General features: G+C 45.2%; 4 protein-coding genes across 11 annotated transcripts; 1 reads left to right on the top strand and 3 right to left on the bottom strand.

Moving 5' to 3' along the window:
* Positions 1 to 21,893: 21,893 nt before the first annotated feature.
* On the top strand, positions 21,894 to 32,026 carry LOC125545327 (RNA polymerase II C-terminal domain phosphatase-like 2). 5 transcript variants are annotated; one of them, XR_007299999.1, is made up of 17 exons: positions 21,894 to 22,406; positions 22,658 to 23,128; positions 24,349 to 24,559; positions 25,094 to 25,251; positions 25,335 to 25,405; positions 25,496 to 25,601; positions 25,687 to 25,776; positions 26,105 to 26,153; positions 26,871 to 27,001; positions 27,088 to 27,141; positions 27,773 to 27,869; positions 29,742 to 29,950; positions 30,065 to 30,145; positions 30,258 to 30,412; positions 30,658 to 30,723; positions 31,354 to 31,427; positions 31,617 to 32,026. XR_007299999.1 is itself a non-coding variant. In XM_048709236.1 (16 exons), the coding sequence occupies exons 1-16, from the start codon at positions 22,068 to 22,070 to the stop codon at positions 31,627 to 31,629; spliced, it is 2,220 nt and encodes a 739-aa protein (XP_048565193.1). In that variant the 5' UTR covers positions 21,896 to 22,067; the 3' UTR covers positions 31,630 to 32,026. The 5 variants fall into 5 exon arrangements, 2 of the variants coding, with proteins under 2 accessions (XP_048565195.1, XP_048565193.1); XR_007300001.1 differs by having other exon boundaries at positions 21,895 to 22,406; positions 30,248 to 30,412; XR_007300000.1 differs by lacking the exon at positions 31,617 to 32,026 and having other exon boundaries at positions 30,258 to 30,324.
* Positions 32,027 to 32,917: 891 nt separating this feature from the next.
* LOC125545328 lies at positions 32,918 to 34,678 on the bottom strand. 2 transcript variants are annotated; one of them, XM_048709239.1, is made up of 5 exons: positions 34,346 to 34,678; positions 34,139 to 34,235; positions 33,895 to 34,055; positions 33,465 to 33,818; positions 32,918 to 33,395 (listed from the first exon to the last, which is right to left on the bottom strand). In XM_048709239.1, the coding sequence occupies exons 1-5, from the start codon at positions 34,532 to 34,534 to the stop codon at positions 33,159 to 33,161; spliced, it is 1,038 nt and encodes a 345-aa protein (XP_048565196.1). In that variant the 5' UTR covers positions 34,535 to 34,678; the 3' UTR covers positions 32,918 to 33,158. The 2 variants fall into 2 exon arrangements, with proteins under 2 accessions (XP_048565196.1, XP_048565197.1); XM_048709240.1 differs by having other exon boundaries at positions 32,918 to 33,383.
* A 251-nt stretch (positions 34,679 to 34,929) lies between these two features.
* LOC125545329 lies at positions 34,930 to 36,204 on the bottom strand. Its single transcript, XM_048709241.1, has 2 exons — positions 35,651 to 36,204; positions 34,930 to 35,288 (listed from the first exon to the last, which is right to left on the bottom strand). Exons 1-2 carry the CDS (start codon positions 35,907 to 35,909, stop codon positions 35,212 to 35,214), a joined length of 336 nt encoding a protein of 111 aa, XP_048565198.1. The 5' UTR covers positions 35,910 to 36,204; the 3' UTR covers positions 34,930 to 35,211.
* Positions 36,205 to 43,101: 6,897 nt separating this feature from the next.
* On the bottom strand, positions 43,102 to 46,750 carry LOC125545326 (F-box protein At5g03100-like). 3 transcript variants are annotated; one of them, XM_048709233.1, is made up of 5 exons: positions 46,629 to 46,750; positions 45,964 to 46,099; positions 44,910 to 45,773; positions 44,636 to 44,791; positions 43,102 to 43,462 (listed from the first exon to the last, which is right to left on the bottom strand). In XM_048709233.1, exons 2-5 carry the CDS (start codon positions 46,075 to 46,077, stop codon positions 43,154 to 43,156), a joined length of 1,443 nt encoding a protein of 480 aa, XP_048565190.1. In that variant the 5' UTR covers positions 46,078 to 46,099; positions 46,629 to 46,750; the 3' UTR covers positions 43,102 to 43,153. The 3 variants fall into 3 exon arrangements, with proteins under 3 accessions (XP_048565190.1, XP_048565192.1, XP_048565191.1); XM_048709235.1 differs by having other exon boundaries at positions 45,964 to 46,066; positions 46,629 to 46,731; XM_048709234.1 differs by having other exon boundaries at positions 45,964 to 46,524; positions 46,629 to 46,729.
* Between the last annotated feature and the right edge of the window lie 24,226 nt (positions 46,751 to 70,976).

Raw genomic sequence — 70,976 nt, 5'->3', positions numbered from 1 at the left:
TTTTGTTCGGCTATTTATCAAATATGAGAGATGGCTAGTCGTCGGCTTCTGCCCCCACACCACGAGTGCTGGGGTGTTCGGGATAAACCTGAGCACTCTTGTTCCCATTTTTGGGTCCTTCGAGGGAGGTGCTCAGCGCAACGAACAAGGCAATCGGACTATAATGCGTTATCACTCTCACTTAGCCATAGAATTCTATAATTTTAAATTTCGGTGAAGCCCCTAGTATTCGTAAGGCCGAATTCGGGGCGCAATACACGCCTTAAGCCGGACAGGGCCGACTCCTCGCTCTAAGCGGCATAAGTCTTTAGGGACTCGAAACCTCTCGAACAGCGACCAGTCTCTCGCCTTATCATGACAGTCAGTTTTAGCTTTCTCTACTAAGGTGCTTAGCCCAGCAGAACCAGGGCACAATCGCAGTAGTTCTCCCAGTGCTACCTTAACCAATATAGCGGAACGTAAGGCACCAAAACATGGGAGCCGGACAAACCCAACTATTGACCCAAGACATGATCCGGAGCTGATGCATATAATGCTATAAGTTCAGGGTGTCGCACTGTCGAAAGTGTTCAGACTTCTCACGCCGCATTATGGGGTATGCTTAAGCCCCTAGCGTATTAGCCGTACCAGAGTGTACGGATGCTAGATGTCGTGAATGAACATATATATATATATATATAAAGGAAGAATGCAATAATAGTCTTAATGCTATGCATTGTTTATTCAAAAAGGTGCGTTAAAGCAGAATGATACAAGTAGTGCGATAAGCAAAAAGTAGGACTGTTTGACATGTCCCTTCCAAGGGCAAGCTGAGGAATAGTATTAAAGCAAATATTTCACTCGTTATCGTAATCCACTTGGGAGTTTCGTGGTGTGACGTAGTTTTCTGCCTCCTTGGTTGTTGCATCATGTGTTCGGCAATCATGCTGCCGGACAGGGTTTCCAGAGATTAAAGTCCTGAAAGAGAAAAATAACAAAGCGGGAAGCCCCTAGTGCGGTTTAAGCCGCGACTTGGAGCGTGCCGCAGTCGTGCCCCCCTCCCCGCCTGTGCCCATGGTATTTTTAATGCGTAATTATGTACGCGTGGCACGGATTTCGCCGTTTGGCTGGGACCGGGGTGGGGGCCGCATTGCTATGCGAGCTCGGAACGTGCCAGGCGGTCCTGTTGCCGATTACTCCGGGCGTGCTTGCAGGTGTCCGGGTCCTTAATCGTCGAACTAGTGGATTGCCTTAAGAGGCTGCTTTGCGCTTCTGCTGCGAGGGCCCTAGTGTGCTCCCCCATTCGGAGAGAGCGCTCTGTGTTTCCATTGACTGTGATGACCGCCCGAGGTCCTGGCATCTTGAGCTTGAGATATGCGTAATGCGGTACCGCATTGAATCTCGCAAATGCGGTTCACCCGAGCAGTGCATGGTAGCCACTGCGGAACGGGACTATGTCGAAGATTAACTCTTCGCTTCGGAAGTTATCCGGGGATCCGAAGACCACTTCCAGTGTGACTGAGCCTGTGCAATGGGCCTCTACACCTGGTATGACGCCTTTAAAGGTCGTTTTAGTGGGTTTTATCCTTGAGGGGTCATACCCATTTTGCGCACTGTGTCTTGATAAAGCAGGTTCAGGCTGCTGTCGCCATCCATAAGGACTCTAGTGAGGTGAAATCCGTCAATGATTGGGTCTAAGACCAATGCGGCGAATCCGCCATGACGGATACTAACGGGGTGGTCCCTGCGGTCGAAGGTGATCGGGCAGGAAGACCATGGGTTGAACTTTGGGGCGACTGGCTCCAGCGCATATACGTCCCTGAGCGCACACTTCCGCTCCCTCTTGGGTATGTGGGTTGCGTATATCATGTTCACCGTCTGTACTTGTGGGGGGAACCTCTTCTGTCCTCCGGTGTTCGGCTGTCGGGGCTCCTCCTCGTCATTGCTATGTGACCCCTTATCTTTGTGTTCGGCATTTATCTTGCCGGCCTGCTTGAACACCCAACAATCCCTGTTGGTGTGGTTGGCTGGCTTGTCGGGGGTGCCGTGTATTTGGCATGAGCGATCGAGTATACGGTCCAAACTGGACGGGCACGAAGTGCTTCTTTTGAATGGCTTTTTCTGCTGATCGGGTTTAGAGCCTTTGAATCCGGCATTGACTGTCGTATCCTCGGTATTGTCGCTGTTAATGCGGCGCTTATGTTTCTTGCGACGTGACCTGCCATTGCCATCCTTGGTATCCAAAGTACCATGGTTCTTTGATATGTTATTGCTGCGAGCCAGCCACCTGTCTTCTCCCACACAAAAGCGGGTCATGAGTGTCGTGAGGGCTGCCATAGATTTTGGCTTTTCCTGACCAAGGTGTCGGGCGAGCCACTCGTCGCGGATGTTGTGCTTAAAAGCTGCTAGGGCCTCTGCATATGGACAGTCGACGATTTGATTTTTCTTTGTTAGGAACCGTGTCCAGAATTGCCTGGCCGATTCCTCTAGCTGTTGAATTATGTGGCTCAAGTCATCAGCATCTGGTGGTCGCACGTAAGTGCCCTGGAAGTTGTCAAGGAATGCGGCTTCCAGATCCTCCCAACAGCCAATGGACTCTGCTGGCAAGCTATTGAGCCAATGCTGAGCTGGTCCTTTGAGCTTGAGTGGGAGGTATTTAATGGCGTGTAGATCATCACTGCGGGCCATGTGGATATGCAGGAGGAAATCCTCTATCCATACCGCAGGATCTGTTGTGCCGTCGTATGATTCTATATTTACGGGTTTGAAACCCTCTGGGATTTGATGATCCATTACTTTGTCTGTGAAGCATAGGGGGTGTGCGGCGCCTTTGTACTGGGCTATGTCGCAACACAGCTCGAATGAGTCTTGCCCGCTGTGTTCCGCCCGGCCGGACTTAATTTTACTGTATCCGGCGTGACGATTATCGTCTCGCATAGTGGCGCGCCCTCGTGATCCGTAGATCGATCTTGCATGTTTTGCTTTGTCCTCCAATGAATCTCGCAGGTCTGGCGTATTTCCCCATGCCTTTTTATTTGAATGGCATCGGGGTGCAGGCTGAGCTTTTGGCTGGAATGTCTCTCTGCTGCAGCCACGAGGTGGCCGATCAACCGTGTCATACGCCGGGGATGTAGGTTTCGGTGCTTCCTCCTCCAGTTGGGGTAGCAACCTGCACTTTGGGTAACTCTTGGAGGGGCGTTTGAGTTTATATTCCTCGACCGCCAGGACTTCAGTCCATCTGTCAGCTAGCAAATCTTGATCAGCTTGAAGCTGCTGCTGCTTTTTCTTAAGGCTATTTGCCGTGGCTATAAGCCGGCGCTTGAAGCGCTCTTGTTCGACGGGATCCTCTGGCACGATGAATTCGTCATCGTCGAGGCTTGCCTCGTCTTTGGAGGGAGGCATGTAATTATCATCCTCTGCCTCTCCATCTGCCGCTCTCTCAGGAGGGCTGGCTCCTCCATCCTCCTGCTCTAAATCTTGCTGGAGGGGATTGTTGTTGTCTTCGGCACTGTCCGGAGTGCTATTATCTCCGGTGCCGGTATCACCACTTTTGCCTTGGCGGGACTTAGAGCGGCGCCGCTGACACCGGTGCTTGGGTTGCTTCTTGGAGGGGTCATCCTCTGTTGTCTCGTCGCCATTGCCTTCTTTGGGTGTGTCCACCATGTATATATCGTATGATGAGGTGGCTGTCCAGTGCCCTGTGGGCAGTGGTTCTTCTTCGTCTCCCGCATCGTCGTCCATACCGTCAATGTCTTCGGAGTCGAAGTCGAGCATGTCGGTTAAGTCGTCGACAATGGCTATTAAGTGGGTGGTGGGTGGGCGGCGAATTTCTTCGTCATCCGCATCCCAATCCTGCCAGACGTAGTTCGTCCAGGACTCTCCTGACAAGGAGAGAGACCTTAATGAGTTCAGTATGTCGCCAACGGGCGAGTGCTAAAAAATATCTGCGGAGGTAAACTCCATGATCGGCGCCCAATAGGATTCGACAGGAACGGGCGCAGGCGGTTCGAAATCCGTGGCCGGAGAAGGATCCGACAGTTTGGCAATACGGCTCTCGTGAAGGGTAAGGTCGATATTCGGCTCGATCGCCGCTGAGGATACGACCTCTGTGACAGGGTCTATCCACCCGTCCATGGATGGCGCAACTGGCTCCGAATTGAGGCTCGGAGCGGCTGCCGGCACGATCTCCTGAATACGGTCCGATGGTAGAGCTAAATCGTACTCATTGTGACCGCGTGGCGCACAAGGCAGGGGCTCGAATCCGTCGAAGATCAAGTCTCCGCGGATATCGGCCATGTAGTTTAAGCTTCCAAACCTGACCTGGTGGCCAGGGACGTAACTTTTGATCTGCTCCAGATGGCCAAGCGAGTTGGCCCGCAGTGCGAAGCCGCCGAACACAAAGATCTGTCCGGGGAGAAAAGTCTCACCCTGGTCTGCATCGCTATCGATGATCGTAGGAGCCATCAAGCCTAACGGCGATGACATAGAGGAACTCTCAATGAAAGCACCAATGTCGGTGTCAAAACCGGCGGATCTCGGGTAGGGGGTCCCGAACTATGCGTCTGAGGCGGATGGTAACAGGAAGCAGGGGACACGATGTTTTACCCAGGTTCGGGCCCTCTTGATGGAGGTAAAACCCTACGTCCTGCTTGATTTATTCTTGATGATATGAGTATTACAAGAGTTGATCCACCACGAGATCGGAGAGGCTAAACCCTAAAAGCTAGCCTATGGTATGATTGTTTGTTGTCCTTCGGACTAAAACCCTCCGGTTTATATAGACACGTGGAGGGGCTAGGGTTACACAAGGTCTGTTACAAAGGAGGAGATATACATATCCGTATTGCCTAGCTTGCCTTCCACGCCAAGTAGAGTCCTATCCGAACACAGGACGAAGTATTCAATCTTGTATCTTCATAGTCCAACAGTCCGGCCAAAGGATATAATTCGGCTGTCCGGATACCCCCTAATCCAGGACTCCCTCAGGGTTTTCTTCTTTTATTTTGGTTCTGTAGTCGGACCTTGATTGTTTTCTGGATGATGTATGATCTATTTATGTATTGTGTGAAGTGGCGATTGTAAGCCAACTCTTTATCCCTTTCTTATTCAGTACATGGGATGTGTGAAGATTACCCCTCTTGCGACAAGCTTACCATGCGGCTATGCCTCTAAGTCGTGCCCCGACACGTGGGAGATATAGCCGCATTATGGGTGTTACAAGTTGGTAATCAGAGTCATCCCCGACTTAGGAGCCCCCTGCTTGATCGAATCGCTGACGTTGTTGAGTCTAGAACAAAATGTTTTGAGTCTTAGGATTATATATATCGGAGAGTAGGATTCTTTTTACTCCTCAGTCCCTACGTCGCTCTGGTGAGGCCTCCTGACGTAGAAGTTTTGACTTCCCTCTCCTCAAATTTCACGATTTTTTTTAAGATCACGCGGGTATTTTGGAATCGTTTTGATAGTCTTGTGGCGAGAACATTGTTCTTGGTGCCTCCTGACATTTAGGGGTTGTGGAAGTGTCCCGGGGAGTTGAGCTCCGAGGTGTTGTCGTCACAATTTTATCGTTGCAGTTCTAGAATACCTGAGTTCGCCGACATCGAAAATCTCTTTTATGTGGTTGTTGGTGAGATAACCTCGACGCCACCCAGTACTGGGGTGGGAGTTCGGGAGTATTTCCATAACTCGTATAACGGATGCTTTTTCGAAGGTTGAGGTAAATGATTTCCGAAGGTTTCTTGGTTATGTGTTGAAGGATGGATACAGCTGGATGTAGGATTTGTTAGTTTGGGTGAGATATTATGCTTCCCCTGTATCCCCAACACCTGATTGCATAACCAAAAAGTTTCAGGAGTTTATAAGTGGGAATTCTAGTAGCTCCTAGAATATCTTTCCAACAGATGCATGATACGATATGGGATCTATCATATGTTTGTTTCCGGCTTATTCTGCAAGCCAAATCCTTTGTTTTGTTTTGGTTTGTGGTATTCGAGTTGCTTCAATGTCAAGTGTTGAATCCATACCTTTTCCTAAATGGTGTTCTCATATTTCTACGGGAATATTAATCCTTCTTGATCATCAAGTTTGTCATCTCAATTTCTTCTCAACCGGTGTGCTCCTCTTCAAGTGGATCTGATCATTTTCAACATCTGCAAGATCAACTCAAAGTCTGCTCAACGTTATTAGTTTCATCCGTCCCAAGTTGCCTTTGTTTTCCCGCCCTTCCACCCTTTTCCTCCAAGGACTGGGATTTCTAAATCAAGTATCCATCTTATGGATGTGAAGTTTCTTCATTCTTTCCTCAATGTTCTTATCTGGTGATTCTCATGAAGATACTAAGGAAGCCTCAAGTTCGTCACTCTTCACTCGTTTTCTTCTCCGGTGGATTTAATTCAAGCTTTGCCGATCATATCCTTTTCTCGGTTCTAATGCTTTCTCATGTCGGTGCACCTCTTAATCATCCACTTCTCGCTATTCAATTGTTCCGGAGTGCTCAAGATATCTCAAAGATTCGTGTTTCCACTCTGCCTTTGTTCAAGCTCTTTCAAGGATGTTATCTCATACAAGCTACTTAACTCAACCGGTGCAATCTCCTTTTCAAGTAATCATTCAACGGCGTTTCTTTTGAGTGGGCCCTAATCCACAGGTCTTTTCCCAGGATCTTACCTGACTCTTCTAATTTTCCGAAGTTATTTTTGAATTCCTTTCAAAGTATGACGTAAGTATGAACTGTCATCAGTCAAATGTTTTTCTCCAAGATCTGTCAAATCCTTTTCATCGTTGACACAACCTTTCTATTCTTCATTCCGGAGTGTCTCAAAAATTCATGGTGGTGTTTCTTATCGTCATTCTCGATAGTTGAAGACCGAAGAAGAGTTTTTCCTCCAAATCTTATCCGTTCTCTCAAAGACTCGTGATTCTAGCTTGTTGCCATCCTCTCATAGTTGTTTTCGATTGTGAGAATTCTTTTCACCCATCCAGAGCATTTCATGAGTTGTTTCCATTTCTTTCCTCCGAAGGCCATATTTTCAAATATTATTCATTCCAGCTTTCAACTCTCGTTCTCCAAATCTTACCGGTGCATCGTTCAAATATCCTCTAATCAGTTCTTGATCCCTTCGTTCTCTTGTATCTAAATTCTCTCATGTATCTTCTTTCATTTTCAATTCTTATGGTGGTTCGTTCAAGAGTTCTCTTCCTTCGTTATCATATCAATTCATTCGTTCTTTCCTGGAGTTCAAAGATCTCTCAATTATATCATCACGAAGCTCCATCTAATCATTGCAAGGCTTAAATCTTATTCTTTTCATCCTTTACTTCTTTTTGATCATTCTTTTATTACCGAAGTTCTTCATGGAGCCTCTACATGGTGGTTCGTCAAGGATTCTTTTAATTCTTCAATTGTTCTTCAAGATTCCTCTCGGAGTTAAGATCCGTCAAGCTTTACTCTAAAATAAACGTGGTGTTCAACACATGTCTTGTTTTGAGGAGTTCAAGCATTCTTCATCTCGCATTCCGAGGTGCAATTCTTTCATATCTCATCTTTTGAGGTGGTGTTATATCACTTTTGATAATTTCCTTCATGTTTCATGATTCACAAGTTGTCTGGAATGACATATTTTAAACCCATCATTTTCTATTCGTTCATGAGAGCCTTTGCAACCCATCAATCTCTTCATTGGAGTTATCTTGGGTTATATTTCACCTAAAGCCTTCCCCAAGGATTGTTGCTATTTATGGTGCTTATAAATGACCCAAGTTCTTCACTTATCCTTCCGGCGAAATAAGCTTCTCGTCTCCTTGTTGATATCAATCCAATCTATTGTTTCCATTAGTGGCAGAATTTCACCTCATAATTTCAAGATGTTTTCCATAAGCCCACAACAAGCTTACTCTTTTCGTTGTTGGTTTTCCAACAACTCCGTTCGACCCTTCTCCTAAGGATGCCTTCAAATTCAATTGTGGTAGATGATATCATTTTCTTCTCAATTCTTTTCTTTACAACGGTCCAACTTCTATTCCTTCGTTCCGGAGGCATTGTATTGTTGCTCTCTTCATCCCATCACCTCATTTTTGCCAAGATCGTATGATTTTCTAACTTAGCCATTCAACCGGAGTGTCGTGTCCTCTTTTCAAGTATCCTCTCATCTTATCAAGTTCATGTTCAATTCTTTCCATTTACAGTTGGAGTGCTATCCAAATTATATCATTCTTATTCCTTCTCTATCTTGTTTTAACCGGAGTGTTGTGTCTATCATTCCTCTTCTAACCGAGTCTCATCCAAGTGCTTTTATTTTGCCAAGCTCATATTCTTCACCTTCCATTTCCAACCGGAGTGTTGTCGTAATTGATCTTTATCGTTCCTTGTACATCACGTTTGATCCGGAGTGCTTGCATGTACTTCTTGTCCATTGCAACCCTCTTCTTATGCCTTTCAACCTACAAGGTTCTAGTAATGTTCCTTGTTCCTCTTTTCTAACAGAGTGTTCTCAAATTTGTTCATCTTCGTTGCATTCTTTCTTTCAATTTGTTCAACCTCGCAAGGTTCTTTGGTTTCACTCATTTGTCAAAGAAGCAACTTAGTTTTACCTCTTCCCCTTCCTCTTTCGTTTCCCCCGATGCCATCCTAGATCTCGGGACGAGATCCTCTTGTAGTGGTGGAGTGTTGTAATGCCCCGACGATGGTGTTCAAGGAGGAGGAGGAGGTTCGTCCGGCGCGGGGATGCCCAGATCGAGCGGGAGGAGCTCGGGAGTGGCGTACGGGCGATGGTGGTGAGATTCGGGCCTGGGCGGGCCCCGGATGAGCTTCACGGGCCATGGCGGTTGGTGGTGGAGGAGGCGCCAAGTGGCGGCGGGGGAGAGGGTGGCTGTGGAAATTGAGGAGGGGGGTAGGTGGCTGGCGGCTGAGAGTAAATCTGGGAGTGGTTTTAGAAAAACTGGTTTAAACGGTTTGGTTTTTTATTATGGGCTTGATTGGTTTAGGTTTTATTGGGCTGAAGCTTTCTTAAGTTCGGTTTGGTTTTGGTTTGGAGGGAAACCAGTTTGGGTTAGCTGGTTATGGGCTGAAACCATCTAATGTATTATGGGCTACAAACTGTGGGTACAACCCGGTTCGTTGTATTGGTTCGTTGCCTTCGACTACTCCTCAACCCAACCCATGCACTGCCCCTTGTCTTTTCCCCCGTGCCGCCGCCCGCCCGCCCCCTGTCTCTTCCCCCTCGCCGCCCCTTCCTCGCGTCGCCGCCTCGCCGTCACCCTCCGGCGCCGTCCCCTCCTCGGCACAGCATGAGCTACCCAGAGCTGGCCCGCCCATCAGTGCCGCTGCCCCTCCCCGCCCGCTAGGGTTGAGGTCGCCGGGCCGTCTCCGCCGCGCCACCTTCCCTCCACCGGCAGGTAGCTCTCTCTCTCTCTCTCTCTCTCTCTGACCGGCCTGTTTCTTCTCTTTTGACCAGGTTCTGCTCCTCCTGCGGCAAGGTCCTGGTCCTCCTCTTGCTCCTCCAAGGTGCTCCGGCGGCAAGGTGCCCGCCCCCTCCTCGTCTGCAGCAACAACAGCAGCAAACAGGTCTGCAACAACAGTTTAGGTGCCCGTCCCCTCCTCGTCTACAGCAACAACGCACGAACCACTTCAATTTGTTCTCTATACATGTTCGGTTCGGGTTCAGTTTCAGTTTGCATCTGTCCATTACAATAGTTTGCAAATTTATTTGAATGCAATTTTGATGGACACGGCAGCAAGTGTATGAGATGCAGTTTGTTCTTCCTTGTGAAGAGCTTTGATGATATAAGTAGCATTTTTAAGTTGCAGCTTAGGATTACAGGAGTTTGTATTAGCACCAAAATTCTCAGTAGGAACAAAATTGCATTCAAATACAGGGACAATAGGACCAAAATATGTGGCGCTTTAAGACATCTGCAGGGTCTCTAACGGGACAACTTCAAATATTTGACACTCGTTGCTTCCCAGATTAGATTGTACTACTCTTCTGAATCCGGCTTTCATTTGTTCAAGTATTTGGCGCTAGTTGCTTCTCAGTTTAGATCCCATATCTGTACTGAATCATCCTTCTATTTGACACTCGTTGCAATATGTAGAAGTGAGGGAATTCTCCCGCTCAGGCGAGTACAGTGTCCAATGTTTTGGTTTCCCGATATTCTTTTTGAGAAACTTTGTAGCGATATTGGTCAATCTCTAGAGCAGGAATTATGTTTTGGTTCGACTATTTCCCTTGCTCAAGTTTCTCATTGCATGGAGTGTATGTATCTGTACTAAGACTAGAACAGAGTAGCACAGAGTATTCTGTAATGGGATTTTCTCAGTAAGAAATATTAGCAAGACTGTAAGATATGCAATTTAATCATTAGATGGTAAAGCTTAGTTCACAATTACAAATTTCTTTGTTAGGAATAGTGACTTTTACTGCTACTAGTACTAGTATTAACCTGCTTGCACCTTGCATCTGCATTCACAGGCCACGCACCAAGGACAGGAAAAACACACCAACCCAGACCACTCGACCGATCGATCAGTCACTGTAGTAATTACTCACTAGTAATTTGAGGCATGTCTACATCAGAGGGTTCGGAGAGTGCTGATTCCATGGATGAGGATACGAGTCAAGTACCACATGCTAGAAGGTCCAAGGCATGGGAGCATTATGAAGCAGATCTGGTTCTCGTAGAGGGTGATCTCAAGGCTGTGTGCAAATACTGTGGAGTGCAACTTCACACCAAGTTTGGGACAAGCAGTTTGAGGACCCATATTGTAGAGGCTTGCTGATTAATTCCGGATGCTTGCAGGAAGAGGTTTTTGTTGACCATGAAAGAAAAACATCCAAAGGTCTGTTTGTGTTTGATGAAAAAGTTTGTCGTGAACTCATGGTGAAGTATTGCGTCCATGCTGAGATCCCCTTTCTTAAGTTTGAAGATCCCCACCTCCAGCCATGGATTGACTCAATGCAGCCAACGTTTCAAATCAAGGGTTGTCACACAATTCGTGATGATGCAGTGAAGATGTATAAGGGAATGAAGAAAGATATTGAAGTAGAGCTACAAAATTTGGATTCTCGCATTTGCTTAACATCTGACATGTGGACATCATCACAGGACTTGGGCTACATGTGCATCACCGCCCATTATATCAATGCAGGATTCAACTACAAGAAGAAGACCATAAGTTTCGCAGAAGTGAAGTATCCCCACACAGGCTATGCGATAGAGGAAGAAATAGTTCGTTGCTTAACAGAATGGAGCATAAGAGGCAAATTATTCACTTTGAGATAATGCCAGCAATAATACTAATGCATGTGAGGAGTTAATAAAATATCACAAACATGAGCTTCTCCTTGAAGGTCAACATTTGCATGTCAGGTGTTGTGCGCACATTCTTAATATCTTGGTTCAGGATGGAATGAAAATAATCCATGAAGCTATTGACATGATGCGTGAGCTGATGAAGTATATTGACTCTTCTCCTTCAAGACTTCAAGATTTCAATACAATTGCAAGTGGGATGGCTCTACGTGCAAAGAAAGGCATCTCTATTGATACACCAACCAGATGGAACTCAACCTGGAAAATGCTTGTAGAAGCATTGGCGTACAAATCTGTTCTCACTAGTTATGCCAACAGAAAGATGATAGATTCTCCAAGTGAGGAGGAATGGGAGAAGGCAAAAGCTATTTGTGAGTTTCTAAAAGCTTTTGAAGAGCTTACTTTGATTGTTTCAGCTCATAGGAAGCCAACTTCACATAAGTTTCTGCCAGTTGTGCTTTCTATTCGCCATGCATTGAAAGACCCGGGTTGGCAGACCTCTGATGTGTTGAAGGAATTGGCAGCAGTGATGCAAACAAAGCTTGATAAATATTGGGATCCCGAGGAGAAGGACAATGCAGATCCTAACCGTCGTAGAAAAAGCAAGGGCATTGAGTTTAACCATGCACTTGTCATTGCTACATTCCTGGATCCAAGGAGGAAAGAAGATTACTTGGATTTCTTCTATTGCAAGTTGTCTACCGACGGGGAGCAAATTACAAAACAAGTGGAGATTGCTTTAGAATGGGTGAGAAAGTATGTCAAGGAATATGAGCTACTTGCAGCGACAAGCACTGCACACTCGACACCTTCTAGTCAAGGCAATACCATTATTGGATCACCTGTTGCAGGGAAAAGGAAGTTGGAAGAAGAGTTTGCCCAGCACAAGTCTCGTCGGAGGTCACGTGTACACAAATCCGAGCTTGATGCATACTTGGAAGAAGCATCCGAGAAGGTCGGTGATGACTTTGATGTCTTGGGTTGGTGGAAGAGGCATGGCGAAAAGTTTCCTATATTGGCATCTATGGCCCGTGACTTTCTTGCAATTCCTTTGAGCACAGTGGCATCTGAATCAGCCTTCAGTTGTGGTAAGAGGATAGTCGGCGACAAGAGAAGCTCTTTGAACCCTGATATGCTAGAAGTGCTTGTTTGTGCTAAAGATTGGTTGTTCAAACCAAAGGAGGGTGAGTTAACCGCTTACATTTTGGTTCTACTACTTGTGTAGAATGGGATATATAAAACCTACAGTATAGAAGTAGTATAGAAGTGTTGATATGCCTTTAAATTAATATTTTGTTTCATTTGCAGGAGATGGACAGTAAGGACACAGCTAAAAGTTTTGAACCAATGAAAGGTAAAAATATAATCCTGATCATCCATATATATATATATATATATATATATGCAATGGCTAGTGAAGTTTCGAAGTTGGTGGCCAAGTTGGCTCTTTAGAAAATCCTGATCATCGATAAAATGCTAGACACAAGTTGACATTTTGTAATGGGACAAGCAAATTGTTATGTTTATAAGTCTACCTTTTTGTGATGTTGCACAAGTTAGTGGCACCTCTTTGGTATCCTTTCTTTATTTTACTAGAAAAGGCTAAAGAATCACATCCATGCTTGAGATGTTCTCAAACCTGGGAGAAGCTGGAGCATGGCATGAGCAACTAGTGATCCAGACTCATAGTTCTAAAAATTGTGTCTTTTCAGATCAAGGTACAAGCTGACTACTACCTCTTTGAGAACTTAGTGACATCCATCTTTGGCAGATGGCGTAACGCAATCCCGGCTTGGAATCCATTATCAGCCTTAATTCAGCTCCGTTTGTTATTAGCTATGTACTTCAAGTGCTGGTAGTGCAGAATGTGTAAGCTATCAAGTGTAACATTTGTGATCTGTGTTTTGTACATGTTATGAAGCTGTCAAGTGTTCATGTTATGAAGCTGTCAATTGTTCATCAATTTAAGTGTTGGTAGTGCAGAATATGTAAGCTGTCAAGTGCAATGTCTGTATATGTTATTAAGCTGGTGCTATGTTTTAGCAGTGAAGTGCAGGATCGTACATATATTGAGTTGTACATGTATGGGTGGGGAACTGATATAGAACCATAGGCTAAAACCATAGTTTCTAGAATGGGTTAGTTTGGTTTTGGGGAATTTGTCATGTGGTTTAGTTTGGGCTGGGTGCCAATGCCAATTACGTGGGGTTAGTTTGGTTCAGTTTCCAAAACATCATCACGTGGGTTCAGTTCAGGTTTGGTTTGGTTACCCACCCATTCTCAGATTTAGCTGAGAGGTTAGGGGAGGGTCTAGGGGTAGGTTTAGACTAGGGTTTTGACGGAAATGCGAGGATGGGCATCTATTTATAGATAGGGGTCTAGGAGAGGGGTTTTTACTGTTTTCGGACCGTTCGATCAACATCGGATGGTTCCGGATAGAGGGGGAACTAGGTGGGCTGTGTAGGAGGGAAGAGAGGGCAGCCCGGCAACAGTTTTCGGAGACCGAAAACGTCCGAGGATTTGACCGACTATATTGTCGCTATAGTTATCGGTTGGGGCGTCAAACAGACTCCGAATGCGATGAAACTTGGCAGGCGAATAACTGGAAGACACCTGGCGCATCGGTCTCGGGGCGTTACAGACTCCTCAAGAGCCAAACGATGACCACGCTCTTCCTCAAGAGCACTAGAGAGATCCGATATCTCACCGGCATAGTCACGACTATGTCCCTCCATCTTAGAGATGTTGTCTTCGTGAGCCTCGATCATGTCATTGGTTTCACCAAGTTGTTCCAAGAGAGCAACAAAGTGCTTCTTGGATTTACCTTTAAGCTTACTCATAAAAGACTCAAATTCATTTTCTTCCTCATTGTACCCCTCACTTTCATCAATGCAATCCGTCAAAGAGGGATTAGTAATGATGGTAGTTTTTATGTTGGAGTTTACCTTGTTGGTGGCTTTAGCCATGAGGCACTTGGCGGTGATGTTCTCATTGGGTGAGTCGAAGAGGGACACCCGTGGAGTTGTCGCAATGGCAACGGAGGCCATGGCAACCGACTCACCATGTTCATCATCATCATCATCATCATCATCCTCATTGTACTCTTCTGGTGCCACCAACCCCTTGGGAGGAGTCTTCTTGGTGAAGTTGTTCTTGTTGGGGAAGGACTTGGCCTTGTCTTTTCGGATGAGCTTGCCACCATTGTCTTCCCTCTTCTCATATGGACACTCCGCAACAAAGTGGCTCACATTGCCACAATTATAGCATGTACGCACACGTTGCTTGCCCCTGGAGCCACTTGAGTTGTTCTTGTTGAAGTTGGGCCTTGAGTTCTTCTTGCTCCAAAATTGCCTTAAAGCGAGAGCCATGTGCTCATGATAAACATATTTTGTATCTTCGGGCTTACTCTCCCCTTCTTCCTCTTCATCCTCTTTTTCCACACTAGCCTTGGCCTTAAAGGCAAGGTTGGGCTTCTTTGCGCGTTGAGAACGCAACACCGCATTGTCGGTGGTCTTGTCCAAGATTCTCATTGCCACAAACTCATCCAACACTTCACTTGAGGACAAGGTGTGGAAGTCCGGCCTTTGACGGATGACAGAGGACATGGCCTTGTGGTAGGGCATCATGGTCTTGAGAAATTTGCGCTTGATCCAATTGTCATCCGTATCCTTGCTCCCATGATCTCGGAGTGAGACCGCAAGAGTGGTTAATCTCCGGTAAAGCTCACGAGGTTCTTCATCTTCATTCATTGCAAACTCATCGGCTTGATCTTGAACCACTTCATAGTTGGAGTGTTGAATGCTTGCGCTTCCCTTGTAAATGGAAACAACATGTTGCCATGCTTCCTTGGCCACGATGAAAGGTCGGAGATGCGCAATATCTTCGGGAGGGATGGCCTCTTGGAGAATGCAAAGAGCGAACTCGTTGAATTGATGATTCGCGGCTTCTCTAGGAGTGAAGTTGCTTGGGTCATGAGGATAGAAACCTTGCTCAATAATTCTCCAAAGGTTAGTAGAACTATGATTTAAATGATGTTTAAAGCGATAGACCCAAGAGGCAAAACCTTCATTTTTCACAAACTTGGGAGGAGGACCAACATGATTCAAATGAGTGGAGGGAACCGGTCCTCCATAAGTAAGTGGAGGTTCAACATGGGCAAAGATGCCATTTCCACTTCTACCACTAGATAAAGGAACTTTGTCACTCGTAGCTTCCCCCTTGTCGGAGTTAGCATCCGTCACCTTGTTAGCGGGATCTCCCACTTTCATTGATGCGGTGGATAATTTAAGTCCTTCTAAAAACTTGTTGAATATGCTTTCAACCTCGGTCGTCATGGAGGTTTTCAATGTGTCCAAAGCCGCATTGAACTCCTCACGAGAGACCGAGGAACCCCCATCGGCCGTAGACGAGTACGGAATCACACCGGGGTGCTCCTCCCCACCGTCTATGGTGTCAACCATACTCTTCGGACGGCAAAGTCCTTAATAAAGAGACGAGGCTCTGATACCAATTGAAAGGATCAATATAGTTGACTAGAGGGGGAGTGTGAACAGGCAACTAAGAATTTTTAGCTTTTCTTTACCAATTTAAACTTTGCATCAAAGTAGGTTGTCTAGATATGCAACTAGGTGGGCAACCTATATGATGCAACAACAACAAGCACACAAGCAAGCAAGGGATGCAACACAATATAAGTTTGCACAAGTAAAGGTACGAGATAACCAAGAGTGGAGCCGGTGGAGACGAGGATGTGTTACCGAAGTTCCTTCCCTTTGAAAGAAAGTGCGTCTCCGTTGGAGCGGTGTGGAGGCACAATGCTCCCCAAGAAGCCACTAGGGCCACCGTATTCTCCTCACGCCCTCACACAATGCGAGATGTCGTGATTCCGCTATTGGTGCCCTTGGAGGCGGCGACCGAACCTTTACAAATAAGGTTGGGGCAATCTCCACAACTTAATTGGAGGCTTCCAACGACACCACGAAGCTTCACCACAATGGACTATGGCTCCACGGTGACCTCAACCGTCTAGGGTGCTCAAACACCCAAGAGTAACAAGATCCGCAAGAGATTAGTGGGGGGGATCAAATTTCTCTTGGTGGAAGTGTAGATCGAGGCCTTCTCAACCAATTCCTATAGAATCAACAAATTTGATTGGCCAGGGAGAGAGATCGGGCGAAAATGGAGCTTAGAACAACAATGGAGCTTGCAGATGGAAGAGGTAGACTACTCGGAGAAAAAGACTCTCCTTATGTAGCGATAGGAAAAATCCAACCGCCACCCATTTACTCGGCCAGCGACATGCGGTACTACCGCACCAGACATGCGGCACTACCGCAAGGGCCCGCGGTACTACCGTGGGGCACAACGGTACTACCGCTTGCACGACAGGAGCTAGACCAACCCTGTTGCGTTGAAGCAAAGAGCGGTAGAAACGCCGGAGTGGTACTACCGCTCGCCCTTGCGGTACCACCACAAGGCAGGGTTTGTCTGGGCCGGGAAGGCACGGACGAATAAAAATACATTTGTGGCTACTTCCGCTGAGTATCAGTCTGTGCAAAACTCCGATACGGCACCGCATACAGGGAGCGGTACTATCACGTAGGGCGCGAATGTAAAAAATTACATCCTCCCCTACTTCCGCTCGTGCTACTGTGCTCGGCCCGAGGCCACGGTACTACCGCGCACGGGGAGCGGTACTACCGCAAGGGCCTGCGGTACTACCGCGACCCCGACCGGTACTACCGTGGGCCTCTACGGTACTACAGCTCCCATGAGCAGTACTACCGCATGCCACAACACAACAATCACTAGGAGTCCTTCATTTTGCAGAGACACGGATAAACAGTAGTTGCTCCAAAGATGCAAAGGAAAGGTGGTGCAAAAGGAACATACATGTACGTGATGATTTCACCCAAACCTTTCCAAATCGGACCCCCTCGTAATAGTACGACTTTCCTACGACTCAAATCCACCGAAAGAAAACGTAGGGAAAACTCCGTCTTCACTAGACTCCGGGGGGTAACGAATCGTCTTGTGCCTAAACATGAGATATCTGAAATGCTCAATGCACACGATTAGTCCGCAAATGCATTGTCATCAATCACCAAAAACCATTCAGGGGTAAATATGCCCTTACATCAGTTCTAGTGAGTTGGTATCAAGGTGTCTAGAAACTGAACTAACGAGTAGCGGGTTGTAACAATGGTGGCCCCGAGGTGGTTGTGTGTGCGTGGGTGGGGGAGGGGCTGACATCGGCATAGCCTTGCAACGTCACCTATTTACTTCGATATCACATTTAACATGGATGCAAGAAGAGAGGTGAGTGAGAAGAAGAAGAGTTGAGGAAGAAGCACACAAGGGTCTGAGGGGGAAGAAGACCAGATTCTTTCGAAGAGAATAAGGAAAGACTAGGTGCAGGGCCTATGAAGGCACATGGCGCGCAAGAGCGGTGGCCACCGAAAATGCGCCATGCCGCTATCACACCCTTGGGCAATTGTAAGTAGTATCATTCTAAATTAGGTTAGATGTTTTTTTGTATAGAGAATTTACGACATGTTTATGGGCAATCTCAAAGTGCAACAGTCATGCACGCACTTTACGTTGTCGTGACACGAAGTCCAAAATCATGTTATTATTTATAAACATTTGGAAATATGGTTAGACATCGAAAATCCATCTCTACGCCCGAGCTCATCTACACCCGCACTGACAAAAAAATCAAAACAAATACTACAAAAATTCTTGTGTGGTAGAAAATTTGATGCGTGATGTCCGCTCCGATTTTCAAATCATTTGGACATCTCAGAAGATCTCAACAAAAAACACAAATTGGGGGTCTGTAAAAATGTTTACTGTTTTATGTATTGTTTTGGTCCGATTTGTCTTTTTTGCAGAGAGCTGCTCAGATATCCAAATGACTCGACATTTGGAGCAGGTCCCACGCATCAAATTGTCTACCGCATAATTTTTTTTGAATTTTTTTGAATTTATTTTGAATTTTTTACAAATTTTTTTCTAACCGGATGCAGATAAGCCTAGGCACCGAAACGCCCAACTCGTTAGACATACTAGTTTGCAGCAAAACAAAAACAGCTCAATACGGTTGCACCAAAACAAAAACAGGTCAATACACCCAAGAATAACATGACTAGAAAAATGAAACGGTTGATCATGTTATTATTTTCGGGTGTAGAATTTGTACTTTTCTAGCCAGTCTCACTAATGTATTATTTTTCTGACACTCGGAATTTCACCTCTCCTCATAACTTGTAACCCCAGCCTCGGTTTTTGTGCTCATATTCCCCCTCTTGCTCTGTTTTCTTTGCAGTTCATCTACTCTATTTACCCTCAGTTGATCAGTTCTGACGAGTTCGTACCGTGTAGCACCAAGGCGTGTAGAAACTAGAAACTGAACTGAATTCGCGTGCGTCCTTGGCATTCGATGCCTGCTACCTTGTGAGCTCCGCGCACATCTCCATGACGAGCCTGCGTGGCTGTATCACTGGCACGGTGGGCCCGAGCATTCAACGACATGCCGCATGATGGTGCCATTCCGAACTGCACGGCTGCTATTCATAAAACTTGGTAGTATTGCCAATCACTGGCCACTCACCGGGTCCAGTCACGAGTCACACGCAGAAAAATGAAACAACTGATTGTTTGGCTCCAAAGAATTTCGTCACTGATCAGACCAGCTAAGCGATCCAGCCTGGAGTAGAGCCCCATGGCTCTTTCCGTGCAGTATCGCCCTCGACTCGCGGTACGAGCAGTCACACCAATATTGGACTGCCACCGTATTTTGCTTTTTTGGGGATTGGCAGTGTATTGGACTGTAGCGAAGATCAACAGCGCAGCACTGTAAGTCTACGGCCAACTCCACTGTGCGACCCTATCCTGTCCGCCCCCGTCCGTTTGGAGTAAAATGGACGAATAGCACAGCCCAGCGCACGGCCTCAAACGGACAAATGTCCGGATTCCATCCGTTTTCGATCCATCCCCAGCCCAAACTTGCGCTCGGTTTGGGGTGAAACGGACGCGCGCGGACGGCTTGGACGCACGCCCTTGTCCCCCCTGGCCCACCTGTCGAGGACACTAGCAGTCCCTCCGTTCCCAAACGCTTTCACCCTCTCTCTCTCGCCCCGCCCCGCCGCCGGCGCCGCCGCTATTCTCCGGCCGCCTCCTCACCACGCAGCCTCCGGCCGTCCCTACCAAACCACTTCTCGACATGGCCGCCACCACGCCCGTGCTGTGGCCGTAGTTTTGGCCGTCGATCGGAGGTTTGGCCGTCGACGTATTTGCCGGCCGCAGAGGGGACATGACCGCCGGCGACGTAGCACGGCGTCCTCGGCAGCTTCCGACGAGAGCTCCACAGCGGCCAGTAGCCGGCTGGCAACCACCCCTGCTGCGTTGAGGTGATCTTCGCCACCACGCCTGCAAGGTGTTCGGCATTTTGCCCACAAAGGTATGGACAGTGGAGACGAGTTTTTCTTCCATCACTTTCTTTGTTCATCGGACGATTCGTCGTCGGATGATGAAGATATTGTGGTGGCTGCACTGGTCGTTCACGACCACATTCAACGGCAGCTTCCTCGGTACAGGGGGTCACTCCCTGGCCGTGCTCCCAACCTGAACCGCAACAGGGAGAGAGGGCACGCCCTGCTCTATGCCGATTACTTTGTCAACACCCCGCTCTTCAAGCCGGATAAATTCCGTCGCCGTTTTCGAATGGCAAGACATGTGTTCAATCGTATCCGAGAGGGAGTGGTTGCTCATGACCCATACTTCGAGTGCAAGACGGATACCCTTGGCAAGTTTGGATTCTCCTCTTATCAGAAATGCACCGCGGCCATCCGCATGCTTGCATATGGAATTCCAGGCAATCTGGTGGATGAGTATGTGCGTATGAGTGAGACAACATGTCTGATGTCAATGTACAAGTTTTGCTAGGCTGTGATCGAGGTGTTTGGCCCAGAGTACTTGAGGCAGCCAACTGCCGCTGATACAGAGAGATTGTTGGCGACCAACGCAGCTAGAGGCTTTCCAGGCATGCTTGGCAGCATAGATTGTATGCACTGGGAGTGGAAGAACTGTCCATTTGCTTGGCAGGGCCAGTACAAAGGGCATGTCAAGGCGTGCACTGTCATATTAGAAGCGGTGGCATCACAGGATCTTTGGATATGACATTCTTTCTTCGACATGACAGGTTCTCACAATGATATTAACGTGCTGCAGCGTTCTCCAGTCTTCGCGAGGCTTGCAGAAGGCCACTCCCCACCTGTCAACTTTGAGATCAACGGCCACCATTACAACAAGGGATACTATCTAGCAGATGGTATATATCCTCAGTGGTCAACTTTTGTGAAGATAATCTCGAAACCCCAAGGTGAGAAGAGAAAGAGATTTGCTCAAATGCAAGAGAGTGTTAGAAAGGATGTGGAACGTGCTTTTGGTGTGCTTCAACCCCGGTGGGGTATCGTTCGAAACCCTGCACTGTCATGGGATGAAAGGAAGCTTTGGGAGGTGATGACTCCTTGTGTGATCATGCACAACATGATCTTCGAGGACGAGCGTGATGAGAGTATCTTCGACCAAGGATTTGACTATCAAGGTGAAAATATTGAGCCCCTGCACCAAGACCCGACCACATTTGAACAGTTTGCTCAATTCCATCGTGAGATGCGTGATTGGCACTCTCATTTGAATCTTCAAAATGACTTGGTTGAGCACGTGTGGGATCACATTGGCAACCAATAGATGTATTGGTCCATTTTATGTTTAGTCAAGACAATTTCGATTTGGTTGTAAAAATATTTTATTAAAGACAATTTTAATTGGGTTGTAAAACTATTTTAATTTTCAGACAAATATTTGGGCTGTAAACTAGTTTTAATGAAAATTTGGGCATTTTGGGCCCCGACGGACAGGATAGGGCAAAAGGATGCGTTCGCGCGGTGGACGCACGGCCACCGCATCCCAGAACACGCCCGGACACGACTCCAAATCGCTACCCAAATGGACAGAATCCGGACAAAATGGACGTCCGTTTGGGATCGCGTGATGGAGTTGGCCTAACTCCACACCAACAGCAACAGTGCCTGGACAACTCTAGCAGGATGTTCACGAGACAAGACGTGGCGACAACTCGTGGAGGGTTTCATCATCTTATGTCAACTGGCTATCATCCGCCCAATTTCCGGCCGGCCCAAAAGGCCCGGCCTCGTTATCCACCGCCGCATGATTCCTCTGTCCGCTACGAAACAGACGGATAAAAAGTAACGAGAAAAAGAAACAGAGAGGATAAAAAGGAAGAAAAAACATTCGAGAAAAAAGGACACATGCTAGATAAGAGTCCCGTTAGGCAGGGGCATGGCCCGCGTGCATCAAGTCAGAAAAAAGCGAGGCAGTCCCAGTGGCTCCCACGCGGCACCGCAAAGCCCACACAGTGACGTCCCTCCCCCGCCCAGGCTCGGCGCGCGACGCGACCCGACCCGGTCCGAGCGACCGGAGCCAGACCCAGACCCGGCGGCCGGACCGAGCGGGCGGAACCCTCCTCCTTCCCCCCGGCCCCCGAAACTTCTATATAAGCGCACCCAGAGACACCCCTCGCCCAGTTCCCCTCCGCCCCCTCCCCCCAAACGCCAAAACCCGCGGCTCAGCGTCCGCCGAGGCGAAGCGGGGGCGCGCACACGCCGGGCGTGGGCTTCTCACACTCTCCATTCCCCCTGCCCCCACCCGCTCCCCGGCCCCTCCGATTCCCCGCCCCGCGCGCCGCGACGGCGATGCTCCGCCCCTCCCCGCTGCTGCCCGTGCCCGGCGCCTCCGCCTCCGCGACGGCGGCCCCGCCCGGCAGGGCCGCCAGCATGCGGATGTTCCACGGCGACGTGTTCCTCGGCGAGGCGGACGTCTTCCCGATCAAGCCCGGGCCCGAGGGCGCCCTGCCCTTCCCCAGCAACGAGATCCGCATCAGCCACCTCTCGCCGGCCAGCGAGCGCTGCCCGCCCCTCGCCATCCTGCAGACCATCGCGCCCTTCTCCGTGCGCTGCAAGCTCCAGGCCAGGCCGCTCCCTCCCCACCCCAGCCTCCACCGCCTCTACCTCACCTGCTTCAACGAGTACAAGGTTTGCCTCGCCTCGCCTCGCCCCCCACGGTTTCGTTTCGTACAAACAACGAGTATGCCTGCCCTTCACGCCCATTTCAAATCGAAGCGAAATCAGCGACCAACCGCTGAATGTTATTTACTCCATTATTACTGAATCGCGGGTCGTTTACTAGGGATTGAAGCATTTTCCACATTATTTAGGGTGTACAATTTCGTTAGGTAGATTTGGGAGAGGGTTTGTAAAATCCTGTCCTCCTTTTGGTTGTGTAGAGCGCGGTGGTGGTGGTCGGAGACGAGGAGCTGCACCTGGTGGCAATGCCGAGCAAGGTGGAGAAGGTGCCGTGCTTCTGGTGCTGCTCTGTGCGGGCTGGGCTCTATGCAGCGTCCGTGGGGATGCTCAACCTCCGCTGCCTTGCTATTGTGTTTGATCTTGATGAGACCCTCATCGTTGCTAACACGATGAGGTCCTTTGAGAGCCGGATCGAGATGCTTTCCCGTAGGATGGACATTGAGGATGACCCTGTCAGGGTAGCGGGGATGTCTGCAGAAATCAAGCGGTATATTGAGGACAGGGAGCTTCTCAAGGAGTTCATTGACACAGACACTGTTACAGACAATGGCAGAATTGTTGGCACCCAGAAGGAGGAGGTTCAGCCTATGCCTGGTGTCCAGGAGCGTCTTGTTCGGCCTGTAATCAGGTTGCCCGAGAGGAATGCTATTCTGACCCGCATCAATCCAGAGGTACGAATTAGTTAACCTTGGTAGGTAGTATCTGTTCTGCTGCTCGTATATCACTCAATTTTTGCTGCTGTTTTTTCTTCTGGGTGGGGTGGGATGGCCATTGAGGTTTACAGTTTATCCAGAAGAATATATTTACATTCTAACCTATGCCATGGTTGGAGAAAATGATACTCCCTCCGTCCCATATTAATTGACACTGAAATGGATGTATCTAGCAGTGAAATACGTATAGGTACATCCATTTCAGCGTCAATTAATATGTGAAGGAGGGAGTATATAGATGGGTTCCCATTTGTCTGGTACAACCTGACTTTTTATGTTTGATTGTGAGGCCATGGATGATTTCTAGCATTAATTTGTTTGTATATGTATTGTAAAATTGCTGCAGTATTTGATCTTCTGAGTAAAAGTGTGCATGCTCAAGTTCATTATTTACTTCCTGCATTCCAAAGTATATGACGTTTAACGTCATATATTTTGGAATGGAGGTAGTATGTGTTTAGGCATGTACGAACTGTTTGGGTGCAAAAATTGCAACACTCTTTGTATGCAGGATGTGTTGCATATTCGGTAAATATAGCAATGAGTTAACAACCTGAGGGATGGTAACAAGTATACTAAGCAGCACGAGTTTTAGGCAACCTATAATGTTAGGCCTTTGACCTAGAATCTAGATAGCAAACACATTATGCTCTTTATATATGCAGTCTTCAGCAAAAAAAAACTTTATGTTCTATTATTGAAGTTTGCATATTACTTGGCTCTCATGATATGGGCTCTTGATTAAAACAGTAAGTGCGTACGTGCAATGCACGTTCATATCTGGTAGAATATATTTTTGAGGGATGTTTGGTAGAATTTAATTGCGTGCTGATATTAGGTAAGATATTAATTATATGATAATTATGTGATTATTGCTAATATTGATATTTGGTATAATATTTGTTGCGCGCTAAATATGCTGAGCGCTCACCATTGAAGCAATCTTGGTCGTCGGATTCACATGAATTGATGGCCGAGATTAGTTGGATCTTGCCCCTTTGGGTCTGTAAATATTGATATAGATATGGGGTTGACATTAATTTCTCCACAAACTTTTATATTCTGATGCATCAGAATAAAGACATTGATTAGATTTTATTCTTTTAGTTGCCTCAGCGTTTTGCACTTTGTTTTCCTTTTACTAATCCTCATACCCATTTCAATGTTATTGCACGTAGATTCGCGATACCAGTGTTTTTGTGAAGCTAAGGCCTGCCTGGGAGGATTTGAGAAGTTACCTAACTGCCAAGGGACGCAAAAGATTTGAGGTCTATGTGTGTACAATGGCTGAAAGAGATTATGCTCTTGAGATATGGAGACTTCTTGATCCAGAAGCCAATTTGATCAGCTTGAATAATCTTTCAGATCGTGTAGTATGTGTAAAAGCAGGTGAGTTTTCAAGAGTTTGAAATTTAATTTTTCGAGCTATTGTGCAGTGCTCTACTGTCTCAGCATTGCTCGGTTCTATAAACATCATCGTTAACACAATCTAGTCATTGTAAAATGCCCAATCCGAATGTATGCCTTGTATTTTTAGAAGTACCAAGAAATTCTGCATAATGATTTCCAAAATGTTGATTGTTAGAATGATGGTGCTACTACTTGATTTGCAGAAACGCAAAGTTGTGTGTACATATAGTTGTGTTTAGTTTGCTTGCTTCAGTTGTGTGTTTAGTTTGCTTCCTTCAGTTGTATTGTATTTTATTTGTACGGTTATAAGTTATGAACTCAAATAAAGTAATCTTGAGTAGTTCCATTTGTTAGTGCTACATTGTCTGCATTCTTGTTTCCAGTGAAACTGCTAGTTTCCACCATTGTGTGGATGGAACGGTACAATCTTTACTTCCTATAGCCTCAGGTTCAGTTCTTGATCATGTTTGTTATAATTTCACCTGCTTAGCCACTTATCTTACTCATTGACAGGTTCCAAGAAGTCCCTGCAGCATGTTTTTAGAGAAGGAGGATGCCATCCAAAGATGGCCATGGTGATTGATGATAGGCTGCAAGTTTGGGATGAGAAAGATCAGCATCGAGTTCATGTCGTCCCTGCCTATGCTCCATACTATGCCCCACAAGCCGAGGTATTTCTTTTGTTGCTTACATGTTCTCTGTTGAACATTATTGCTGTGCTGGAATGATGTGTGTATTTCCTTGCATATCTTAGATGGCAAACGCTGTTCCAGTGCTCTGTGTTGCGAGAAATGTTGCTTGCAATGTTCGTGGTGGTTTCTTCAGGTTGGTATAAATCGTTATTGAGATACAATCTATGCATTCTGATGATATCATACTTACAGCTTTAATATTATCTCTGTTTTGATAAAAAAGGGAATTTGATGAAAATCTACTGAAGAAAGTATTTGAACTATTGTACGAAAATGAGTTACTGGATCTTCCCTATGCTCCAGATGTCGGTGACTACTTAGTCTCCGAGGTAATCTTCTTGATACTTTCATGTCGTATATGTATAGCATTTATGTCGTTTGAAGCTTTATGCTTGTCTGCTAATTCCTTTCCAGGACCCTAATTTTCCACCAAGCAATAAAGATCCTGCCCCTATACCTGAGGGTATGAGTGGAGCTGAAGTAGAGAAGAGATTGAATGGGCGGGTAAGCTTTGATGCGATGTTTCTGCTTTAATTGGTTTGATAGGAAACCTTTTCTTGTTCTTCTACTTACAGCAAATGGGCTAATGATGCCATATTTGCTATGGGTAAGCACTGTTCTGTGGCATCATATGATTGCTCGAATGCTGCTTGCTTAATTATCAATAAAACCTACCTTTTGTGACATTCGAAAATAAAGTAAGCCCTACTTTGGCTTGAGCTTGGACCATATTTATTTATTTAAGAACATTAGTCCAAACTGGACTAATGGCCCTTATTAAGCTCTTAATTTGGAATGAACTTTTAAGGATGAACGTGAAATGTTATTTCAGGCATATCAGGGGGACCAAAAACAGATATCGTCATCAATCCGTCCATCAGGTACTTCTAATACTGTATTTATTTTGGTCACTTGCCTTTGGACCTTTTTCTTGCTGGCCTTTCCTCGTCTTGTATTAGTCTGGTATTTTCATTTTGAGGATATACATATTTTCTTGCCAAGGGAAGACTACTGTACTGTCAAATGGTCAGTTAAATATTGTCTTATATTTATATTTACTCAAATTTAGGAGTTGTGACTTCAGTTAGTAATTTAGTTTTTAGGAACCAGGAATGGAACCCACAATAACATTTTATTAAGAATGAAAAAGAAAGGAGTGCATGTACAAGTTCAGAGCCATCTTGTTAAGCATATTAAGGAATCTGCTCATCTGTCTTTCATACCAATCATTATGCATTTCAAGTAGTTCTGTTATCACTCCATTTCAATATGTAAGGTGTATTTTGACTACCCAAATTCAAACTTTAACCACTAACTAATCCAATAATATGTGGGCTATGTTACAAGAAATTGATACTATAGGACTCATCTTCAAAGGTACTCCCTCCGTCCCAAAATAAGTGACTCAAGTTTGTACTAACTTTATACTAAACTTAGTACAAAGTTGAGTCACTTATTTTGAGACGGAGGGAGTATTTTCTAATGGTCAAAGCTCATACTTGGATAGTCAAAATACAATCTACATTCTGAAATGGAATTAGTACCTTATTTCACTGCATACATTCTGAAATGGAATCTATGCCAACCTTTTGGTGTAGATGATGCACGAGTGGCAATCCGGGGAACTCTAGGCAGTTCAAATGTGCAACCCAATGGGGGCTCAATGGCAATTGTCCCTTCTTTGTTTGTCACGGTATTGCAAGAAATTGGACGACTATGCAATTCGAAGGTTTGCTGTTTCCTTAATGTTTTGGTGTAGGTTTGGTTTTCCTGTTCTTGACTTTTGAATTAATTCCCTGCTCTTGCTTCATATAGGTGGAGTTTAGGTCTACTGTAAGCACCAGCAAAATTACACAATTTTCTGTTGAGGTTGGTGTTTCACATTTGTAACTGATTACAGTAATACCAATTTATTTTGCCAACAACCTGGTTTGAATCTGTACTCAAGAGCCCAGACAGTGACAAATATCCATTCAGAAGATAATTGGCTATATTACCTTAATACTCAAACCTTAATTTTATTGTAGTGGTTTGGTTCATGATGATCTGATGATCATCCAGATGTTCAATACTGCTCCCTCCACTCCTTTATGTAGGGCATATTAGGTTTCAGTAAGTCGAGTCTTTGACCAAGAATTACTTTGTTAATATGTGGTTTTATGACACAAAATTGGTATCATTAGATTTGTTTTCAAAAGTACTTACTGGTCATTGTGATTTTGTATAATATGAACCATGTATTGATGGAGTCTGTGAAGCCTTTTCCTAGTGGAACCTAATCTGCCCTACATACATGGAGTGAGTAGATGCTGGTGAATGAACTACTTAGACTATCTGTTCTAGATTCCACCTTATTTTAGAGCTGCTCTGAATTAGCTTTTTAATTTGACAGGAACTCAATTAGCTTTCTTTGTCCGCTTGCTGTCTTAAGACTTATATAAGCAATGTTGCCAAATTTCTGCTTAATTCTTTCACCTTCATTGTACATGCGCTTCTCCAGGTTCTATTTAGTAATGAAAAAATTGGAAATGGCATTGGAAAAACAAGAGATGAAGCTCAAGTACAAGCTGCTGAAAAAGCTCTCCAAAATTTGCAAAGTGAGTGTATATTCTTTACGTCTTGAATTATGCAAGCTTGTCAGCACAAGAATCATTTTATTTTCCCTATTGCTATCTTTGCATTCATTCAACTTCTATTGTTGGAGAGTGTACCTGAGAAAGTAAAATGACTAAAATGATGTCCTTTGCTCTACTGCTTCTATGGAAAACATCCTGTAGGGAGATCTTGACTTATTCATCATTCAGGATATCTGGTGCACATGCACATTAACCTGTCTTCCAGAGTGCAAACCAAGTGTACAAATTGCACTCCTATGCAACATAATGAAAAGCTGGTGATGAGTTTCATTGTTTGTGCTCAATACTGGTAAATGGGTGCATGTCCCTTGCATATTTCAAGATTACCAAAAATGGTACTCCCTCCGTTCCAAATTACTTGTCGCAGATATGGATGTATCTAGATGTATTTTAGTTCTAGATACATCCATTTCTGCGACGAGTAATTTGGAACGGAGGGAGTAGTTGTGGACACACACACAGCTCAGTTAATTTCCAAGCAATCCTTCACTAATAAACCAATTACCACATTTGGCTATTTCTAATGAGCCATCCACCTTGGTCTTGCTAACATGAATGCGTAGGGACATGGAAAATGAACTCTATATATCTTAATACCACCATAAGAAAATATTCCTGCATCTTAACACCACCAGCATGGGCACCAAACTAATTTTATAGTCAGTAACTGCTAGAGAGCTGCGCAAGCATCATTCATTCTTCTGGTGAATGAAGGCAGACTGGGTTATCATTCACTAGTAGCATAGACAGGTCCTAGCATGTTCACTTTTCAGCTTTGCATTACAATTCATGTATTGATTTTCCAGTAAAAACAATGACTGCTTACTTTTGAGCATTTTGCATACAAAATTTGCGAGTAAATCACGCTGGAGGTCAGCAGACCTGTCACATTGACATTGATCCAACCAGGTGACCATACTCCCGCTATGCATGTTTAGGCCACAAAAGGTGTTTAAGTGAATATTTGAAGGCCAATTAATAGCCAATCCGGTTAGGATGATGATATGACAATGCCACTGGCACACGGAGGTACTCTGATGCTTATATATTTGTCAGTGGATTATCCTAATCTCAATCCAATTTCTTCTCGAGCCCCCCTCCCCCCTATCGTTGTGCTGACTCCGCTGCATCTCCAAACCCTGTGCCCCGCACGAACTCCCCTGTCCCTTGCCTCATCATCGTGCCTACCTCCGGACACGACAAAGCCAGACACATCGCTCTCATCTCACATGTGGCGAACCTCTGGACATGACAAAGCCAGACCCATTGCTCTCACCTCACATCTGGTTGATATGGAAGGTTGGGCCTGCTTATGATGCATTAATGTTGGAGGTGGTTGCAAAACACCCAACTTGGCTGGGGGTTCCCGGATTTCCATCACCAGTTTCATATTCACCGACAGGTTCCTGCGCTTCGGGTGGGAAAAAGTTGTTGGTGTCTGTTGGTGACTTTGGGTTTACTAAGCGATACATATCTCTTAATTTAACCATGGACAGACATGTGGGGAGGGAGGTATTTGCAGCCTGACCTGTCCACTATGTGGATTATTTTAGTGTTATTTCTGTGTTGGAATGCCCTGTGTGTCTTTTGGCTTGGTTGCACTGCATTTCATTGTTATAAGCAGGCTGGCATTATTAAATGACCTTCATTGATTCATCATTCACTTGAATGTTTTTGGTGATGCAAACGAACATTTTTGTAGTTTGGCAACCTACTTGAACCAGTACGATGAGTTCAATGTTCCATAGTGCAATACACTGAATATTTCTTTGTTCTAGTTCATTGACTAGAAATTTGCTTTCTCCTAAATTCTCTGAACTGACTGACATGTAGGCAATTACTTGTCATATGTTGCTCCTATCGCTGGAGTTCTTAACAAAGACACAAGCAACTCTTCTAGGAATGGAAATGGCTTTCTGGAAGACGATCTGGATTCAGATGGTGATACTGCCATGCAAGAACCATCTGGAAGTAAATCAGAACAGAAGGATCATTCAAATGTGGATAGGTTGCCCTCTGTATTAAGTCTTATTAGAGAACTTGTAAGACATGATGCTACACCTGATATTTCAATTTCTGATGTACTGTACCTTCTAAATGTGATGTACTCTTATTCTTTGCCTCATTGAATTCTAATGTGCTTTCACTGCCTCTAGTGCTTGGAGGATCAACATGTAGTATTTCGAGATCAAGTCCGGAATCCTGGCTCAGCAACCAATGAAGAATACCATTTCCAGGTTACTAACTTTAATAGCTTAATATATTCTCGCTATTATAAAGTTCTACAAGAATAGTTGTCAGCCTTCTGGCTTATACTGCAATGTACCTGAGTGTTACAGTTGTGACCAGTTCTCATCTGTGCGGCTGTGCCCAGTACCTGTCTTTGGCTGGACGCCGGTGGGTGCTGCCAGTATTGGTAAATGATCCGCTGGGTCTGCTAAAGGGTTGCAGTATAAGCCAGAAGGCCGACGACCTTTTCACTGAAACAAACTGGTGTCTTCAAAGTTGGACCAAACCGGTTTCAGATTCCAACTTTCTTTCAACCTGGCTTATACTGCTTTTTATTTGTTGGTTCCACCTGATTGCCATGCCTTCAAACTTTAAATATTTTAATCCTTACTTGGAAATTATACTTCCCAGTGAGTCTATAGTAAACCAAATTGATTTTGATAGTCTCTAATAAGCATTTGTATGTACCTTCTGTGAGCTTGTTAATGCAGCTAACATTGCAGTTGTTAATATTTTGAAGGTTGAACTAGCGGGACAGATTCTTGGGAATGGTATTGGTGTGAACAAAGATTTCGCGAAGCTTCAGGTACCATACTTCCTAGTGGTCTGCCCTTTTTGTTCATGGCTTTTTTATGCTTTTGTGCCCTTGCCATTTTAAAGTATTTTTGCATCAGACAATGCACTGATATGGCACAATATGACATCTGCAGTATTTCAAAGATTGTGCATTGTATGCATATGTCTAGATGACATTCTGTTGTTGGACATAAAACCTGGTATAAGTTGGGAGTAGATTGAAATATTTACAACCTTCTACTCCCTACAAAGTTGAGTCATCTATTTTGGAACGGAGGGAGTATAAATCTTTGTAAAGATTTCACTATGAATCATATACGGATGTATATAGATGCATTTGAAGTGTAGATTCATTCATTTTGCTCCGTATGTAGTCCATCTAGTTGAATCTCTAAAAAGACTTATATTTAGGAACGGAGGGAGTACCTAGAATTTTAGTGTATGCACAGTTATTGGGGGCCCACTCCACAAATGGTTCAGTCACTACTCACTAGTACGTTTAGATGATGGCATATTGCACGAATGGATGGCTCATCTAGTTTATTTTCTTGTGCTCCACTATACTAGGTTAAGTGCGGTGACTTTCTCATCTTCTAACAAAAAGTTATCCCCTGTTTTTTGGGACATTATGTTGTTTCAGGCGGCAGAAGAGGCGCTGAGGTTCTTGAAAACAACCACTGACCCACAGATTAAGAAGCATTTGAGACCAATAAGGTAATTATTGTTCATAGAACAGCATGCTCTGGATACCTAGCATTTCTTTTTTTTTTAGTTAACCTAGCATTTGTTTCAGTGTGTAGTACTTAGTTTTAGTGCTAGAACCAGTTTTCCTTTCTGAGATGCTATTGTTTTCGAAATAACAGTGCCGTCTTACAAATTCTGCTGTTTCTATATTTGTTGTAGATGCAGCAGTTGATTTCTTCACCCTCTGGCCCCAACCAAATGAGTTGAAAGAAAGTGGAATGTGGAATCAATCCCTCAGCCATTAGCACACCTTTAGCCTTCGGATAGGCAACTTTTGGAAGTGGCATTACGGAGAGCGGGACGTGGTGCTCCGTCGAATCTTGTGACCACCTTCGCCGGAGAATCTTCTCGGAGACTATTTTGCCTCCGGGCAACTACAACTGCAGCCGTAGTCATCTCGGTAGGATGCTGGCGTAGTTGGCTGTAAACAGGTAGGAATGTAGGATTAGTCGTGAATAGTAACTGTTTGCCTGATGGATGCGGTTGCTTGTAAATTGTTCAGGGGCATTGAAACTGGAATGCTCGTGCTGATTTCAAAGTTTATATGTTCATAAGCGGTGGTGATGTTCTCTGTCGGTCGTGCTTGTGCTGATTTTGGATCGCACAGGAGGCAAACTTGGTCTAAGCTCCTTACAATCTAAGGCGCTTAGAAAAATAAATTGTTTTTCAAGCACTAGTGCTCATCTCTTGATTAGGCACCTGTTCTCTATAAATAAGTATCGATGCTTGAGAGAAAAATGATTTATTTCTCTAAGCACCTCTCATTAGGATAATAATATCTACACTACTATATTACGAATGTCACGTTGAGGTGAATGTCAGGTAGGATAAACACTGCGGTGAAGGATAAAAAACCTAGAAGAAAATGCTTGTTTTCTTTTAGTAGTTAAAGGACGATCTCTTAGAAACAATATTTGTCACTACATGTCCAAGTATTTTCTTTTAGAAGCACAGTACAACTGTCATATACATGCACATACACTCATCCTTATAAAAAGACACACACATTCTACCTCTATAAGTAGACGAGTCTTGAAATTGATGAAGTCACCACCATGAGATCCGAAACAATATTCCTTATTTACGAGACACACATATGATAAAGCTAAAGTTTGACTCTTGATGAGCCGGGGTACAACCACCCTCATAAGTCATAACCATCAAACCATAGGTGATTGGTCTTCATATTTAGGTATATCTAGTTACTAATGATAAGACAGAGATAATTCATTGTACAACATATTTCATTGCCATATATATTATGTGACAGACGTAGGATAATACTTACTATTTTATCAACCATTGTCCACGCCCTTACAAGGATAGACACGAGTACATGTTACTAGACCATGATTGTACGCCTACGAAATCGCCCTTGTTCTGTTTTACAATAACCATATGGGTGCCGAAATGCCGCAATTTTCTAATATTCAGTATTACTTCTAGCTATACTCATGACGGAATAGCAATCGCATCTGCTCCTTGTTTGAAATAAGTAGATAAGAAGTCGAAACCACTGATAACAATATTAACAGCTTCCATTGGAGGAGTTCCTACCGGCAACAGCGTGCAGCGACTGTTTGCGTTGCAGCTCCGGGCAATCTCATTCCTTCGGGGTTGCACGCATCGTGAAAAGGAAAAATGGTTCTCAAATACAGTAAGAAACATATATGATCTGTACCGTACACAGGATCTTATTTTTCATGTTTTTGTTGTGCCGATGTGGAAGCCAAGGTTCCGGAGCAACCCCTGGAGGGCTTTCCTGATCCAGACCATGTCGTTTTCGAACATACTGGCCGGCCTGTTCGCATCTTCCTCGTACAAGATGATGTCGTCGCCGTCTTTTCCGGCAGAAGCAAGGCCGCCGTTTTGTGCTGCCGCCATGTTTGCTCTCCTGCGAAGCACCTCTGGAATCCTCTCATCTTTCTGCAAGGTAAACTGCAGCTAGGATGAAGCAGTCTTATGATCATATATCAACGAAATGAGAGTTGGGGGAATCCATTTCACCTGTGGCCGGTTCGCTCCGTTTAGCCACATCGTGTCCGCGTGCAGAGAAGCTTCTGCAGCCGCACGTGCCTTCTCGGCATGCATGAAGCCCTCGTAGGTCGCCTGATCGTCGACATCGGTCCGGCCATCATCTGCCAGCAGCAGCGCGTCGGTCCCCTCCGCTCCGATCGGCAGGTGTAATGCCGCCTCCGACACTTCCTGGCACCCGGCGTCGTCCCAGTCTTCGTACACGACCAGTGCGCTCGAGGCCTCGGTTACCTGCAGAGCCCTGTTGCCGCCGTGCTGCCAGCGGACGTGGCCGGAGGGGTCCTGCAGCAAGAACTTGAACTCGACCAGCCTGTTCGCTGGCAGATCCTAGCCCAGACCAAAGACGGTGAGAGTGAAAGAATGTGAGTGACTGGCTGGGACTTGGGAGGGGAGGGGAGATTACCGCCCTCGCCGTCCAGACGTGGCCTTCCGACCAGTCCAGGGCCGTCGCCTTGGCCGGGTCCCAGAGGCCGAGCGCCGGGTCGTCGCCGACGACCAGGAACCGCTGCCCGAACGCGCACTTCTTCTCCAGCACGAACGTGACGCGCACCGTGCTCGCATGACCTGGCGACGGTAGGCACTAGGCAGTCAAAATGGGTCTCCTGATCGCCATAAATCACACCAGATTTGTGGCATGTGGAGCTCACCGTCGGTGGGCGGCGGGACTGCGGGCGAGGCTGGGCCGAAGGCCATCATCAGCACAACTCTGACGGAGGCGACGTCCTCGTCGCCAGCCTGCGCGATCTGCGCCGAGCCGACGGATATCGTATGTGAGAAGAGCTGGCGTGATTGCGCGGGAGCAGAGCAGAGCAGAGCCAGTGAGGCACTGGCGCAAGAATTTCGGAGCAAATTACCTCCTGCGCGATCGCCACGGCGCTGCGCGAGGGCGCGGAGGGGGTTTCTCCGGGCGACGCCACAACGAGGAACCTCCGTCGGGTGGCGGGTCCCGCGCCTACGCCGTGGCGCCGGGCCCGGTGGCCGGGACGTGCCCGCGCGAGCACCACGCCTCCTCGGCACGCCACGGCCGCCGCCGCGGCTTCCATGGCGGCGCCGGCGCCTGGCGCGTTCCTCGGGAGCAGAGTGCCTGGGCGGCAGCTGAGCAGCACAGTGGTCAGTGAACGCTGGCTGTGCTGCGGCCGTGCTTGTTTCTGGGGAGCGGCGGGCGCGGGTGCGTGTGTGGCCGTGGTGGCTGCTGCTGCCGGGTAAGCAATTAGGCCGCGGGGGCGGGGCCCTCCTGGTTTCGCGTCTGGATCCGCGCGCGCCGAGAGGCCCGGTCATCAGCTCCCGCCGTTCTTTGCGTGGCAAGCAAAGGCCGCCAAGTCGGTCCCAACCGGCAGTAGTACAAAGTGTTAGGAATTAATTAATTAGGTTAATTAACTATTAATCACTGCTATGTCGGTGCCATTTTTGGCAACTGCCTCCTTTTATAACCGCCTTGTAAACTGGGTATAAATATCCCAATCTTCAATCAATAGAATAACTGTTCATCTATTATTCTCTCTGCTCTCTCTTTTCATCTTTACACGTTATCAGCACCTTGCCCTAACAGAGCGATTAGGCCAGACCTCCTCGACGCCTCGCGCGATTCCCAGCGCTGCCGGCCTTATCTCGCGCGGCGGACTGCAGCATTGAGTCTTGGCGCGGATGGCGACATTAGTCACGGCGGCGCCAACGTCTGCCCCTGTACTCGCGATGTCGACTCCATCCAGCGCGCACGGCTTCAGCATAGGAGAATTTCAGTCGCTGCCGATTCGATCAACCACAACCCTTCCATGGCAGGAATCAATAGACATGCTTCTGCAAAAGAGGAAAACTGGATCAGGAGATTCTTCTATTTGTTTTTGTCTTCTTGCAATCAATCAAGGATCTAATAACAAGTATTGTTTTTGCAAATTGCTTCATCCGGCGTATGCTCGTGGTGAGATGGATTGATCGCTACTCAAACAGAAAGAGGAAGGAATTCTCAATCAAGAAGAAAAGAAGAATCAGAATCAAGAACAAGGCTAGAAGATGAGGAACAAACTCCAACAAACTTGTTCTTCGCATTTTTTTCTCTCTTCATCGTCCACTATGACGATCTCGTCGCCCATCGCAACTATCAACAACAAAACATCCAGAGAAAACAGAGAAAAGAAGGGAAGAAGCCCCAGCGAGCGTACCTCGACGTTTGGCGAGGACGGCGTCCTCCACCTCTCCGAAGCAGCATCCGATGCGGCGCTCCTCCCTCAGGCGGAGCACGACCACGGCGCGGCGCGCAGCCCTCCCTCGGACGCGGCTCCCAAGCCGATGGCACAGGTGGCAATCAGCCGGAGCGCGCGCTGTAGCACGGCCCACTCCCTGCAGCGCGATGGAGATGGCCCCCGGCCGGCACAGGACGGGAGCAAACGCGATGTGTCGCGGCAACGCGGCGGTGATCATCGACCGGCACGCGGCAGTGCGGTCCCCAACCCGGGCGGAGGCAGCCCACGGGGCGCAAGACGCAACCCAACCATCAGTCGGAACGCACTGCACGCGGCATCATCGGTAATCATGGCCAGAACACACGTACAGGAAGGAATCAATTGATTCCAATCCATTCCACGCAGGCACAGGAAGGAAAGAAATTGACTCCTATCCACACACGCACGGGATGTGGATTTGGGGAAACCTTATCCTCACGCAGTTTTGCGTTTCCCTCCTTTCTGTACTTATTATTAATCGAAAGGCCCTGCGCTTCTTGTTAATCCCTCAGGCTTAACATTTCTTTTTGCAGATTTCTGTCAAATGTCTGTTCAAGCATAAAAGTTTTTATGCCTGTACATAAACCTATGGTCAGGTCATTGTCAGTAGTGTAATATATACCCTCAGGTTCTTCTGCATTACATTTTGATCTTATGAATGAATATTCTAGACCTATTTTCTAGAACATTATTAGTGCAACAACTGTGTCACAAAATGTCTTGCACATCTTGACAAGAAAAGAGAAGTATCATGAAATGTCATACTCAACATGACTAGTATAAAATTTATTTGTGAATCACAAGGTATTGATGGCATCTACTGCATGGTTTGCAGATTATCCATCATTACTGTGAGGTCTACATCTTGTGATTTCATAAGATGACTACCTTCAACGTGCTCTTCGAAATATTAAATGTGACTACCCAAAAAAATTTTATTTGTGAATCACAAGGTATTGATGGCATCTACTGCAAAATTTTCTAGATTATCCATTACTACTGTGAGGTCTACATCATGTCGTGATGACATATGACTACCTTCAAAGTGATTTTCCAAAATATAGCATAACATAAGGTAATAGAGATATAAACATCTACTGACAAAAGTCGGACTATGTTTTTCTATTACTACGAGATCTACACCGCATCTGGTGATTTATCTTCAAAGTGTTATCCTATATAAATTGAGGTCTACACATATGAGTGTATAGCATCAGCTATCTAAAAGAAAATGCTCCTCTGAAGCAATTGTTGTTGTTCACTAAAATTATTTACTCCTACTCCAAGAAGTAAATTAAATAATGCGTGATCATTTCATGTAACACATGACTATTTTATTGATAGCTAAATATGCACATATGCATTTTATATGTCACCAACTTCACTTAGTTCTCAAACTAAGTATATAATGGATAAATATTTATTCAAAAACCTCAAGTCTATCGCAGCTAACAACTCTGTTACTTATTCAACTTCAAGTTGAGATCCCTTGATCAAATTTTCCCTATATACAGATTCAGCTGAAAAGCCCTTAATGCACTTTACCTCCTCTTAAGATGGTACTACCATTTTTATGATCAAGAAACATGAATTTTCTTAAAATCATCAGATTCACCCAATAGGTGATATACCATAATTTAAAATTCTTGTTAGTATCGAGAACACTATGCAAGTTAGTGGTCACAAAATCGAACCATGAGGGATTCGAAGTAAAGTGGAGGCTAATAGACAACTAAAGACAAAATTATCTCTTAATAGGAATCGGTCATTTTAAGATGATCAAAAGACAACCCTCAAGTTTGTCAAATGTGTGGTTATATAAATATTGTATCTATGATTACCAAACCCTCAAACATATGGTCAAAACACACCACAAATTTATTAAAAGGCCAATAAGTTCAATGGGATAAATTTGAAAATTTGCAAATAATAACCAAATTCTGGAAAAGGATTGTTCTCGGAATCTTCATCAGAAGGAGGACCAAAATCTAGTGCAGAAAATGGAGGATGAACTCATTTGCATTCAGTAATATCGGAGACCTCAGGTAATCTCCTAATTATCCCAACATATTATTAGCCTATACTTGTAGTACTACATGTAGTAAAATGTCCAATATCATATCCCTTGGATACAATATTCTATAAATTTGAATGTATGTTTGAATTCATACTCAATATTGCTACGTACACAATGATTTTCTAAGCATCAATAAATTAAATATTAGGCTTGATAGCCTTAGCCATCCTGGTTTGGGGATGATTAGAAAATTGTTGACAATTCGGTTGGTCACAACTTAACAAGTTGCAAAATATTTCCCATATCATCAGATTATATGTGCACCACATGTGCCATAGGGGAAATTTGTTTTAAGGAGCTCTCACCTTAAAATTCTAAATGAGCCACTTATTCTTTCTTGAACACATTCAAAAATATGTGTGGAACGTTAATCCATTATCTAGGGTGATTTAGACACTTCATGGTACTCATATACACATTCATAAAATGTTTTTAAGTGTCTCTTATCACACACAACCATGCATGATCTTACTAAATAAATTGCTCAACTTATCAAAGTAAGAGTAAATTCTCCTGAAAACAGGATCTATAAACCCATTTGAATGAACAATGTTGTTGAACGCATTCAATGAACCTTTTTTTGCATTAAGTATTTTCTGTGCATACCCAGAATGGTTTAGCTAAATTTCTTATCAAAGAGAGTTAAATGAATTACATGACCACTTTTAAAGAATTGTAAACTTACCAGCCTCTTGCTGGACACATACGACCTTACACACCGTAAGTATGATCTAAATCATACCGATTGCATGTCATACTACTTTCTCCTTGTAGTTACTACGTGGAAATCAACAAAGTATTTCCCATCTGCGATAATTCGGTTACATACCGATATCACCACTCCAGCGTACATCAATGGGCACTCACAAAAATTAGGGATCTATGTGAGGAATAACAATTTAATCGTCAATCAAAATTATTCATAGCCCGTATGCTGATTGCATCAGCAATAAGGATATTTTTCGACATTATGGGGAGATAAGTACCACAAAGAATGCCGAGAAATAAATTAGAAATGTTATTGACATTCAATCCTTATATCCACGTATTCAAAGAATCTGAACTAGAAGTTGTAGAGAATCATATATTTGCAACACATTGCAAATCTGCCACATACATTTACTGATGACAAGGTGTTACTAAATTCTATATTCCTGCAGTAAAGTGTCAGAAGAGTGAAGGTACCTGATAAATCACTCTTCTCCCCAAATGAGAGCAAGAGGGGGAGAAAATCTGACAATACGAGATATAACTTCTCATATGCTTCCGCGGAAACAGAGGAAATCACATCCTCAACTAGTAAATGTAATTCAACATCAAGTTGAAAGACACCTCACTGGATGCTCATCATCCAATGCCCGGCATAAATGTGCACAAATGTTTTGGTGCCGGGACATCGAAACACCTTGACTCCATTTGTTGTAGGAAATCACAAGGAGCTAAAAAGGAGTAAATATTTAATCCACAAACTTCAATGATTCCATCAGAATCATATAAACTAAAGACTACATTTGTCGACATATATTTCTTATCAAACTGCTAAAACCTTTTGGGCCCAGAACCAAAATCCATGGTAGAGTGCCTCTTGCACTCATATTGGTTCACATAAAAGGAAGCAAGTAATGAAGAATAGCACTCGCTCTGCAAACGAGTGGTATTTACTGCAGTAATACCTACTCCTCATAAGTATCTTCCACATGAAATACTAAAAACTTCTCATTCATAGACAAAGTCAATGAGGTGGTGAGAAAGCGAGGCTTGTAGCAAAAGGGTTCCTGCAGAGACCCGACATCGATTACGATGTAACATACCCTCTTGGTATGAGTGGAATTATGTTTCGATACTAAATATCGTTGGCAATAAAAAAAATATTACCATGCAGTTGATGGAATGAAGTGGCTACATACTCATATGAGTCGCTCATTTCGGATATCTCTATTGAAGTCCCTGAAGGGCTAAAACTTCCGAATCCAAACACAAATCGCAACAAGTTTTGTGTAAAACTCACAAGTCCACTCTATGACTTGAAATAGTTGGAAATCATATGGTACTACCGACTAAATGAGTTCTTCCTTCAAAGGATACTCAAAGAATGATGATTGCTTGTGTGTTAATAAGGGAATCCCAAAATTTGATTTCCTTATATCACTTAGTGTATATCAATGACTTCATCATCAATGTCTATTACAAGACCTAAACATACACAAAATCATCTCAAGGCGGAAAATTTGGATTAAGCCAAATTTAGCTTAAGTTTACAACTTGAGCAATCTCTCAAGAATACATATCAGTCTACATATATCCAAAAACATATATGAGAAGTTCAATGTGGATATATCACACCAACAAAACGTATATGGTCGATATGAGGAATATTGAGTTATATCCCAAGTTCACAATAAATCTTGGACAATTCCATCAGGAAAACCAAGATTGGACCATGATATGATATATGATATTGGCTCTTTACTTGATCCCAACAAAGCCATATCAATGACTGAATTTGATGGAATAGCCTTCTTATGGAAGTCATATAAATAGAATTTAATGGCTACTTCCATTTACCATTCTAACATAATTACTTTATCTAAAGGCATTGCAAATATGGTTGGCTTAGCAGAATGATTAACCACACGCAAAACCATGTGGTTGAGATTCATCAGAGTAACATAACTTGATTTATCAAGATGCTACCACTTGTATTACTCAATACATACATGTTATATGAAGAGCAATATCACAAAACACATTGCTCGAGATCACTTATCCTCATAAATTATAGAAAAGTGATGAAACCGTTTGCAAACAAAATATTGGAAAAACCGACATACTATTCATAATGTCATGATCATGTCAATGTAATTGATATGAGACATCCTCCAGATTTGCAAAGTTCAAGGGCAGTAATCTCCTAAAGTATAACCTCTTAACAAACATCAAACATCAGATTACATATATTGTACTCTTTTTCCCTTCATGAGTTTTTCCTAATGATTTCTCATAAAAGGTTTTTAATGAGACAATATAGATACAAGTGTTCATATATGTCATATCATTTTCTCCTTATATTTTTCCCATTGGGTTTTAAAGGAGTTTTCGATGGCATATATAATCGCACTCTTTTCCCTTATGAGTTTTCTCTCAAAGTTTCTCATAACAGTTTCTAATGAGGCATGTCATACTTTCTATTTTCCCTATCGGGGTTTTTAAAGAAAGTACTCAAGACATATTAATTGTTCTCTAAGCTCATCGATGATTTTTCTCCTTCTTCAAGGGTTTTTCTCATATGAGTTATCAAGAGACAATAATCATTATATGTTGCATCATTTTCTCCTTATTATTTTTTCCACCGGGTTTAAAGGAGTTTTAGCAACATATTTGCACTATTCTCCTCATATTTTTCCCACAGGGTTTTTGGAGGAGACTTCCAAGATGAAGATAATGAACGTTCAAGGCAAATACATACTAGGAGGAGTCTACCAAGATGATGTATATTCACAAAGACAAGCATTGATTAGGGGAAGTGTTAGGAATTAATTAATTAGGTTAATTAACTATTAATCACTGCTATGTCGATGCCACTTTTGGCAACTGCCTCCTTTTGTAACCGCCTTGTAAACTGGGTATAAATACTCCAATCTTCAATCAATAGAATAACTGTTCATCTATTATTCTCTCTGCTCTCTCTTTTCATCTTTACACAAAGTTCACTCAAACGGAGTTTCAGAACATGGGGCAACGGAGCATTTTATTTTGAATCTTTTTACATGAATACGCATGCATGTGGTCTACATATGTGTGGAATTTCGTTCGGAAAAAACGTTGTATTGTACGCTGCACGAAAGAGACAAAATTTCAGTCCAAAAGCGAAAAAAAAACTGGCCTCAAATTTGCATGTATTTTGTCGTTTTTGTATCTCTCACATGCAAGCACGTATATTAGTGAAATTTTGGCACGTTATATTGCACTGCTGCACGTGCATGCACACAAAATTTTGGAATTTTTCAAGCCATACAAATTTGTTTTTTTTAACTTCAAATTAACAGTCAGAAAGTGCCCGTGCTCAGATGTCAATTTTCAAAAGTTCACCTGCCTTTTCAGATGTAAACTCAAAGAAAATTTGGGAGATCTTTGATCGGCCTGGAGGACATTATTAATAGTTCATTTCATGCCGGCCAGCTTGCTCGAGCTCTCCGACGACGAGAACGACCCCACGATGGAGACGGGGTCCGATGGCACCGCACCGGAGCCCGCGTCTGTGCATGCCGGCTTCACCATGGAGCAGGTGCAGACACACTTCAATGCCGTCATGGTGGAGGAGCAGGCTGCGCTGGCGCCTATGTCGGCGTTCCAGAAGACGCAGGAGAAACAACGACACAACATATTCTTCCTAGAGCAGCACCGAATGGCAGAGGGCCAAATAGACGGTGAGCGCACGAGCGAGGAGGTCGTGGCGGGCGAACCCTAACTTTGTTGCAGAGCAGCGTGCTACGAGGCCGCCCGCGCTCAAGCAGCCGCTCGCCAGGAAGCGGCCGCCGCGGAGGCACAACTACAGGCGATTGCTGACGAGAACAACGCTCCTACGCGCCGCCGACAAACTTTCGGGTGGCCCGATGGGACGACGAGAGCACTGGCGCCACCATTTTCATCGTGGACCTCACGTCCACTGGCGACGAACAAGGCGCGGACTGCTCTGATGGTGAGTATGGCATGGGAGGCGACATGTCCTTATGTCCCATGTGGGCAGGTCCATCTCCCATGTTCTACTCCTCGCCGGAGACTGCAGCTTCATTTCACCAGTCTTATCGCCGGTGCTCATGGAGACGACGGATGAAGGAGGCAGTCCAAGGAAGGGAATAACAAGGGCTTGGACGCCGGCGACCGTCGTAGGATAGGTTTAGGGTTGAAACGATTTTTTGTATGTTCTAAATACAATGAAAATCCGTTGTGTCTGCATGAATGTCGTCTGATTTATACGAAATCCGTATTGTTTGCACGAATTTCATTAAAAAATTGCTGAAATGTATACGGTCAATATTGGATGGAGGCCTCCGGCACCGGTGTCCACGGACCAACGTTGGAGATGCCCTTATTACTTATATGATGATGACATCATGCAGACTTTGTCCATGGCTTAGCATTAGCAAGTATCCCTCCTACCATCTAGTCTAATAAACACAAGATAGACAGCTGTGATTCAGTTTCCTATTTCTCTGACAGATGGTAAGGACGGCATTTCCTGAGCTCCTTCCTTCAAACAAACATCTATTGGCATCTCCTTTCAAAAAAAAAAAACATCTATTGGCATCTCTCCTTCCTTAAAACAAATAATTTAAAATACACCTGCAACATAGTTTCATATCCCCTTAATACAGAATGTCAAGGACCTTTCTGAACTCTTGCCTCGAAAGTTTATTGAGGGCAATCGACGTGCCCCGGTCTATATCTTGCTTTGCTCCACCCATGGGTGGAATAGGCCAATTATTCCTCACCACCGGATCTATGATCATACGCTCGAGAGAAGTCGCATTCCGAAGAAGGTAGAGTTCTAGCTCAACCTGACCAAGTAATCCATAGAACCCCGTCATTTTGATAGTCTTGAGATGACGGTGAGGATGTGGCTGGTAGGCATCTTCTCTTGGTTCACCATAGATTGCCGAGTCAAAACAATGCATCTGCATGATTGGTATTGGTGTGTTAAGACATACTTAACCAGAAAAGTATTCTATTTAGAGCCAACAAAACTGATTAAGTGTTTGGCATCCCATATGTGGTTCATGAAAAACGCAAAGAAGAAAATGGCAAAAGGGCGACAAGTTTGAGAAATTTATATAGCGGAAGGTGGATGACGGAAAAACAAAATCTATTCCATGCACCCAAGAGTCCTAGACAATTCAATACTAGCACATTTAGGGTGTAGAAAATTTCAGGAAAAATTCATAGATGTATAGTTCCTTTTTTGTATGTCGTTTTAGACAAATAAACAGTCTCCAATATGCAACCTAGAGCATAGTAATGGATATATTTTTGAGAAATCTGACGGTGAATCTAGGTTCATCTAGACAAAAGAATCTCACAATATGATACCTTGTTGAGATTCGAGCATGGAAATAATATAATATACTAACCAGAGAAGCAGCGTTTTGGCTCCCCGGCTTAGATGCCCAGGAGTGAACATGAAATTCATTAGAAATATATAAAAAATATATAAATTTCTTTTTTTTTGTGGTGAAACATGCTTGAGTGCGTGATGTCTGTGCCAAATTTGATATGGTTTCGAGATTTGAAGAGCTCTCAGGAAAAAAAAATCAGGCCTCTGACAAAGTTTGAATTCTACATTGTTCGGAGGTCATTTTGTCTTTTTTGCCACGGGCTCTTCAAATGTCCGAACTTCACAAAATTTGGCACGGGTATCACGCACTCAATCATCTTGCACCACAAAAAAAATCAGGATTTTTTTGGCCATTTCTAATGATTTTACTGTTCACAGGGAGTAGATGAACCCAGCCTCAGAGAATTATCGACTAACCATCCACTTCTATCTATTACTAAGAAAATATGAATACCATGCATTTCCAATGTGAAAAACTCATCAAGTTGCAGCACATTGGCGTGCAACACAAATATGTATATAAAGTAATTCGCCGATGCAGGTAGTAAATCTAGGACCGAAATTGCCCCCTGCCAATATTTGCACAAAACATTGCACATGCACCGACAGTTCCTCAATACTATACATCTAGCATTATCTATTCCACACACAAAAATATCCAAACTTCCATTTGTTTTCTGACCAAATGCACCCAAGATCATTTTAGAATTTTCCATGGTAATGTGAGATCACTTACATGGAGTACTAACTCTTCCAAAGCAGGGGCTAACTCCAACAGATAGGCCAAACGAAGAATCCCACCAGTGACTTCCGGCGACCCAACAATATCGATTTTCAGGACCAGACGTCTCAGATTTGTGAGCATGGTCCGATTTTTCACAAAATTTATCACCTGTAAGACAAGCATGGCAGCAGTGAAACAAGAATGAGCCAATGGCTTGCTCATAAAGCACAAAGAAATGGAAGCTGGATCACGAAGGCAGGCACCTTCCAGTATTTAACGAACAAACCTTGGTTTCAATTCGGAAGCCTATGGAGAGGGACGGAACATGCGAAAGAGCATCGACAAGATCAGTGAAGACGTAATTGAAGCAGTCCGAGGATGTGACCAAGTCGACCGTCGCCTCTGAAATCTTCACAGATTCACCAAGCAATATAGGTATCACACGACCAGCGAACACAAACATGGCGAGGTTTGGAGCTCGGACATGCAGCTTCTGCAGCATACAGTACTTGACCTGCAAACAACGGAGCCTGCTCAGTTCCTCACCTATGCTTAGCTCGTCCAGTCTACACCTGGTGAGGCTTAGCCACTCAAGAACAGCGCATTTTGGGAGCAGGCGCCCGAGATCCCCTGTGACATGAACTATTTCCAGAGAGAGCTTCTTAAGGTTTGCAAATCCACGGTGATCAGGAGGCAGTGCTAAATAGACGAACCCCAGACTAAGAGACTTCACGCAAGAACCACCCGAGGCGCCGAGAAGATGCAGCGGGAAACTGTACTTGTCATCTGTGTCGGTACTGCCTTTCGGCCCTGGACATAAATCGAGAACAACATGCTTCGCCATCGACGAGGCACAGAAATTGACCCATCTATCAATGTGAGGTGTGTGCCTTTTGCGAAGCGCAAACTTGACCACAAACTTATTCAGGTTGGATGACTTGAGCTGTCGCTGGATGCTGTTGACCCCCCTGATAAACCTTGTCCGCCAGGGTTTTGCAGGGCCTGTCGTGGCGTTACTGCGACACATCGTGGCTCTGGTGAATACTAACTTTGGGTAGCATTTCCAAAACCTTCTCCACTTCTTAGATAGTATGCTCATTCGCATAGCTTCTTTCATTGTCAATTGTGATAGTATACGACGCAGTACATCCTGCGGAAGGAATTGGAAAACAAATCAGTGGCTCTCATCAATGTGGTTAAGCCACCAAAAAAATACCATGTAATGCACCCATGTTCAAGTCTCAGTTCTTTCTACCTTAATTAATGTGTGAGGAACAAGTATTATTACCCTTGCCTGAAAAAAGAAGGCCCATTAACAAAGATGCAAGAAATTAACTTACTGTAGGTAGATGGTGAAGCTGAATATCCTTGGATCTTGTCATCTTAAAAGGTTTTATGGAACGACGATCAATCCTTGGTCCCTGCCCACAAACCACGGGGGCACTTGTTTTCATCACCGGAGTAAAATTGCTAGATCTACAATAATCATGTTATCATGAAAAGCCCAGCAAAAAAGGAGGCTTGCCTTAGCACGGAGTATTATTCTAAATAATCAACTTTTTGCATAACTAATTGGTTCATCTGAACATTTGTTGCCGGTAGTTTGATTAACATCCAATCCAATCCAATCCATTAGGATGAACTTTTCTTTGAGCAGGGTCAAATGCCCGTAGTGCATCAGAGCATGCTAGCAGGAGAGTGCACATTAATAACACTAGTAGTTTTTCTTTACTGACCCTGAAGAATACAGTACAATGGTAATTGCTAGGAGAAGCCCATCTCAAACAACTACTCCAGTACTCAACGTTGGGTGCAAAACCTAATCTGAGGGCCGCCGCTCCCAAAATACCAGTCGATCTGAGTACACTATCTGACAATACGATTTTGGAACAATCGATTTACTGCAAAAATTTCGGACCCATCGGTATTCAGATGCGAGCCGTGTAAGACGCGACGAAAACGAATCCAGGGCCAGAAAGAAAGAGGGGAGGGAGGGAGGGGAAACCTGGACACTCCTCAAGTCGCCGAGGAAGGGAGGAAAACCTGCGCGCAAGTCGCCGGCTAAGGAAGACGATGGAAAGACCAAAAGAGTAACTGGAATTTGGGTGTTGCTCGCTCGCTTCGGCCCGGCCGGTACTTTTATATTTCTTTAGAGACGGAGTACTTGTTAATGGGCCTTCGACTCAATAACCATTGCAATGTGAGACAAAAATTTCGCACGCCTTTCAACCCAATAACCTGAGAGCAGCTAACTTACAAAAACCTAATTTTTTTTTTGAATTGTTTAGATTGCTTACCATATGTGTCAAAAAAAGGAGTATTCCTTCAGAAGACCTCCCCTCAAAAAAAGGGGGCACTGGGGGCGGGCTGGGAGCGCGCCACTTTGACGCGCTCTGGTCGCTCCTTTGGATTTTATTTTTTATTTTTTACGTGTTTTTTTGGCTTTTAGATAATTGTTTTCTGTTTCTTTTGACTTCTCGGTTTTTCCATGGTTTTTCTTAGCTTTTAGAACCAAAAAAATAAAAAAAAATTGTGTGAAAAAATGCATTTTTTCTTCCGCGGGAGGCACATATTTACTTCTTGTGACAGATTTGCTTCCACGAGAGGCACAGTCGTGTCTTTTGAAAAGTGAAAAAATATGTTTTCTTTTTCTTTTCCTTTCACGAGAGGCATGGATTTACTTCTTGTGAAGGCACAGATTTGCTTCCGTAAAAATGATTTTTTTTTCTTTTTTTCCTTCCGTGAGAGGTATAGATTTACTTCTAGTGGAGGCACTTCCGCGAGATGCACGACCGTGCCTCTCGGAAAAGGAAAAACACGTGTTTTTCTTCTTTAGCGAGAGGCACGAATTTACTTTTCGTGGTGGCGCGGATTTGCTTTCGCTTCTCGTGGAGGCACAGATTTGCTTCCGCGAGAGGCATGGTCGTGTCTCTCGGAAAGGAAAAAAGAAAACATGTTATTTTCCTTCCGCGAGAGGCACGGATTTACTTCTCGTAGAGGCACAAATTTGCTTCCGCGAGAGACACGATCGTGCCTCTTCGGAAAGGGAAAAACGTGCTTCCGGTTCGGGTTTTTTTGTTCAGTCTTTTTCGTGAAAAAAAGTTCATCAAAACCTGTCAAATGAGATCTAGGTTTGAAGATTTTGACACAGGTGATCTAATGGTGAAAACTGTTTGAGATTCGGATGCACGATTTGAGAGATAAAAGGTCTTAATAAGCAAATCTATGAAAAAAAAAAAACTCACATGTTGCAACAAATGACGCACATACAATGTGACATTTGTCGCAACAAGGGAAGGTGGAAGTAACCTTTGCAAAGAATACTTTTAATTAGTGATTTCACAATAACCTTACTGAATAGATCCAATACCATGACTCAAGGCCCCAATAGATTCACGTCCTTTATTTCAACACATGCTATCTCATCTATGCTGCCACTTATCCTTCTTCCAACCACATGAGTCAAATTAAGGTGGGAGCATGCGGTCATCATCAAGGAAATTCGAGCTAGTTAGTTAGAATTCTTGGAGTGTGATTCTATGTACAAGAGAAGGTCTTGATATTTTAAGGCTGATAGTATAGGTAATTTTTGTCTCTAGGCGTAGGAAGACATGTGTGATCCTTTCAACCACATGACATTATAACAATTCCATTGAACTTGGTTGAATCAAGAATCATTATACCCCTAAAAAACGTGTCCTTCTTTCCATCCTCGCCGACGGCGGTCTCAATGCTCACACAATCACAAGGCTTTTGAATGTGGTCCATTCTAACACGTCTTTCTTTCGACATAAGATGAGAAATCTGTTTTTTCCCTGCAAGATTTTGGCGAGGCGTGCATGCATGGTTATATATGATTTCTTTGGTCTCTCCAATCTGGTCTTGTTGAGTGTTCATTTCCAATCCAGATCCGCACCGGATCAACACCAATAAGAAAAAAAGACAGATCATGCGCTATTGATTAAGATTGCCCTCTAAATATCTCATATCTCTACTCCTAAAGGGGGAGTTGGTAGTCTCGCCTCACTCCCACTAACCCCTCGGCAAACTCTATATTACGCACATGAGCGTCTTACAGATGTCATTTCGCTCAAGTGCAACCAATTTTGGCAGGCCCATTTGACGCGTGTATTAACTCAATCAAAATCGACCACTTTCTCAAAACAACTTCATGCATTAACTCATTCAAATCAAATCTAAAAAAATCCCAACTAACTCCAAACTTTCCTCACCTTCCACTGCTCATACCCAAGTCAAATCAAATCTTACCAAAACATCAACTATAATCAAAGTTGGCCGATCCATTTGACGCGTGCGTGCGTTTTTTTCTTTCATTTTTTTGGTTTCCTTTTTTTATGTTTCATATTTTGTATGACCAATAGGTTTATTTTTCCTCGGCATACTACTAGAATCGGCACAGACCTGATGCCATGGTGAGTTGGTAGGGTCGCCTCCATTCCGGTTAAACCTCCCCCACCGGTTTTCTGTATCCCACCAATTTATTTAAACTAGTTTTTAGCCCACTAATTTATTTTATCCGATTTTTATCTACCAAATTTAGTAATGTTGTTATGTAAATGAATCAATCACTGTGATCCTCAATCAATCTTTAAAGACCAAAATCTATGTAAAGAAATCAATGTTTGATACTCCCTCCTTTCCGATTTACAGGGCTTAATTTGAAAATCTCTTCAAACAAGGTAGATGATGAATGGTGGAATTAGTTTCATAGTTTGCAAAAGTACTTAATTTGTATTTTCGTTTTCTCAAAAAGTTGTGTATACCGATGTATTAATTACACCACATCCATGCATGACCACTAAATTGCCAAGAACTACATGCATTGGTGAATTTTTTCTTCATCCTTGCATGTAGTGATTTAATACACCTTAAAATCTTAACATGTGATGGTAATTAATAGAACTGCACTAGTACGCATCGGTGCTATACAAACGGTTTTTAACCCCTTTTCGCGAGGGCATTTGGAACCGTCGTCTAGTGAGTGACGGCGATAGGGGGGTCCTTCCCACACGACCCAGAAACCGTCGGGGATAGGGAGCCTTGATGCATACAGTTGTCCCTATATAACCGTTTCCGATATCTCGAATATTCCAAACGCTTCATCCTTGCTACTCATTTGTGCTCGCATTGCCGTTGCAGTCGGAGTTTTGTGGTTTTACCTAAAACCAGGCAGATTCCAGGCACGGGAGTTTTCCAGGCAGATTCCAGGCACGAGAGTTTTACGATGCCTGGCACATCACAAACAGTTCACGATTATAAATCGTGTACGATAGGTAGACAATCACACACATTTAGTTTTCCCGCCCCGTATGTGATAGTGTCTGACATCACACACGCTTTGCAAACGGCAACTGTGTGCATTGTTACACACGTTTCCTCTCCGTGAACCATGTCAGATTATGATGTATATCACACACGCTGTGCTATATTAACCGTGTGCACCGTAATGACCCGCACACCGTAATTTCGCCTTAATTTAATTGTTGCTATTTAAAATTGTACCTAATTTAAACTTGAAAGTAGGCTATAGCTTTATTCATATCCACCAGGTTCAAACAACCAATGCATTATTCGATTTTTACATAAGCACCAAATAAAGAATGATGAACCAGTGTTCTATACTTGTACTATTACTGATGGTAAAGAAAGAGGCGACAGACATTCCGATTGCTGAACAAGGTGAATCGAAATGGCCTTATTGTGCGCTCCTGGATGCAGAAGGCATGCAAGACTCTAGTCCAACCCCTTGTGATGGTCGGCTGCCAATCATGTAGTTTGAGAGGTAATCTTGAGTAAACTGCTTCAGGATCCATTGCAAAAAAAAAGATTCAGACATTGTCATCTAACACAACTCATTACAGGCAGTAAAAAGAAGGCTACAGGGTTCTTACTTACCATCTTGCAGTTCACTGTTGTCTTGCATAAAGTATAAACAAATAGTTCGATTGACGTCTTTGGACCCATTTTAATAACAATCGTTATCAGTTTCCTCACTTGATGTTGGTTCATGAATATCTCATTGCCCCAGAAAGGGTCGAAGTGTGGAACTTTGGCAATGATATACCCCCTCCGTTTTAAAATAGATGACTCAGCTTTGTACTAACTTTGTACTAATGGGATGGAGGGAGTGTTGGAACGAGAGAGTATGTACCTAAAAGAACCAAGTTAATATTATAAGTTAAACAACAATTGAAAAATGATGTACTACAACACTCCCTTCACCCATTATATAAGATTTTATTACATGTATATGTAGACATCATCATAACATTAAGGTAACACTCTTCCTTGTTGCTATGTAGCCTGGGATTGCATATTTAGTCATTCAGTATAATGCATGTTGCTATGTAGCCTCAGATATATTAAATATGACCCTAGTTAACCTACTGATAAATGGGTTACAAATATATTTAGTGAAATGTCCGATTCAACGATTAATCCCTTATCAGCCCCAGGCTATATGGTGCCAACTACCGATATTCTGAACAGTGAGTACATATAAGCAATGCGATGAAACTAACCTTAATGGAAAACAACATTGTTCTCAATATTGTCCTGCATGAGTACATATAAAGGCATGTTAAGCACAACATGCTAAACATCAACCAAATATATCCATGGTAGACAACATAATCTACAAATGATAACTTCACTGTGCAGGCTTAAGCATGCTAGTTAAGCAAAACAAGAAGTGGAAAGGTGTGTTAATTGCATCAGGCATAACATTTAAAAACAAGCAAATAGTCATTCAAATTGGTATTGTGCAGGTCTAAAGTACACTAGTTATTGTTAAAAAATCAAAAAGCATGTTAACTGCAATATCCTTAACAACAACCAAATATCGTAATTCATAGTGGTATTGTTGAAACTGTTATTGATGAAATTGAACTGCACGGCAAATAGTTGCACATATAGAGTATCACATTGTGAAGAACTGAAATAAACAAGTCATAAGGCTATCTCTAGCCGTTCCTTTAAAAGTTAAAGGACTAAAACTGTCGGTGTCAAAACCGGCGGATCTCGGGTAGGGGGTCCCGAACTGTGCGTCTAAGGCGGATGGTAACAAGAGGCAGGGGACACGATGTTTACCCAGGTTCGGGCCCTCTTGATGGAGGTAATACCCTACGTCCTGCTTGATTGTTCTTGATGATATGAGTATTACAAGAGTTGATCTACCACGAGATCGTAGTGGCTAAACCCTAGAAGCTAGCCTATGGTATGATTGTATGTTGTCCTACGGACTAAACCCTCCGGTTTATATAGACATCAGAGGGGGCTAGGGTTACACAGAGTCGGTTACAAGGGAGGAGATCTACATATCCGTATTGCCTAGCTTGCCTTCCACACCAAGGAGAGTCCCGTACGGACACGGGACGAACTCTTCAATCTTGTATCTTCATAGTCCAATAGTACGGCCAAAGGATATAGTCCGGCTGTCCGGAGACCCCCTAATCCAGGACTCCCTCAGTAGCCCCTGAACCAGACTTCAATGACGATGAGTCCGGCGTGCAGTATTGTCTTCGGCATTGCAAGGCGGGTTCCTCCTCCGAATACTCCATGGAAGATTTTGAACACAAGGATAGTGTCCGGTTCTGCAAAACAAGTTCCACATACCACCGTAGAGAGAATAATATTTCCACAAATCTACTCTGCTGACACGTTTTGATAGCATGACATTACGCCCTAGCCCGGTCATTATTCGAACCGTTTTTCTCAACCAGCACCGCACATATCGCGAGGCGGTTTTCTTGACACGTCTTATCAAAGCAGAGATCATGTTCCCCTTATTACGGGATTCTCATCAATACGGACGTGGGTAACCCAACCGTGCCATTAATTACGGCGCTTGGGGAATAAGCGATTTTACCAGGCAAGTGGGGAGGCGCATCGCCCCCTCTGCCCTTATAAAGGGACAAAGATTCACTCTTTTCACCCACGCCTTCTTCTTCCTCGCTTATCCATTCCCGCACACTCGAGCTCTAGCGCCCAAGCTCGCGTTCCTCTTCTCAAACCACTCCAAGTATGTCCGGAGTAGGAGGCAAGTGGATGGTCTCCTCCGTCACGGAGGAGAACATCAAAAAGTTACGGGAAGCTGGATATCTGGCCACGGATATCGCGCACCGGCTGCCAGATGCAGGGCAGATCATCCCAACGCCCGAACCCCATGAGAGGGTAGTTTTTCTTAACCACTTTGTCCGCGGACTAGGATTTCCTCTCCACCCGTTTGTCCGCGGGCTCATCTTCTACTATGGGCTGGATTTTCATGATCTGGCCCCCAATTTCATCCTCAACATCTTGGCGTTTATCGTCATGTGCGAGGCCTTCTTCCGCATCAAGCCCCATTTTCGGCCTGTGGCTGAAGACCTTCAATGTCAAACCGAAGGTGGTGGTCGGCCAGCAAGCGGAGTGCGGAGGCGCCATGGTGGGCAAGATGCCTAATGTCACCTGGCTTGAAGGCTCCTATGTGGAGACCATAAAGGGGTGGCAATCGGGGTGGTTCTACATCACCGAGCTGCGCGACACCAACTGGGTGACGGCCCCCGAATTCCGATCCAGAATCCCCACACGGCTCACCTCCTGGAAAGAGAAGGGATTGTCCTGGGGTTCCTCGGTAGAGCTGACCGGACTCCAGATCTGCATCAAGAACATGATGAGCAATAAAATCAAGCTCGTCAACATGGTCCAGGTCATGCTCTTCCGCCGGATTCTCCCGTGTCAACAACGGGTATTCAACTTGTGGGAGTTCGACCCGGCCAAGCACCAGACGCTGCGAGAGCTCTATGACACGATGCACGAGGATGTCTGGAGGGTGCTTTTCAAGGGCGCCGAGGTACCTCCTTCCCTCACCGAGGACCGCGGACTCAGCGCAAAGCGCCGCACCAATCCGGTAAGTTTTTATATTTCACAGGGTATCCATTTGCCCCAGTTTAATCATATGCGGGATCTAAGCCTTCCATGCCTTTAACAGGACTGGGTGAAGACAGCGGAGCAGATCGATTGCCCCGCCCCTCTGCCAGAGGATCCTGCAGACGCTCTCCTAACGGAGATGCTGGTTCCGGCACCTTACGAGGTGCCGGTGAAGAAGGCCAAGAAGAAGGCCGCGGGGACCCGAAAGGGTCTCCGGCGCAACCGCGCAAGGTTGTATCGGACTCATCGTCCGATAACTCCGACGCGCCCTCCTCCCACGAAAACGAGGAGGAGGAAGAGGAAAGTTCTCCCCCCAGCCCGGGGAGACAAGAAAAGGAAGGCCGACCCAACCGGGGAGGCCGAAGGGTCCAAGAAGGGCAGGACCCTCCCTCCGGACTGCTCCACGACGACCGCCTACAGCGGCGACGAGTGGCTACCCAGGGTCAAGCCCCTGGCGAAGTCGTAAGTATCCGGACACCATAGCAATTCATGGTATGTTTTATTGCATTGCTTCTTCTCATGCTGAACATGATTATGCAGTCCGTCCCGAGGTCATCTCGATGTATCTTCGTCGAGCGGTTCGTTGGACTCGTCGGATATGAACAACGGTTCTCTTTCGACCGCCTCCACCCCTTGCCCTGCAGACAACGTCGAGGTGTTGTCTCAACAGGCACCGGGCCAAGGGGAGGCAGTCCTGGGGGCGCCTCGAGGCGACCTTCCGGACCCTGGGCGCAAAGGGAGCCGGACTCCCATGGGCTCCAGGTTCGGCCCCCAGCCGAACACTGCACCGGAATCTTTGGTGGTTCCGGACTCCGGCGGGTGATCCCCCGTTAAGGGGGGCCAGCCGCCCGTGCCGGTGTCCTCTGTCCATCCAGAGGCACCGGACAACTTACTGGAAGCGCTTTGCAGCGCCTCCATCGACGAGGAGCACCGCACTATCATGAGTGCGGTGATCGAGAAGGTTCAGTCCGCCAAAAACGGACTGACCGAAGCTTGCGCCAGCCTCCTAACAGGCTTTGAGGTAAGCAATCAAAGTATAAGAAAGTATTACCGCATAGATAGTAGCCCCTGATGCTCTGTTCGGTGTTCGAGAAGAAAGGTCGAATAGAGGATCAAATGATGACTCAGGAGTCTAATCAGAATATATCTATGTGTATGTGCAGGCTTCACTGCTGGCCGCTGCCGCACGTACCGCGGAGGTCTCTGCACTAAAGCAGGGCCTGGAGCGGTTTGAGAACGAGCTCAGCCTTACCAAGAGGCAGCTCGAGGAGAGCAAAGGTAAGAAATACCTTGTCTATGCTTTTAAAAATAAGTTCGGTTGTAAAATAATAGGATCATCATGAATTTGTCAGGGGCCACAACCGAAGTGGCGGCCCTGAAGAAGGCGCTGTCCGAGGCCAAAGATGAAAGGATCGATATGGTTGACTAGAGGGGGGGTGAATAGGCAACTAACAATTTTTAGCTTTTCTTTAACAATTTAAACTTTGCATCAAAGTAGGTTGCCTAGATATGCAACTAGGTGAGCAACCTATATGATGCAACAAGGATAGGAACACAAGCAAGCAAGTGATATGATACAAATAATCTTGCACAAGTAAAGGCACGAGATAACCAAGAGTGGAGACGGTGGAGACGAGGATGTGTTGCCGAAGTTCCTTCCCTTTGAGAGGAAGTATGTCTCCGTTGGAGCGGTGTGGAGGCACAATGCTCCCCAAGAAGCCACTAGGGCCACCGTATTCTCCTCACGCCCTCACACAATGCGAGATGCCGTGATTCCACTATTGGTGCCCTTGGAGGCGGCGACCGAACCTTTACAAACAAGGTTGGGGCAATCTCCACAACTCAATTGGAGGCTCCCAACGACACCACGAAGCTTCACCACAATGGACTATGGCTTCGCGGTGACCTCAACCATCTAGGATGCTCAAACACCCAAGAGTAATAAGATCCGCAAGGGATTAGTGGGGGGAATCAAATTTCTCTTGGTGGAAATGTGGATCGAGGCCTTCTCAACCACTCCCGAACAAATCAACAAGTTTGATTGGCTAGGGAGTGAGATCGGGCAAAAATGGAGCTTAGAGCAATAATGGAGCTTAGGGTTGTTGGGTTTCGTAGTAATTTCAAAAAATTTCCTACGCACACGCAAGATCATGTGATGCATAGCAACGAGAGGGGAGAGTGTTGTCTACGTACCCAACACAGACCGACTGCGGAAGCGCTGACACGACGTAGAGGAAGTAGTCGTACGTCTTCACGATCCAACCGATCAAGTACCGAAACTACGGCACCTCCGAGTTCGAGCACACGTTCAGCTCGATGACGATCCCCGGACTCCGATCCAGCAAAGTGTCGGGGAAGAGTTCCGTCAGCACGACGGTGTGGTGACGATCTTGATGAACTACAGCAGCAGGGCTTCGCCTAAACTCCGCTACAGTATTATCGAGGAATATGGTGGCAGGGGGCACCGCACACGGCTAAGGAATAGATCACGTGGATCAACTTGTGTGTTTCTGGGGTGCCTCTGCCTCAGTATATAAAGGAGCCAAGGGGGAGGGGGGCGCCGGCCAGGAGGAGGGCGCAGGAGGAGTCCTACTCCTTCCGGGAGTAGGACTCCCCCCCAATCCTATTCCAACTAGGATTCCCAAGGGGGGAAAGAGAGAGAGGGGGCCGGCCACCTTCTCCTAGTCCTAATAGGACTAGGGGAGGGGGAAGTGGCGCAGCCACCTTGGGCTGCCCCTTTCTCCTTTCCACTAAGGCCCATGAAGGCCCATATGGCTCCCGGGGGGTTCCGGTAACCTCCCGGTAACCCGGTAAAATCCCGATTTCACCCGGAACACTTCCGATGTCCAAACATAGGCTTCCAATATATCAATCTTTACGTCTCGACCATTTCGAGACTCCTCGTCATGTCCGTGATCACATCCGGGACTCCGAACAACCTTCGGTACATCAAAATGCATAAACTCATAATATAACTGTCATCGTAACCTTAAGCGTGCGGACCCTACGGGTTCGAGAACAATGTAGACATGACCGAGACACGTCTCCGGTCAATAACCAATAGCGGAACCTGGATGCTCATATTGGCTCCTACATATTCTACGAAGATCTTTATCGGTCAGACCGCATAAAAACATACGTTGTTCCCTTTGTCATCGGTATGTTACTTGCCCGAGATTCGATCATCGGTATCTCAATACCTAGTTCAATCTCGTTACCGACAAGTCTCTTTACTCGTTCCATAATGCAACATCCTGTAACTAACTCATTAGTCACATTGCTTGCAAGGCTTATAGTGATGTGTATTACCGAGAGGGCCCAGAGATACCTCTCCGATACACGGAGTGACAAATCCTAATCTCGAATACGCCAACCCAACATCTACCTTTGGAGACACCTGTAATGCTCCTTTATAATCACCCAGTTACGTTGTGACGTTTGGTAGCACCCAAAGTGTTCCTCCGGCAAACGGGAGTTGCATAATCTCATAGTCATAGGAACATGTATATGTCATGAAGAAAGCAATAGCAACATACTAAACGATCGGGTGCTAAGCTAATGGAATGGGTCATGTCAATTCAGATCATTCAACTAATGATGTGACCTCGTTAATCAAATAACAACTCATTGTTCATGGTCAGGAAACATAACCATCTTTGATTAACGAGCTAGTCAAGTAGAGGCATACTAGTGACACTTTGTTTGTCTATGTATTCACACATGTATTATGTTTCCGGTTAATACAATTCTAGCATGAATAATAAACATTTATCATGATTATAAGGAAATAAATAATAACTTTATTATTGCCTCTAGGGCATATTTCCTTCAGTCTCCCACTTGCACTAGAGTCAATAATCTAGATTACACTGTAATGATTCTAACACCCATGGAGCCTTGGTGCTGATCATGTTTTGCTTGTGGAAGAGGCTTAGTCAACGGGTCTGCAACATTCAGATCCGTATGTATCTTGCAAATCTCTATGTCTCCCACTTGGACTAGATCCCGGATGGAGTTGAAGAGTCTCTTGATGTGTTTGGTCCTTTTGTGAAATCTGGATTCCTTTGCCAAGGCAATTGCACCAGTATTGTCACAAAAGATTTTCATTAGACCCGATGCATTAGGTATGACACCTAGATCGGATATGAACTCCTTCATCCAGACTCCTTCGTTTGCTGCTTCCGAAGCAGCTATGTACTCCGCTTCACATGTAGATCCCGCTACGACGCTTTGTTTAGAACTGCACCAACTGACAGCTCCACCGTTTAATGTAAACACGTATCCGGTTTGCGATTTAGAATCGTCCGGATCAGTGTCAAAGCTTGCATCAACGTAACCTTTTATGGTGAGCTCTTTGTCACCTCCATATACGAGAAACATATCCTTAGTCCTTTTCAGGTATTTCAGGATGTTCTTGACCGCTGTCCAGTGATCCACTCCTGGATTACTTTGGTACCTCCCTGCTAAACTTATAGCAAGGCACACATCAGGTTTGGTACACAACATTGCATACATGATAGATCCTATGGCTGATGCATAGGGAACATCTTTCATATTCTCTCTATCTTCTGCAGTGGTCGGGCATTGAGTCTTACTCAACTTCACACCTTGTAACACAGGCAAGAACCCTTTCTTTGCTTGATCCATTTTGAACTTCTTCAAAATTTTGTCAAGGTATGTGCTTTGTGAAAGTCCAATTAAGCGTCTTGATCTATCTCTATAGATCTTAATGCCTAATATGTAAGCAGCTTCACCGAGGTCTTTCATAGAAAAACTCTTATTCAAGTATCCCTTTATGCTATCCAGAAATTCTATATCATTTCCAATCAGCAATATGTCATCCACATATAATATCAGAAATGCTACAGAGCTCCCACTCACTTTCTTGTAAATACAGGCTTCTCCAAAAGTCTGTATAAAACCAAATGCTTTGATCACACTATCAAAACGTTTATTCCAACTCCAAGAGGCTTGCACCAGTCCATAAATGGATCGCTGGAGCTTGCACACTTTGTTAGCTCCCTTTGGATCGACAAAACCTTCCGGTTGCATCATATACAACTCTTCTTCCAGAAATCCATTTAGGAACGCAATTTTGACATCCATCTGCCAAATTTCATAATCATAAATGCGGCAATCGCTAACATGATTCGGACGGACTTAAGCATCGCTACGGGTGAGAAGGTCTCATCGTAGTCAATCCCTTGAACTTGCCGAAAACCTTTTGCGACAAGTCGAGCTTTGTAGACAGTAACATTACCATCAGCGTCAGTCTTCTTCTTAAAGATCCATTTATTCTCAATTGCTTGCCGATCATCGGGCAAGTCAACCAAAGTCCATACTTTGTTCTCATACATGGATCCCATCTCAGATTTCATGGCTTCAAGCCACTTTGCGGAATCTGGGCTCACCATCGCTTCTTCATAGTTCGTAGGTTCATCATGATCTAGTAGCATGACTTCCAGAACAGGATTACCGTACCACTCTGGTGCGGATCTTACTCTGGTTGATCTACGAGGTTCAGTAGTATCTTGATCTGAAGCTTCATGATCATTATCATTGGCTTCCTCACTAACTGGTGTAGGTGTCACTGAAACAGTTTTCTGTGATGTACTACTTTCCAGTAAGGGAGCAGGTACAGTTACCTCATCAAGTTCTACTTTCCTCCCACTCACTTCTTTCGAGAGAAACTCCTTCTCTAGAAAGGATCCATTCTTAGCAACGAATGTCTTGCCTTCGGATCTGTGATAGAAGGTGTACCCAACAGTTTCCTTTGGGTATCCTATGAAGACACATTTCTCCGATTTGGGTTCGAGCTTATCAGGTTGAAGCTTTTTCACATAAGCATCGCAGCCCCAAACTTTAAGAAACGACAACTTTGGTTTCTTGCCAAACCACAGTTCATAAGGCGTCGTCTCAACGGATTTTGATGGTGCCCTATTTAACGTGAATGCAGCCGTCTCTAGAGCATAACCCCAAAACGATAGCGGTAAATCAGTAAGAGACATCATAGATCGCACCATATCTAGTAAAGTACGATTACGACGTTCGGACACACCATTACGCTGTGGTGTTCCGGGTGGCGTGAGTTGCGAAACTATTCCACAGTTTTTCAAATGTACACCAAACTCGTAACTCAAATATTCTCCTCCACGATCAGATCGTAGAAACTTTATTTTCTTGTTACGATGATTTTCAACTTCACTCTGAAATTCTTTGAACTTTTCAAATGTTTCAGACTTATGTTTCATTAAGTAGATATATCCATATCTTCTTAAATCATCTGTGAAGGTGAGAAAATAACGATATCCGCCACGAGCCTCAATATTCATCGGACCACATACATCGGTATGTATGATTTCCAACAAATCTGTTGCTCTCTCCATAGTTCCGGAGAACGGTGTTTTAGTCATCTTGCCCATGAGGCACGGTTCGCAAGTACCAAGTGATTCATAATCAAGTGGTTCCAAAAGTCCATCAGTATGGAGTTTCTTCATGCGCTTTCCACCGATATGACCTAAACGACAGTGCCACAAATAAGTTGCACTTTCATTATCAACTCTGCATCTTTTGGCTTCAACATTATGAATATGTGTATTACTACTATCGAGATTCAATAAAAATAGACCACTCTTCAAGGGTGCATGACCATAAAAGATATTACTCATATAAATAGAACAACCATTATTCTCTGATTTAAATGAATAACCATCTCGCATTAAACAAGATCCAGATATAATGTTCATGCTCAACGCTGGCACCAAATAACAATTATTTAGGTTTAATATTAATCCCGAAGGTAGATGTAGAGGTAGCGTGCCGACCGCGATCACATCGACTTTGGAACCGTTTCCCACGCGCATCTTCACCTCGTCCTTTGCCAGTGCCCGCTTATTCCGTAGTCCCTGTTTCGAGTTGCAAATATTAGCAACAAAACCAGTATCATATACCCAGGTGCTACTGCGAGCTCTAGTAAGGTACACATCAATATCATGTATATCACATATACCTTTGTTCACCTTGCCATCCTTCTTATCCGCCAAATACTTGGGGCAGTTCCGCTTCCAGTGACCAGTCTGCTTGCAGTAGAAGCACTCAGTTTCAGGCTTAGGTCCAGACTTGGGTTTCTTCTCCTGAGCAGCAACTTGCTTGCCGTTCTTCTTGAAGTTCCCCTTCTTCTTCCCTTTGCCCTTTTTCTTGAAACTAGTGGTCTTGTTAACCATCAACACTTGATGCTCCTTTTTGATTTCTACCTCCGCGGCTTTCAGCATTGCGTAGAGCTCGGCAATAGTCTTGTTCATCCCTTGCATATTATAGTTCATCACGAAGCTCTTGTAGCTTGGTGGCAGTGATTGGAGAATTCTGTCAATGACGCAATCATCCGGAAGATTAACTCCCAATTGAATCAAGTGATTATTATACCCAGACATTTTGAGTATATGCTCACTGACAGAACTGTTCTCCTCCATCTTGCAGCTATAGAATTTATTAGAGACTTCATATCTCTCAATCCGGGCATTTGCTTGAAATATTAACTTCAACTCCTGGAACATCTCATATGCTCCATGACGTTCAAAACATCGTTGAAGTCCCGATTCTAAGCCGTAAAGCATGGCACACTGAACTATCGAGTAGTCATCAGCTTTGCTCTACCAGACGTTCATAACATCTGGTGTTGCTCCAGCAGCAGGCCTGGCACCCAGCAGTGCTTCCAGGACGTAATTCTTCTGAGCAGAAATGAGGATAATCCTCAAGTTACAGACCCAGTCCGTGTAATTGCTACCATCATCTTTCAACTTTGCTTTCTCAAGAAACGCATTAAAATTCAACGGAACAACAACACGAGCCATCTATCTACAATCAACATAAACAAGCAAGATACTATCAGGGACTAAGTTCATGATAAGTTTAAGTTCAATTAATCAAATTACTTAAGAACTCCCACTTAGATAGACATCCCTCTAATCTTCTAAGTGATTACGTGATCCAAATCAACTAAACCATAACCGATCATCACGTGACATGGAGTAGTTTTCAATGGTGAACATCGTTATGTTGATCATATCTACTATATGATTCACGCTCGACCTTTCGGTCTCCGTGTTCCGAGGCCATATCTGCATATGCTAGGCTCGTCAAGTTTAACCTGAGTATTCTGCGTGTGCAAAAACTGGCTTGCACCCGTTGTAGATGGACGTAGAGCTTATCACACCCGATCATCACGTGGTGTCTGGGCACGACGAACTTTGGCAACGGTGCATACTCAGGGAGAACACTTCTTGATAATTTAGTGAGAGATCATCTTATAATGATACTGTCAATCAAAGCAAGATAAGATGCATAAAAGATAAACATCACATGCAATCAATATAAGTGATATGATATGGCCATCATCATCTTGTGCTTGTGATCTCCATCTCCGAAGCACCGTCATGATCACCATCGTCACCGGCGCGACACCTTGATCTTCATCGTAACATCGTTGTCGTCTCGCTAATCTTATGCTTCCACGACTATCACTACCGTTTAGTAATAAAGTAAAGCATTACATCGCGATTGCATTGCATACAATAAAGCGACAACCATATGGCTCCTGCCAGTTGCCGATAACTCGGTTACAAAACATGATCATCTCATACAATAAAATTCAGCATCATGCCTTGACCATATCACATCACAACATGCCCTGCAAAAACAAGTTAGACGTCCTCTACTTTGTTGTTGCAAGTTTTACGTGGCTGCTACGGGCTTAAGTAAGAACCAATCTCACCTACGCATCAAAACCACAATGATAGTTTGTCAAATAGACTCCGTTTTAACCTTCGCAAGGACCGGGCGTAGCCATACTTGGTTCAACTAAAGTTGGAGAGACAGTCGCCCGCAAGCCATCTATGTGCAAAGCACGTCGAGGGAACCGGTCTCGCGTAAGCGTACGCGTAAGGTTGGTCCGGGTCGTCTCGTCCAACAATACCGCCGAACCAAAGTATGACATGCTGGTAGGCAGTATGACTTGTATCGTCCACAACTCACTTGTGTTATACTCGTGCATATAACATCAACATAAATAACCTAGGCTCTGATACCACTGTTGGGTTTCATAGTAATTTCAAAAAATTTCCTACGCACACGCAAGATCATGTGATGCATAGCAACGAGAGGGGAGAGTGTTGTCTACGTACCCAACACAGACCGACTGCGGAAGCGCTGACACGACGTAGAGGAAGTAGTCGTACGTCTTCATGATCCAACCGATCAAGTACCGAAACTACGGCACCTCCGAGTTCGAGCACACGTTCAGCTCGATGACGATCCCCGGACTCTGATCCAGCAAAGTGTCGGGGAAGAGTTCCGTCAGCACGACGGCGTGGTGACGATCTTGATGAACTACAGCAGCAGGGCTTCGCCTAAACTCCGCTACAGTATTATCGAGGAATATGGTGGCAGGGGGCACCGCACACGGCTAAGGAATAGATCACGTGGATCAACTTGTGTGTTTCTGGGGTGCCTCTGCCTCAGTATATAAAGGAGCCAAGGGGGGAGGGGGGCGCCGGCCAGGAGGAGGGCGCAGGAGGAGTCCTACTCCTTCCGGGAGTAGGAATCCCCCCAATCCTATTCCAACTAGGATTCCCAAGGGGGGAAAGAGAGAGGGGGGGGAGGCCACCTTCTCCTAGTCCTAATAGGACTAGGGGAGGGGGAAGGTGCGCAGCCACCTTGGGCTGCCCCTTTCTCCTTTCCACTAAGGCCCATGAAGGCCCATATGGCTCCCGGGGGGTTCCGGTAACCTCCCGGTAACCCGGTAAAATCCCGATTTCACCCGGAACACTTCCAATGTCCAAACATAGGCTTCCAATATATCAATCTTTACGTCTCGACCATTTCGAGACTCCTCGTCATGTCCGTGATCACATCCGGGACTCCGAACAACCTTCGGTACATCAAAATGCATAAACTCATAATATAACTGTCATCGTAACCTTAAGCGTGCGGACCCTACGGGTTCGAGAACAATGTAGACATGACCGAGACACGTCTCCGGTCAATAACCAATAGCGGGACCTGGATGCCCATATTGGCTCCTACATATTCTACGAAGATCTTTATCGGTCAGACCGCATAACAACATACGTTGTTCCCTTTGTCATCGGTATGTTACTTGCCCGAGATTCGATCGTCGGTATCCAATACCTAGTTCAATCTCGTTACCGGCAAGTCTCGTTACTCGTTCCGTAATACATCATATCACAACTAACATATTAGTTGTAATGCTTGCAAGGCTTATGTGATGTGTATTACCGAGAGGGCCGAGAGATACCTCTCCGACAATCGGAGTGACAAATCCTAATCTCGAAATACGCCAACCCAACATCTACCTTTGGAGACACCTGTAATGCTCCTTTATAATCACCCAGTTACGTTGTGACGTTTGGTAGAACCCAAAGTGTTCCTCCGGCAAACGGGAGTTGCATAATCTCATAGTCATAGGAACATGTATATGTCATGAAGAAAGCAATAGCAACATACTAAACGATCGGGTGCTAAGCTAATGGAATGGGTCATGTCAATCAGATCATTCAACTAATGATGTGACCTCGTTAATCAAATAACAACTCATTGTTCATGGTCAGGAAACATAACCATCTTTGATTAATGAGCTAGTCAAGTAGAGGCATACTAGTGACACTTTGTTCGTCTATGTATTCACACATGTATTATGTTTCCGGTTAATACAATTCTAGCATGAATAATAAACATTTATCATGATTATAAGGAAATAAATAATAACTTTATTATTGCCTCTAGGGCATATTTCCTTCAAGGGTTGGAAGAGATAAGTCAACGGGGAAGAAGGGGACTCCTTATATAGGTAGGACAAAGATCCAACCGTTACCCACCAACCAGCCCGCGGCCAGCGGTACTACCGCAGGGCTACGCGGTACTACCGCTTGCTACCAAGCGGTACTACCGCACGGCCATGCGGTACTACCGTACAGGCTCGCGGTACAGCCGCAACCGCAGCGACAGCAAGGTCAGATCTGACGCGCAAGATCTGAGGGCGGTACTTCTGCGCACGCGGTACTACCGCGCCTCCATGCGGTACTACCGCAAGGCAGAAATCCCCTAGCCAGGGGGGAGGAAACATCCGTGCCTACTTCCGCAAAGAAACGGAAGAAGCAAAAACCCGACACAGTACTACTGCCGAGGGGCGGTACTACTGCCTGACAGCATAGCGCGGTACTACCGCGGAGTGAAAGCGGTACTACCGTGGTAGGTGCGGATGTAAAAAATTACATCCGCCCCTACTACCGCTAAGGAGCGGTACTAGCTTGGTGGGCAGCGATAGTACAGCTCCAGGGGAGCGGTACTACCGTGGGCACCTGCGGTACTACCGCGCCACCGCACGGTACTACCGCTGGTGCCTACGGTACTACCGCTTTCCTGGGAGCAGTACTACCGTGACCCAACACAGCAGCCAAAACCAGGGAGGCGAGAAAGCGGAAGAAGCTCCAAGGGAAAAAGGAGGGGACAAGAAGGAGACATGTACGTGATGATTCCACCCAAACCTTTCCAACGTTGACCCCCTCTTAATAGTATGGCTTTCCTACGACTCAAATCCACCAAAAAGAAACGTAGAAAAGACGCCGTCTTCAACAGTCTTCGAGGGGCACCCAACCGTCTTGTGCCTAGCGATGAAATGTCTGGGATACTCAAGGCACACGATTAGTCCGCAAACGCGTTGTCATCAATCACCAAAACACCTTAGGGATAAATATGCCCTTACAATCTCCCCCTTTTTGGTGGATTGATGACAATACGGGATTTGCACAAGGGAAAAAAATATTAAGTAACCGCAAACCCCTCCTCTCTAGAATATAGACGGGCTCCCCCTAGATGTGTGCCACCTAGATGAGTACTTTGGACTGCACGGCACACATACTAGGATCAAAGCTCCCCCTATATTATAGAGACAAGGCATATCTATCACTAGACAAGATAGCACAAACATAAGTTAACTAAGATAGATAGAGTGCATATGTCTTACACCATATGCAGGATAGGTCTCGAAGGCACTAACCAAACAAAAGCAAACGAGGTCCAAATGACAAAGCAAACAAACACACCAAGCACGACACAACGCAAATCCCTACACTCTCTCCCCCTTTGGCATTGAGACGCCAAAAAGGCAGAGAGGACACCTACACACAGGGTGGCTCAGGCAGAGAAGTCGTCCCACTGCTCCTCGTGCTCCTCGTCAGACTCAGCGGCGGGGATGGTCTCCTCGATGTCTTCCTCTGAACTGGTCCACTTGTATCCCTGATTCGACATCCAGGCAGCCTCAGGTGTGATGATGTCCTCAGACCCGCCAGACACATCCTCTCCAAAGAGCCTCATAACCTTCTTGTCACGGCGGCAACTCTCCTTGTCTGCCACGTGAGCCCTGTACTGTCCCTTTGCCTGCATGCAGAAGAGAGTCTTCATTTTGTCCTTTAACTTCTTGGCCCACGACGGCTCAGAGGAAGGTGTGGTGGACCTAGCAGCATGGTCCTCAGCAATATTCTCAGTAGCAGCCTCCTCCTCACCAACAGCCCTCCTAGCAGAAGAGGCCTCAGCACGGGTAGTGGTGTTGGCCCAGTTGGGCTTGACGCGGAGGCTGATGGACTCATGGCGAATCCAGTCTAGAGCAAGGAACTCAACACCAGGGTACATCTTCTCCCAAGTGGTGGAGAGCAGCAGAAACAGGTACTGTCCATAGATAGGTACCTTGCGAGTGAACACCGCAAACCGAAGCTCACACCACATGATGTGTGAGACATCAAGTGGCTGAGTCTGAGATGAACGTGCCTCTGCACATAGGAGCAACATGTCCACTAGATAGGCATGGACCTTGTCCTTGTCGCCAATGCGTGGGAACAAAGTGTTGCGGAAGATGCGATGCATGATATCCAGAAAGGAGTTAAACACCCAAGTTGACTTGCCATTGGGGAGCACCTTCTCAACAAGGAAAGGCTGAAGCAGGTTCTTGTTGGCAGACTCAGAGTTGGCGTGGGGGCGAACACCAATGGGGGTGTGAAGCCCGTCATCAGGAATGTGAAGCAGATCCATGAACTCTTTCCATGTAGCAGACAGCTGACGGCCGTTGGTCATCCAGGTCATCCTCCGCTCATCCCCGGGATGAAAGTACACTGAGGCAAAGAACTGACAGATAAGCTCAGGGTCATAGTCAAGGTGAAAGGAGATCACCGGCTCAATAGCAAACTGCTCCACCAAGTCCAGAGCCTCTCCAAAATAGTCACGAAACTTGTCCTTCCGCATGTGATGCATGTCTATCCACTTGACATCCACGAAGGTATTCTTCTTGCTCTTGATCACATCCAGATAGATGAGAGCCTGTTGCTTGGTCCAGAACAACTCGGTGCCTCTGAGGATAGCCCGAGTATTCACATAGGGATTGATCCTTCGGTGTTCGACATACTCAGAGACTGAAATCTCGTCCATGCCCTTAGCAGGTTCCTTTTGCTTGCTGGCAGTGGTCTTGACATTGCGCTTGGGGCAATTGGAGCCCTCTGGGGCTTCACCTTGAGGGTTGCACAGACGCTTGGAGCCAGTGTCACGACTGGGATTGGAACGACGAGAGCCACCACCTGAGACACAAAACGCAAAACACCCACGACAAACAAGAGGGATCAATGCAAAGACCACAACAAAGCAAAAGAAACATGTAGAAAGCACACAAGATAATTGCCTAGAGAGAGATTTGACCCCTACGGTAGTACTGCCAAGTGCTGTGGAACTAAGATAGTAGTACCGCTCTTAGACGCGGTAGTACCATGTAAGGTCACGGTAGTACCGGGTCTAGGAGCGGTAGTACGAGCTTAGTGCCTCAGCTAGGGCGGTAGTACCGCGTCTGATGAGCAGTAGTACCGCACGAGCTAGCGCGGTAGTACCGCACCTGATGGGCGGTAGTACCGCACAAGCGGTAGTACCGCACATGAGACACGGTAGTACCGCACTACGTCAAATCTGAACAAGTTCAAATCTGAGAAAAGCCCGCGAAACCGCGGTGGTACTACGGTTGGACAAATCTACCATAAGACAACATATCAAGTATGATTCCTACGCAACACGACTCTCCTACATCCTACTCTTGCATAGATTTGGCCTAAAATCTCAAGAACAACAAGCATCTCCCCAAAACCTAGAAGCGAGAGAACAACCAAGAAAAGAGGGATTTGGGGAAAAACCTTGGTCCATGGCAAGAGGAAGTGGTGGGGAACGATCCCACCGGTCGGAATCCGAGGAGAGTGGCCGGAGACGGAGATCCGGCGAGGGCCTCCAGCGCCGTTCTTTAGCAAGAGAGAGAGAGACGTGGGGAGAGGGACAAGTGAATGGGTATGGGGAGTTGGAACTCCCCTGCCCGAGTCATAACCCCCACGCTCACTCGACGGCATGGTAGTACCGTGCCCCATCGCGGTAGTACCGCTCGGCGTGGTACTTCCGAAGTACCGCACCTGAGCGGTAGTACCGCGCTATGGCGTGGTAGTACCGTGCCTCTCAAAGCGGTAGTACCGCGGCAAGCCACGGTAGTACCGTGGGCTCAAGAAGATGCACGTTTCAAGCACACGAAAAACGGGGTCTTTGCACAAACACTCTGAGGCAACATGACACCACAAGACCACGCTACACACAAAGGCAGAAAGGCACACGACAAAACGAAACAACCACGAGACACCACCTCTCCAAAGAGAGGGCGGTGGCCGTAGCCACCTATGTTTGAGTCAATTGGTATGGCACCGTGAAGAATTATCCTTGGGTCCATGACCAAAACTCGTCTTTGAAGCACAAGTACCATCAAACATGGCTAATGTGAAAGACTCGATCAATTTATGCATAATGGGGGGGAGGGAGAGTTCATTGAGAGAACAACACTCCCCCTATGTCCATGCCTACATCTAAACAAGACAACACGTTGAGTATGGTGGGGTGTGCAAGGGTTCAAGCAACATTGCTCGAATCAATGATATTTAGCTCATGCCTTAACTCGTGAAATCTTGCTTCATCCAAGGGCTTCGTGAAAATATCTGCAAGGTTATCATGAGTGTTGACATAGTTGAGCTCGATCTCTCCTCGCCTAATGTGATCCCGGATGAAGTGATACCGGATCTCGATATGCTTCATCTTGAAGTGTTGCACCGGGTTGAGAGAGATCTTGATGGCATTTTCATTGTCACACCAAAGAGGCACTTTGTCACAAATGACACCGTAATCCTTTAAAGTTTGCCTCATCCATAAGAGTTGTGCACAACAACTACCGGCCGCCACATACTCCACTTTGGTGGACGAGAGAGACACACAACTTTGCTTTTTGGAAGACCAACTTACCAAAGAGCAACCAAGGAATTGGCACCCTCCAGAAGTGGACTTCCTATCCACTTTGTCTCCCGCCCAATCGGAATCCGAATACCCTACAAGCTTGAAGTTTGCTCCTCTTGGGTACCATAAGCCAAAGTTTGTGGTATGTGCCAAATATCGAAAGATTCGTTTGACCGCCACATAGTGACTTTCCTTAGGTGCGGCTTGAAACCGTGCACAAATTCCCACACTCAACATGATATCCGGTCTAGATGTACAAAGGTAAAGCAAGGAGCCTATCATGGAGCGATATACCTTTTGATCCACCGCTTTACCATTGGGATCTATGTCAAGTTGGCACTTGGTGGGCATTGGAGTGGAAGCCTGCTTGACATCACTTAGCTTGAATCTTTTGAGCATGTCTTGAGTATATTTGGCTTGATTGATGAAAGTTCCTTCTCTTCTTTGCTTCACTTCGAACCCTAGAAAGAACTTCAACTCTCCCATGGAAGACATCTCAAACTTTAAGGTCATGAGAGCGGCAAATTCCTCATTGAAAGCTTTGTTAGGGGAACCAAAGATGATATCATCAACATATAATTGGCACACAAACAACTCCCCTTTGACCTTCTTAGTAAAAAGAGTGGGGTCGATTAGCCCAACTTCAAAACCACGGTCTTGTAACAACTCGGTAAGGTGGTCATACCACGCACGTGGGGCTTGTTTAAGGCCATAGAGTGCCTTATCGAGTTGATACACATGATCGGGAAAGTAGGGATCCTCGTACCTGGGGGGTTGCTTGACATATCCGAAAGGACAAGGCCAAGTCGTTCCCCAACAAGAGCAACTTCACCAAGAAGACTCCTCCCAAGGCATTGGTGGTACAAGAAGAGTACAATGAGCATGATGACGATGATGAAGGTGATGAGTCGGTTGCCATGGCCTCCGTTGCCATTGCGATGACTCCACGGGTGTCTCTCTTCGACTCACCCAATGAGAGCATCACCGCCAAGTGCCTCATGGCTAAAGCCACCAACAAGGTAACCCCCAACATCAAAACTACCATCATTAATCATCCTTCTCCGACGGATAGCATTAATGAACTTGAGGGAGCTAATGTGGAGGCAAATGAGTTTGAGGCCTTTATGGGCAAACTTAAGGGAAAATCCAAGAACCATTTTGTTGCTCTCTTGGAACAACTTGGTGAAGCCAATGACATGATCGAGGCTCACGAAGACACCATCACTAAGATGGAAGGGCATAGTCGTGACTATGCCGATGAGATTTCGGATCTTTCCAATGCTCTTGAGGAAGAGCGTGGTCTTCGTTTGGCTCTTGAGGAGTCACACAACGTTGATCATGCTAAGTTAAAGAAAGATTATGATCATGTCCTCATTGTTTCTCATGTGCTAAACTCCGAGAAGGCCGAACTTGAGGTTGATCTTGCTAGACTCAAAGAGGAGTTTGATCTACTTGACAAGGCTCACAAGGTCTTGAAGGGTGCTCATTCTAGCCTCAAAGAGTCTCATGATCAACTTCAAGTAAAGCTAACCAAGGAAAAAGCCACTTTCCCTCGTATGATGTTAATTGATAATGCAAATGCTACTAACCCGTGTTGTGAGCATGTGCATCTCGTTGAGGAGAACGCTAAGCTAAAGGGGCAACTTGAGAGAGGTATTGCGACTTGCATACAAGGCAAGAAGAACCTCAACGACCTCTTGATCAACCAAAAGGGAGTTGTGGCCAAGGAAGGGGTTGGGTACGTGCCCGACTCCAAGAACAAGAAGAAGAATGACAAGATCAAACGACCTCCTCTTCTCATGCAAACCTTTGTGAAGGAGGGAGAAAGTGCCTCCAAGGAGAAGAAGAAGAACAATGCGAAGGGTGGCGTTGTCAAAAAGGGCAATGTCACTCCTCGCATCAAAGCCGGCGACTTCAATCCTTCTTATGTGTTATGCCATGCTAGTGATGGGCATGTCTATGCCAAATTCGTTGGTTCTCCTCATGAATACATTGAATGGTCTATTTGGGTTCCAAAGACCCTTGTTACTAACATCAAAGGACCCATTACAAAATG

This window comes from Triticum urartu, chromosome 3 (genome assembly GCF_003073215.2).
Source record: "Triticum urartu cultivar G1812 chromosome 3, Tu2.1, whole genome shotgun sequence".
NCBI lineage: Eukaryota > Viridiplantae > Streptophyta > Magnoliopsida > Poales > Poaceae > Triticum > Triticum urartu.
This window is presented reverse-complemented; position numbering and strand designations above follow the sequence as displayed.

Coding starts and splice junctions, on each gene's coding strand:
- LOC125545327 (XM_048709236.1), top strand. CDS start 22,068: ATGCTCCGCCCCTCCCCGCTGCTGCCCGTGCCCGGCGCCTCCGCCTCC. Junction 25,406..25,495: donor GTTCGTGGTGGTTTCTTCAG/GTTGGTATAAAT, acceptor TTGATAAAAAAG/GGAATTTGATGAAAATCTAC. Junction 26,154..26,870: donor GTCATCAATCCGTCCATCAG/GTACTTCTAATA, acceptor CTTTTGGTGTAG/ATGATGCACGAGTGGCAATC.
- LOC125545328 (XM_048709239.1), bottom strand. CDS start 34,534: ATGGAAGCCGCGGCGGCGGCCGTGGCGTGCCGAGGAGGCGTGGTGCTC. Junction 34,236..34,345: donor CCGTGGCGATCGCGCAGGAG/GTAATTTGCTCC, acceptor GGCTCGGCGCAG/ATCGCGCAGGCTGGCGACGA. Junction 33,396..33,464: donor ACGGAGCGAACCGGCCACAG/GTGAAATGGATT, acceptor TCCTAGCTGCAG/TTTACCTTGCAGAAAGATGA.
- LOC125545329 (XM_048709241.1), bottom strand. CDS start 35,909: ATGATCACCGCCGCGTTGCCGCGACACATCGCGTTTGCTCCCGTCCTG. Junction 35,289..35,650: donor CGTCCTCGCCAAACGTCGAG/GTACGCTCGCTG, acceptor CCTCTTTTGCAG/AAGCATGTCTATTGATTCCT.
- LOC125545326 (XM_048709233.1), bottom strand. CDS start 46,077: ATGAAAACAAGTGCCCCCGTGGTTTGTGGGCAGGGACCAAGGATTGAT. Junction 45,774..45,963: donor AGCTTCACCATCTACCTACA/GTAAGTTAATTT, acceptor TTCCTTCCGCAG/GATGTACTGCGTCGTATACT. Junction 44,792..44,909: donor GCTTCCGAATTGAAACCAAG/GTTTGTTCGTTA, acceptor CTTGTCTTACAG/GTGATAAATTTTGTGAAAAA.